Source organism: Thalia democratica, chromosome 2, assembly GCF_965202585.1.
Source record: "Thalia democratica chromosome 2, ktThaDemo2.hap1.1, whole genome shotgun sequence".
Classification (NCBI taxonomy): Eukaryota; Metazoa; Chordata; class Thaliacea; order Salpida; family Salpidae; genus Thalia; species Thalia democratica.
This window is the reverse complement of record NC_139166.1, coordinates 51,629,899-51,694,077: the sequence shown is the minus strand read 5'-3', so window position 1 is coordinate 51,694,077 and position 64,179 is coordinate 51,629,899. Positions and strand designations below refer to the sequence as shown.

The window sequence follows — 64,179 nt, the reverse complement described above, 5'->3', positions numbered from 1 at the left end:
TTCGCTTAACTGAAAATACAACTGAAGGATACAATCCAATTGAAAGTAGAAGGATATTGTTACAATGTCATTAACAAGTAAGCTGAAGTTTCGCAGATATTCAAAATCAGATATTTGCATTTTTGAACCTATATTCGCTATAAACAAATTTTCGTAAAAAATTAATGGAGCTTACAATTCTTATTCAATTTAGACAAAAAACATCTTAAACGATTCGTCTTGCTTTGTAGATATTACATTTTTGGTTTAGATTGAATAAAAACATCAGAAAACTAATTTTTTTCTTGTTTGTTCTATATAAAGCAACTAAGTTTCGTAAAAAATTAATGGAGCTTACAATTCTTATTAAACTTAGACAAAAAACATCTTAAACGATTCGTCTTGCTTTGTAGATACTACATTTTTGGTTTAGATTGAACAAAAACAATAAAAAACTTTTTTTTGTTGACCTCAAAGCTCAACTAATTTATTTCATGTTTATTCTGTATAAAACAACTAAGTTTCGTAAAAAATTAATGAAGCTTACAATTCTTATTAAACTTGGACAAAAAACATCTTAAACGATACGTCTTGCTAGATATCATATTTTTGGTTTAGATTGAATAAAAACAACAAAACTTTTTTTTATCTCAAAGTTCAATTATTTTTTTTCTTGTTTGTTCTATATAAAACAACTAAATTTCGTAAAAAAAATTCTCATAGAACAAACAAGAAAAAAATTAGTTGAACTTTGAGGTCAAAAAAAAAGTTTTTTGTTGTTTTTATTCAATCTAAACCAAAAATGTAGTATCTAAAAAGCAAGACAAATTGTTTAAGGTGTTTTTTGTCTAAGTTTATTAAGAACTGTAGGCTCCATTATTTTTTTACGAAACTTAGTTATTTTATATAGAACAAACAAGAAATAAATTAGTTAAACTTGAAGTCAAAAAAAAATTGTTGTTTTTATTCAATCTAAACCGAAATTGTAGTATCTACAAAGCAAGACGAATCGTTAAAGATATTTTTTGTCTAAATTGAATAAGAATTGTAAGCTCCATTAATTTTTTACGAAAACTTGTTTATAGCGAATATCTGCTAAAAATGCGAATATCTGATTTTGAATATCTGCAAAACTTCAGCCTCCCTCATTAACAAGAGTTCTTCTCTAAACTGCCGTTACTAACACTAAAAACCGTATTTGTATAAAAATCGATCGTTATGCAATCGTCATAATAACTTTTTCAAATTCAAACTTAGCAGTGTTTATAAATAATGATATATAAATAAGTGTAAACTCTTATTTATAAATCAGAGACAATTCCCGATTTCCATTACATTTTCCTTTCTCAACTTACCCTTTTTGGCGTTTTTGGCCAGGCTTCAATGATTAGCCTCTAGTCATGAGTAGACAAAAAAAATCATATACACTTGTTCGCTTAATACCTATTGACGTAGCTCATTAAACTGCTTATTTTCTAAACTTCTCTTCTCTTGCAGCTGAAACAGATTGCCCGCCTGCAACTCGTCAAACTTCCCTAGCCAATGCTGGTGACCTCATAAATTTCACTAATCCATGACATAACAGTTTTTTAGAAGTACCAAGTTGAAATTCTCAATTACTCTCGAAAGAATAATATTTTGAAAAGAAAAAAAAAAAAACTTTTATTAATTTTCATAGGTATTTTATTTAAAAATCATATTCTACTTGCAATGACTATAAGAAAATATCAACTACTAATAAATCATCAAAAAAACTATTTACTAGAAGCAATAAATAGAAAGAAAACAAAATTATAACCATTTGTTTTTTTTTTTATTAACTACTCTCAAATATCTTTATTGTTATCCTTGTTTACGCCGAAGAACGCTTAGAATTCATCCGAGCTAGATGCTTCGGCGTAACTTATGGGGACTTTTCGTTCCCTTAAATTGTAGGTATCACTTTCCACACAAGTCGTAACTCTGGAAACGTAAGCTTTCACGTTTCTTATAGAGACCTTTACCAACCCAGAATTCTTCTGAATAATCATACTTTGCTCTGAACAAGAAAGCACTTTATACGGACCGTGGTAGAGTAAGCTAAATTTCCGCTTATTTTGTCTCCTAAGCCAAACCCATTCGCATTAGAAAACCCTGGTTCATAGTATGACTTATTATTGTGACGCTTAAATTAAATTGCCTACCAATATCAACATTGTTTTTATTTATTGAACTAATTAGTATAAAGTTTTTATTTAATACAAACTTTTCAAAGGTACAATATTTAATATAAACACATACTACTTAACTAAAATTACTTTTTAATTGTTTATGAATTAAAAATTTTTTTTTGCTAAATGATAATTTAGTATAATTAATTTTATAAAGCATAAAACTAATTCGTAAACCGATCACAAATATTCCACAGGAGTATTTTTTGTTTTATGTATGACGACATTTACTACGTTTTCTGGTGATATAGTTCCTGGTGGTTGGTTTGCTGATCTTGCTATTCAAGCCGCTACACAGTTTGGGTTTTTGCAGTTTAAATTCTATATAAAGTACTATCTTGGATTCGCCAGTGCAGGGTTTTCTTTTTTGTCAGGTTTCGTGGCTGGCGCAGTTGCAATTCAGACCATAAGAAAGTAAAGTGAAAGAAAAAATATATTTAAAATAAACTTGACGGTTGATTGTACTTTTATTTTTAATTTTTTTAGCTTTTACGTTAAAATTTCTTGTAAAAAAATATGTATCGACTGCTTAAAGACTAAAAAATAGTGAACAGTACTCTGAGTGTTACATCAAAGATATTATTTTTCATGTAATGTAATTAAAACCATTTAGTAGTACAACAAAAATTAAAGTTTATTACAGATCTTGTTTTTCTCATAGTAAAAGTTTTCTAATTTTTAAATTTTAAAAAGTGCAAAAATATACATGTTAGCTGTTTTTATGTCTATTTAGGACACCGTAGTAAATACAAAGTTGTATAAACAACACAGTTTTCTCAACTTTATTTTTGAGATGATTTACATTATAGAAACTAGTAAAGCTTTATTTAAAAATATACAAAACTTATTATTTTCCTATTAAACTTATTTATTATTACTTATTTATCTAATTGATCTAACCGGTGTCTTTAAATTTACTTATATCATTGTTACTTCATTGTTATTATAAGTTTATATTTTGTCGGTTAGAAGAATGAGAACGGTTATATTTAATCGTTGTTTTTTAAGTCAGAAGTTTCATTATTTTATAGATAGATTTAAACTTTAAGTAGTTGATATTTATTCAATACTATTCTAGAAAAATAGTTTTTTCTAAAAAGTTTTCATATACTACATATTTTAAACAAATAAGCTACTTAGAAACAAAAACATTAACAGTAAAGAAACATTAAAAAAAACAACACCGTAACAAATAAACACAACAACATAATTTATAATTTAACATGTACTGTGGGAAGTAAACGATAATATTAAAAATTCAAAAAAAAAAAACTTTTTGTTTCTGGGTTTTGCGGTTTTCATTTATTGATTGTAAAAACTTTTATTTCCTTTCCGTCTTTTCTGTGTTTTTTATTTTATTGTTTAAATGTTAATTCAATTACAAACAAAATATATATTTTTATAACTATCACAGATGTTCTTGTGCTAAAACTTTATTTCAACTAACGGCGTTTCACTGCTCTCAAATAAATTTAAGAACAGATCTACGGAGTCTATAAAATGTTAACACACATTAGAAAAAAAGCAGAAAAAAGCATGTATAATTATGTATAGTGTTTATCTAGGTAGTAACTATAAATGGACTTTATGGTTTAAAAACAAAGTTTGGGATAAAAGCATAAAATTATAAAATTGTCTACAAAAAAAACAAATTTAATAAAAGTTGGCACTAACCTCAAAAAGCTCTAAGAATAGGCAAATTTTAAAAATGAAAATTAAATTGAGTTGTGCAGAAATGTTACGTCATAATAATTTTAACAAATTTTTCAATAATTTATACAGCTTAAAAACATGAAGTATTAAACTTGCAAGTATAAGTTTTGTGAAATAAATTAGTACATAAATAGACAGAGTTATTTAAAGTAGAATCGTCGGTTATGGGGACAGATATTCGATAAATCTTGCCGCTTATTCAGAAGTAGGTCTTTATCTTCTGCTGCAATTACTGCTCTTTCTGTATTGCAAGTTGGGCAAATTCTACTTACTCCGTTGGATGCATGTTTTATCTTTGAAACAATACTCCACTCCATGTTTGGCCTTTTACCGTACCTGTGAAAAAAGCTCCAGACATAATCCGATAAACGCGTGCTTTGTTTTTTATTTATATTTTTAAAAGTATGTTTATGATTAGCATATCTATCCTTGAAACTACCTGCTGTACTTCCGATATAAATTTTATCTGGGCCCTTACTTTCAACTTTAACTTTATAAATTACATTTTTAATTAAACAATTACCTTTTAATGGGCAGTTATCTTTGTTTAATTTACGGCAATTACATGTTTTAGGCATATTACTTAACTTATTACTATTAGGGTTAGTTGGTTTTGAATATTTATTTATAGTTTTATTGTTATGCATTTTGCTTATACTTTTAACGCTATTATCACTTATTTGTTCTAAGTTTTCTTTTATCATTTTAGAAATACTTCTAGTTATACGTTGATTATTATAATCTACACTATTGTTAGTACTATTGATATGGATATTTTCATTATCATTAATATTAAAGTTATCATTATAGCTTATATCTTTAATGTTTAAAGTTTTAATATGTTTTACATTATTGTTACCATAATTAAAATTTTTACTATTAGGATTATCATTATTATTACTGTTATTAAAATTATTATTATTATTATTATTACTGTTATTATTAATTTGATTAGTATAATTAGAAATATTGTTCATATCTACGTTATTACTAACTTTATTACTAGAGTTATTATTTGTATTAGCTTTGATATGTCTATTTTTAAAATTTGAAATTACTGTTTTGTTGTGCGATTGTATTAAAGTTTTAACATTACTCATGCAACTATAAGAAATTTTAACTGTCTTTCTATTGAAAATTTTATTATAAAAGTGGCTATCGGGGAAGTGTTTATCGACTAGCTTTAAAAATTCTTTACCTAAGTTTATATTAACTGAAGAGACTGTTTTGTTGTGCGATTGTATTAAAGTTTTAACATTACTCATGCAACTATAAGAAATTTTAACTGTCTTTCTATTGAAAATTTTATTATAAAAGTGGCTATCGGGGAAGTGTTTATCGACTAGCTTTAAAAATTCTTTACCTAAGTTTATATTAACTGAAGAGACTGTTTTGTTGTGCGATTGTATTAAAGTTTTAACATTACCATGCAACTATAAGAAATTTTAACTGTCTTTCTATTGAAAATTTTATTATAAAAGTGGCTATCGGGGAAGTGTTTATCGACTAGCTTTAAAAATTCTTTACCTAAGTTTATATTAACTGAAGAGACTGTTTTGTTGTGCGATTGTATTAAAGTTTTAACATTACTCATGCAACTATAAGAAATTTTAACTGTCTTTCTATTGAAAATTTTATTATAAAAGTGGCTATCGGGGAAGTGTTTATCGACTAGCTTTAAAAATTCTTTACCTAAGTTTATATTAACTGAAGAGACTGTTTTGTTGTGCGATTGTATTAAAGTTTTAACCCTACTCATGCAACTATAAGAAATTCTCTGAGGAATGCTGAATCCTAAGAAAAAAAGCATATTTGAAGTACTTGAGTTCGATGGTTCCCTTAAAAACATCCCTTTGGCGAACAAGCACACTTATCAGGTTAGATTGTTTCATTACACAAACGCCCTCATCCAAAAGATGAGATGGCGTGCATTTTATTACGAACAAAAGTTGTGTATAAAAACAAACCATGTTACCGATAATTCTGATGCTCATTTGAACACAAGTAAATTAAGTACATGCTTTTTTCTGCTTTTTTTCTAATGTGTGTTAACATTTTATAGACTCCGTAGATCTGTTCTTAAATTTATTTGAGAGCAGTGAAACGCCGTTAGTTGAAATAAAGTTTTAGCACAAGAACATCTGTGATACACATTCCGATAAGCTTAGCTTATCAGGATCTCCAGGATTTAACGCCTTATAACGTTACATCTTATTATTTTTATAACTATTAAAATTTACGAAAAAAAAGAAGCTTAAATTATGAAACTTCAAAGTTAACTTAATATTTTTCTGTTAAACTATCCAGAGGTGCTCGAAGCATAACTTGTGTAATATATTTTAAGTAAAATATAACAATTTTTAAAATGACTAAAAACGGCTGTTAAATCTGCAATAAAAGCTTTGTGGTTGTTGACATAAACAACTACGTAATTATTTCTACAACAAAAATAAAACTTATATAATTCAAAAAGTAAAATTAATAACAACTTTTAAAACAACTTACGCTTCACTAAATGGTACTATTGGCTTTTTGTACTTGTAAAAATATTCAGCCTCATCTACAGTTTCAATGATCTCAATATCACGAGTCTCCGGCAGCAAAAGAGATACAACTACTGCAGTAAATCCTAAATTTTATAAAAATCGAAACAACTGATAATTTTTCTGAATGTAAGAATTAAATGTAATTTTTTAGTGTTATTATTACCGTGCAACGTTTAACTCTGGCATCAAAACCTGAGTCACTTAAATAGAAATCATATGAAGAGAAAATTGAAATAAAGTCACAAAACATAAGTTTTGACTGCAATTGAAATAAAACGAAAACTTAGTATATAAAAAAGAGCAAATAGCTTTTATTAAAATACTCTTCATACAAAGTATACACTTAGTTATTACAAACTTAAAGGCTGACTAGTTGAAAAGATTTAGAAGCTGTAAGTTTGAAGCAAATACATTTTTCAAAGGTGATAAAACAAGTTAGTACTATTAGGAAAGCCTTTCGGATAAACAAATATTAAGATTTTTCAAACATTAGTAGAAGTTGATTAAACAATATTAACTTTTCATTTTAATAATTTTTATTATTTACATTTTTGGTTTTTACCAATTTTTACTAATAATTACTTTATTAGAACAATTTTATAAGTTTTAAACAAAAAATCTTTATTTTTTCATAAAAGTTACTTCCTGTGGTAATTTGTTCAAGAAAATAGTTTTTTGCCCATAAACTTTTGCCACTAGTTATCTTGTTAATAATTTTTGCATATTATTTGCTTTTTGTTTCTTTTTAACACACAAAAAAGTGCAAAAACTCAGCTTGCTAAGATTCAATTTCTGCCTTGTTTCAAAAGTTATTTTTGTTGTAAAGTATATACTTTTGTAACTTTCTGGCTAAATTTGGTGTAAAGAATCTGAAAAAGGGAAAATAAAGGCTTGTATGTTATTTTTGTAACGAAAATTTTAGGGCAGTTTCAGACTTAGTTATACAATAATTTTTAACAATAAAGTGTTTTCCAATTTAGCTGTAATATACTGTACTTATGCTTAATTAATTTTTTTTTTGTTAGCTTTAAAATTGCAAAGCAAGTAACTATAAAATTTATAAAACAGCGATTTAACAATAAATTTATATTATCTTTATTAAAGTATACATTTTCATAAATGTATTTGAAAAAAAAGATACAATATCACAACCTAGCTTTAAATTTCTCAAACTTTTACCTAAACACAGAAGGGTGTATAAAATATTAAATTTTGAACAATAATTGGATGAGTAGTATAAGTATTAGTAGAATATGTCTTAACTTGTTTTCAAAATCTAACTTTTGATATTTCTCAATAAGTTTAAATAAACTTTTTATAAAATAAGATTAGTATTAGTATAAAGGTTTGTCTGGAGTTCAATAAGTTAGACTTTTACTAATTTACGTTTAAAAATAGTCAGAACTGGCAATTTAGATAGCTAAAGATTGAGTTTGATTTTAAATTCAGCTTTATTTCATTTTCCATTAAAAAAAAAACTTACCAATAAAAGTAAATATTGCGTTCGGAAGCCAACTTATTGTTTTATTAGTTCCAATAATAAACGGTGCAGAGATACTTCCAAATCTTGCCGCTATACTCCCTAATCCGATATTGTTGCTCCTAAAAGTTTAACATTTTTTAAAGAAATTCCTATCATTATATTACAAGCTAATTTCTATATATTACTTTGGCTTAAGACTTTTTTTAATTTCTTTCTTTTGTTTTATGATTTTTTAAACAAAACAATATAATTTGTAAAAAAAACAATGTTGAAAACTTGAAATCATATAAATCCATGTTTAAAAGGCTTATGCTACACTCATGTTAATTATTCGCACAGTCAATTATAGAAAGGTTTTATTTTAAAACATTTCAGTCGACGGTTTAGTACAGGGGTCGGCAGCCTTATGTAACTCGCGGGCCAATTTTCCAAAGAAAAAATGCTCGCGGGCCGCACTTATTAGAAAAAAACCTTTTAGGGCCACATTTATTTAAAAAAAAGATCTAGTAATCAGTAGAAAAATATAATTTAAGATAAAATGTGATAAATTTAGCAATATTCGAGCACTAATAAATAGTATTTATTGAATTAACAGCCTAACTGCAAGTTTTTATTAAATTTTTTTTAATTTCTATTGTGTCTAAAATGTATAATTTTGGCTTAAAAGGAGCTCTTGGGTCGCATATTTTGACTTTGAGGGCCGCATTTGGCTCGCGGGCCACAGTTTGCCGACCCCTGGTTTAGTAGATGAGTATTGGAAACTCTGCTTAAACTAAAATCATATTATGAAAACTCTTGTCAATCAAAAATTAGACTTCAAGTTATAACAAAAACACTACTAAAATTTAGAATGCAACCTTATTACAGTACATATTCTGAGCTCAGTAAATACATAAGTGAAGGTGTTGCCGAAATGCCAAATTTTCCAACGAAAGCAAACGCAGTTCCCACTTGCTGATAACCTGTTAAACAATTTATATAAAATAAAATAAATTAGTTCCTAAAAAATAAAATAAAGTTACTTAAAGATTCGATTTGAAAAAAAAATCCTGAGTATAACGTTTAGACAAGAAATTTTTTTTTTTATTTTGCTATTTAACTCTATAAATAACTTCTTAACTTATAAACACAAAATTTAATACTAATATTTGAGTTAAAGAATAAAATTAAATTAAAGTTTACTCGAATCAATTGCCAAAAGTTCTTTGAAAAGAACTGAAACAAGTAGTCCGACACTCGTTACAAAGAAGCTACCTGAAACCACAAGTCTGCGGCCAAATTTGTCCATTAAGAATGCTTCCAACAGGTAATATGTCATTTCCAAAACTTCATCTATGAATATGTGTAAGACTACCTATTTATTGTCTATTGAGTTTTAACTAGTGAAGCACTAACACTAAACTCTAAAACTATTTTAAACACATAACTTAAAGATTGAAACAATAAAATAAAAATCAAGTTTAATATTAAATAAAAGAATTTAAGCAAATTTTAATTTACTGATGAGGCAAAATGATGTTGTGTTTATAAAACAAATCTCGTTTCGCATTTTCGCTGTGGACACAACGAGCGCAGATTCGCGAGAGGATACTGTAAAAACGAATATTATTTATAAAAAAATAACATACTTATAAGGCTGTTTAGAAAAAATCTTCATATATGCTTCCTGCGTTTAAAGAAACTCCAAAGTACACGAAGTAAGTAGCAGCCCTGTTGAAGGTCTCAACTGCAAAAACTTGCAAAAATAAATCATTTTTTACAAACAATGATAAGTAGTTTTAAAACTTTTGCAGTGAACTGGTTGTAAATACTCTTTAATTTCATATAATAAATCATAATAGTTTTGTTTAAAGTCGTCTTGTATTTGATTCATTTAAAAATACCAAATTATTTTATCAATAAGTAATTAATGTTACCAATAAAAGTTTTTATAAAAACCAAAAAAAAAATCTTGATTACTTAAACAAAAGTATGTTTTATATTTTCCACAATATTTTTTATTTTGTAAAAGCTAACAAAGTGTAAACTAAATTTTAAAAATAGTAATTAAACTATGTCTACAGTCTAACTAATAGAGTTTGAACACAACTCAGTAAATACAAAGTATATTTAAACTAAACACAACGGTTAGTTTTAAGAAAAAAATATCACCAGCAAAACATGACTTTTTTGATGACTTTCCGTATTGATGAGTATTTAAACAATCCGAATGAAGAGTGTTTTGTTATTTTTTGTTGTGTGAAAAAACGGACTGTTATACAAAAAATCTTTCACATGGTGTACATAAAATATTTAACCTCAGAACTGTTTTGACTCTCGTTTTCTGATTGCTTCCAAAAGTTGTCATCTTTAAAGACGTCATGTATTGGTAAAAGTTTAAAAGCTAGCTAATATTGAAAGTAAAAGAATATTATACTCCTTAGTCTTGAAAAAACTAATAAAATACATACGTTAACTTATTTTATATCTAATAGTTTATTTTTGAATCAAATTCAGGTATGTTACTTTTATTTTTATCAAAAAATAAAGAATTAATAAACATACTCTAATTTATTTCGGCTAAACATAAACATTATAAAATTTTTAAAAAGTAAAAAAACTAGTTTAATATAAAATAGTTTTAATAAAAATAACAAACAATAAAAACAAGTTACTTAATATATTTAAGATAACAACTAAACAAACTTTTTTTCCTTGTTCAATTTTGCTAAATGCTAGCAACCATCTTGGTGACTCGGGAATAATAATTGAAATTATAACAAAAGGGATTGAAATGAGATTTTCAATTAACTGCGCAAAAGAATCATATTTAGTTAGTAATACTTTTATAAAGCTTATAATTTACTTTAGAACTTAAGTAAATAGTAAGAAGGTAGAAATAATGTTCATATAAATTAACTTTTTAAACAATATAACTTTTTAGTCTTAAGAAGTTTAGAACTTTTTACCTGTTAAAAAAATTCAAAATGACTTTATACAAACCATATTTCATGAAAACTTTGATTAACACGTTGATAAAAAACATTCATAATGATTTGATCGTAAAATACTTAAAGTTATATTTATTTCTATTTTTTTTTATACTTAGTAGATTAAAAAAAAAAGATTTACAACTGTTCTTAAGCAGTGTTAGCATTGATTTTTTTTTCAAGAAAGCATCTTTAATTTTACGGAATATTAGTTTTTTATTGTTTGTTACTTGCAAAAATATTCTAAAGTATCAAAAAATATATTTAGAAGTTTTTATACAACTTTGTTATTGTGTAAGAAATTATTAAAAAACCATATTTAAAAAATCACTATTAGTTAAACCCAGTCTCTTGTTTTATATGCGACAATGGTTTCTACAATATATCCAAATGGAAACATAAGTTGATAAAACACTGACACTTTTGTTCTATGTTTCGGTTGTACAATCTCCGTTACTAATTTAGATATAGTTTGGTTTTGGTACTAGTGTCAACTAAAAAATTTAAACGTAAGTTATTCATTTTAAACCATATAATATCTCAATTTAGTCAAAAATAATTTATTGAAGTTTATCTATTTTCAAAATTAATAAATTAACTTTTTCATAAATTTGATTATTAAGCGTTTTGCATCTAATTCAACTAGTTATAACCGCAAAATAACTAATGTGTCCTGGACAAGAAATTAAACTATCTCATGGAGTATGACTCGATGACCGAAAGGTTTTTTCGTAATCCAGGTTCTTAGACCGAGTTTTTTTTTTGTCATTCAATAAATAATAGTTTAACTAATAACGTGTTTTCTTAACAAAAAAACTAAGTTATAGTTTTCAGTTCTTATCTTGTTAGAAATAGTGTAAACTCTACCAAACAATATTCCTTTTTTAATGTCTTAGTTTTAGTAAAGCAAAAACTTAATTTTTTTAAATATTAAACTTCTTTAATATAGACCGAATTGTTGTGTAAACAAACGGTTCGAGTTTACTTTAGTCAGTGTCTAACCGTAAGTGTATGTGGAAATAACCGAGGCGATCATGAATGCAGCAGTAAGCAAACGCAAAAACATAAAAGTTACGATCGTGTTGGTGTACGGAGTGACAAAACTGCATGCAAGTGTCAAACGTCAAAATACTCATTTTTTTCTTCCTATTCTGTGTTTTATTTAATTGATTACTAAACATAACACAAAAGGTACTTAAAAATATCATAATTAAATCGTTTGTAGATTGACGACTACGGTTTTTTTTCGGTTGCAGCTAACTGACGAGTTTCAAAAATAACGAAACCCGGGTTTTCAATCTTTCGAAGGCCTGTGGTCTGATGATTGAATGAAATGATCGAGTCTTTATGTTAATTCTGAGATTTAATCACGACATAAGAACGTTTAGGCTTATGCTTTTTAATTTTCGCCGATGTTTTCTTTGATCTTTTAAAGTTAGAATAATATCAAAAATTTTCACTACCTCTTTCAGCCGTTGTATTTATTGTTTTCGATCGGAGTTGTGAAGTTTAGTATAACTGAATCATTCTTTATAATATCACTCAATGGGGCTACATTGCACCTAAATTAAATAGTATGCTAAATAAATTTTGTCTATTTTTTATTTAAACTTTAACACATCCTCAATTTAAAAAAAAAGTGTTTTAACTTTGCTTTGTAAAAAAGATAGCAGTAGTTAAGTACTTATTCTAAATTAAAAATTCTTTATCAACTAAATTCAAGTTAAAAGAATAATAAATTTTTAAATTTTTTAAAAGCACATACAAAGTGGTGTACTAAAATAAGGAGGCTATGATTTTAAACAATTAATACTGTATGCTGTTTTAAAGTTCAGTAATTAATTAAGCTTTGTCAATTTCAACTAAAAGTTGGAAGAAAAATTGAGTATGGTGGTTATAAGTTACAATATATTGTGTCAATCAAGTTAGTTTATTTTTAAAAAACAATTTGTTATTGTTAGTAATAATGATGTATAACTATTAACATCGACTTATCGTCTGATAATTTTAAACGAAAATATTAAATTAAATGTGTTTAACATGTTTAAAAAAAAAAAATTTAATTCTAGATTTTGTTAAACAACTTTAATGGAATGTTTTATTTAGTAACTTAGTTCATATATTCTACTTTGTTGCGTTCAAAACGAAGGCGTGTCTAGAATTTTTTGTACAATTTTTTGTTCAATAATAGAATATTTGTGTAATAGCTTTTAAAAAAAAACTTTATAAAATTACTTAAATGTCTACTATATAACTGTCTAAAATTTCCCTGGTGCATAAAAATGTTTAAACTTTAAACAATTAGAAAATACCAGTAAAAAAGAATGCTAAATCTTAACATGTAATCAAGTTGTAAAATTTTAAGAATAAAAAAATAAGTATGCATACTTCCTGCTTAATTAAACATTTGAAAATTGTTCCTTACATTGTAAAGCTAACATGAATATTTAAAATAATATACATATTTTATTCATAAAAAACAAAAACGAAGTAATTAAATTTTTTTATAATAAAAAAACATATTTAATAATATGTAAAAGTTTTACTCAGTTAAGCAGTTCTAATTTAAAAATTTAGCTAAAAATCAATTATAAATCAAAAACAAATTATATCTTTGAAAACAAACTAATAGCAGACTTGAACAACTATTTTAAAATTTGATGAAAAGAAAACAAAATTTTAAAACTACGGTTTTTTAATTTTTTTCAATGAAAACAGTTGTGATTTCTTTAAAAGTTTCAAAATTTGAAAAAGAAACCCTTCGAGTTGTTGAGCTATTAAGAAATGGCTTTTTTAGCACTTTTGATTAGCTAATTTTGAATGAAAAGCTACATTTTCAAATTGTGCAACTTTTGTAATAATAAAATTTTTATAGAAGTTATACATTTTTTTCGACAGAAAATTTTTTTGACGTAGTTCTTTAATAAATATTACTTTATATCAAAAATCAAACATACAGATAAAAAATTCAATTGTATCTACGCTATGCTTATTGCTTAGTTATGTCTTCATAAATGACTTCAAAGATGTAAATCATAATCTAGACTAAAACAAAGTTGCTTTAAGTATTCGTCTGTGTTCAGTTTTTTAATGTGAGCAAAAATTAAGATTTACACTGTACGTATATTACCACTACTAAAAGCTTTAATTTTTTAAAGCTTAAAAAGTTTGCTTTTTTTAAAATTGTATCCTTAAATATTGTACCTTTTAAGTTTATTAAGCATTATGTTGTCAAAAATGAAAATATACTAATTTACAACATTTTTGTAATGAAAATAGATTATTGACACATTAATACTAAAACAACACTCATTTTACAGGTCTATACTTTTCAGGTACAATAAACTAAAATTTGTTAAGTTTAAGATGAAATTTTTATATTGTCAAAATTTAAAATATTTACTTTTTCTACAATTTTAAAACAATGAAAAATAATAAAACATTTAAAAAATATTTCTATATATATTAGAGTTTTTTAATGCCTTTAAGACTAGGTTCAAAAACTTGCAACTTAAAAACCTTTCTGGTAAAATAGAAATGAACACTGGAATGAGTCCATGGAATCCAGCTATGAAACTCGCATAAGAAACCAAGGAAACCAACACAACTTATGCATTTCTCATAAATTTATTTTGTACGACGATAAATTCATCTTGTATATCTTGTACATCTTGTCCAATCATATTGATGTAATTTCAAAATTTTCAAAAATAAAATATTTTTTTCTTAAATTTCCCTGACAAATTTTCAAACAGTAGTGTAAACAAAAATAAACAGTTTTAAGCCTAAAAGTTTGTGGAAACTAAGTAGCTAAAAACCTCTGCCTACTGCATTAAGTATATGATTTAAATAAATCTTTTTAAGATGGAAAAAAATATACGAAAATAAAACTAACTAATTGGACATATTGTACAATTAAAACAAAAGTTCTACTGAGTTTATTGCTTTACAAATGTTTCTCGCTTACGCGATGATTACAAGCAAATAAACTAACAAGTAGCAAACTTGAAAAACACTTTAGAAAAACACTTTATATAGTTTTGTCTAAGTAATTACCTAGCTAAAACTATATAATATGTTTAATCCATTTCTACTTGTTAATTTATTTGCTTGTGATCATCGCGTAAGCAAGAAACAATTGTAATGCAATAAACTCAATAGAACTTTCATTTGTTTTAATTGTATAATAAGTGTGAAGCTCTTTAGAAATTTATTTTTTAAATCTCATTAGGAATATATTGTATACGTTTTAAGGTTTTTTTTTTTAATTTTCAAGTTTTAGTTAATCAAACCTGAAACATTACAGTACTATTTCTGTGCTAAAAAATATTTTATTGTAATTAAACTTAAGCTTGTTTTAGAATGAAAAAAAATTAGTGCTTTGACATAAATTTTCATATAAACTTTAAAAAAGTAATAACATGGCTTTTTACTAATTATATTGTACATATCAACAACAGTAACAAATAGTACTTCTAACAAAAAAACGTATAAAAATATAATACTTATAAGGCTTGAAAACGATCAACATCAGTAGAATTTACGTACTCCTCTTCTAAATTCCTTTCTACGTTTTGAAATTTCACAAAACAATGTTATTTTTCAATAATGATAAATTAACTAGGTACGTTTATACGGGTGCAACAGACCAATTAAGCAAAAAACGTTTGGTTAATGTCCAACTTCATTCAAGCCAAAACTCGTGTTATTTCACGTTAAACTTTTTTGAATAACAATTTTGTAACTTAATATACATTTTTGATAAAAGTTAGCCTAACACCACATAACTCTATTGGTTTTGACAAACAAAACAGTTCATTTAGGTTAAATAAAGTTTTCGTAATATATATTTTAATATTACTACATCGAAACAAGAATGAAAACTAAATACTAGAAAAATTTCTGAAAAAATATACAAAACCGATCAACTTTCTTATTTTATTTTTTTCAGATTAAGATTTTTTTTTCTTAAGATTAGAATGGTCTTGAACAGTTTTGAAAAACACAATGTAAATTCACACAAAAGTACAAAGTTTTTGAGTATTTTAATATTAAAAGAAAGCAAATGAATAGAAATATTTTATGCCAATGTCTTATGCAAGTAAACCAGAGTGTTTTCTACATATGAGAGACATTTTCGTCTTTTTCTTATTTTTTTTAGCATTATTCTTTCCTTTAGATTAATTATATTTATATACTTATTTGCTCCTTTCAAATATTAACCGGTGAGAAGCTTTTAAGACTTTTTTCAAAAAAAAGTCGGTTTGAACGTTTTAAGTTTGTGGTATGCAGATGAATTGGTATCTTCGAAAAAACAGTTAGACTATCACTGTAAATAATGTTTAAATTTATAATAACGCGTATGTGTGTAAAGGCGAAGGTGTTGCTTAAAGTTAATTGACAAAACATGTTTCAGCAAGTTTCTAGTTCAACACACTTTTTTTTGAGCAAAGGTAAAATAAAGTAAAAAAAAAAAAGACTTAATTAAAAGTTTATAAAAAATAATATTTGGGTTAATCTAGTTGTCAAAAATTTTGTAAAATTAGAGATAAAATCTGTAGAATAAGTTTGATTTATATTTTATTTTTAGATATAACATTGGATTTAAAATAAGTTTTTTAGCTTATTAAATGAATAACAGGCATTTAAGTTGTTGTTATTCAAAAGTAGCCTAAAACAATTGATTTGCATCAATAAAAGACTTGAAAATTTTATAAATAAATAAAATCATTTATAATTGTTTGACTTAGATTGGTTTTGTAGCAACAAAAATTCTGACTTTAAAAAGAATAAATACTAGTGATCTACTGAGTCCAAAAATTTTGGATTCGGCCGAGTCTGAATCCGAGTCTTAATTTCAAATTAGGATTCGACCGAATCCGAATCTTATTTGAAATAGGATTCGGCCGAATCCGAGTCCGAATCCAAATATTTTAATAATTGGAATCCGAAAGATTTAATCTGCTTGTTATGTAAATATAATATAAGTTTATAAATTATAACTACGTATTATATTATTACTTCTTTCGTAAAAAAGTTAAAACAATGTTTTTAACGTGTTGATAAATAAATCTAAATTTTGTTCTAGAATAATTAGTAAAATAGAAGCAAACAAAAATAAACGATTGTCTTGCTGAAAAAATTAAGCTACATATACAAAACTTAGTTTCAATATTTTGATGTCCATGCAAGCAACATTAACAATTACATTGTACTCTTGTTATGCAAAAATTTTAGCTGCTCTTTAACATTATTTTTGAGGCAAGAAAGGAAAACGGAAAGTCGATATCGTGGATCAACAGCTGTTGTGACTAACAGTAATTTGTTGTCATTCGAGTTTAAGTTCTCGTTATTAGTATAGAACTTTCTTTCGCAAGCCTCTCCCATATTCTTGACTAAAGTTTTACAAACATTTGATACATCTTTTGAATTCTTATAAAAGATAAAAAAAACTTTGTCAGTGACTTTGCATGCGGGATCGCGCTTTGTTTTTTTACAAATGCATTGTTTTTACTACACTCCTTTGTTACAAAAAAAAGGTTCGAGCAGAAGAATAATGTCAATAACCAGTTACCAATATTCAGGTGTAATATTCGAATCTTGATCGTTTTTATGGTTAGCCGAATACTACCGGACACTTGATTTTAGCTTTTTCAGTCTCTCTAGAATCAGATATTTTGAGATCCACCTTGTATCAACATCTTGAACAAGAAGCAAAGTTTTTTGTTTTGTTTGTGCGTGGTCAATATCTACCTGAATTTTTTATACCGTTTCGCACGCTTTAGAATAATGGCTGAAATTGCAAACTATTTTTGATACCTTTGCTAATAGCAATTTTATGCAATCGTCCTTAAACAATGAATTTTTAATAATTAGCTGAAACTTATGGAAAAAACAGGGTAGGGTACTGACAAGTTTTTAACAACGTTAATGCCATTTTAATATTTCTTGCATTGTCTCGCAAAAAAAAACGTGAACACGATCCAAGGTAAAATTCCAATTACTAAGCATATCCTGAATGTAATCACAAATGTTTTGGCCAGTGTGCTCACCCTCCATTTCCCGGAAATTCAAAACACGATGTTAGAACTCAAAGTTTTCATTTAACCAGTGCGCGGTTTAAGAAAAATACGATTCATTTTTCATCGAATTTTTCAAAAAATCCCTTGTAAATGACGAAGACGAAGGTTGTGACTAAGAGCTCAATGAAGCCTTGATCTCCAAGTTTTCAAAAACTCCTCATTCTTTTAAAAGTAAACATTTTTAGTTTAAAGTTTTGTTTAAGGTTAAAAGCTGTGTTAAATAAATAAAATATTGAAAAAATACTGTAAAGCTATATTAAAAATATTTTTTAATAAAAAAATGTGATGATGACAAAAATTATTTATCTATATGATAGATTTTTTGTATCAAATAAAAATTTTACTACTTAACATGTAAAAATTGTTTAAAATTCCAGGTTTTTTAGTGATTTTTGTTCAAAATTCAGGTTTTTCCAGTTTCAAAATTTCTCAATTTTTCTAGGCTTTTTAGTTTAAATTGTAAAACTCGAATGTTCCAGGTTTTTTGGCAACCCTGTAAAGAGAATGATATAACTTCAATTATTTTAAGATTTTGTTTTCATAAAAATTTTTCACTCCAAAAAATAGCACATCAAATTAAATAAAAAATTATTCAAACTTTGTGAGCTAAGGATGTTGGTGGGCCAACATCCAAAGTTTAGTTGGGTCTGGTTGACTATCTGTGGGTAGATTGTCAACTTGTCCTATTTTCCCATACTTTTACTGCAGACGGGGTAACTTTCTAGCACGTTTGTGTTTAGGACCCTCTGAAGGCAGCTTGGTATTTGTATTACTTTAATTGGACATGATAAATATAAAATGCTTTTATACCAACTTATTATAATGTATCAGTGAATAATATCTGTCAATAATAAAGAGTATTCTAGAGCTAGACTACTAAATATTAATTAGGCAACAAAGTTTGTGTGATGTATCTATTCTAAAAAGAAGCACACAACAACATTACAAAATGTCTTACTCAAAAAATTTTAGCTACTTTTTAAACTTTTATAAATCACTAGGCAAAAGTTTTTCGATGAAGTAATGCATCACTGATTTTAAGCCTTATTTCTCATAACTGCAGCAAGCTCTAAGTATTCTCTTAATGTTCAGAGTTCAATAATAAATAATGCAAGTAGATGCAGCAGTTATTTACAAATTAATTAAGATTTTTATGTTAACAGATTTTTTTTCTTTAGTACATTGTTTTTAAAATAGAATATTAGAACGCTTGAAGTTATAAAATATATGCAACATGTTAAAACTATCAATCAAACAAATAATAAAATATTAACAAAAAGTATGTAGCTAAAAGTATGCAAGCATCTGCTTTAATGTTATACATTTAAGTTGATTTTTTTTTTTATAAATAATGCAGCAACTCATTATAACGAGCAAACATAAAAACTAAACATATGATGAATAAATAAGAGCGGTTTTCTTTTAACGAGAGATTAATCGCCTTAACTATGTACTTAATTTTATTTGAGAGTCTAACAAAAATATTTTTTTATAGTTTTTATACTGTGTGCAATACTCTAAATAAAAAATTTTAAGACTTTTATAGGTGTGAAAATTTATTTTTTATACACTCAAGCGTGAAATAATTAACTAATTTTACATTTTATTTAATTTTTGACAAACAATTAAGAAAAAATTACAAAAGTTTAAAGTGGTCTACCGAACCCAAAATTTCGGACTCGGCCTAATCTTATTTTGAAATTAGGATTCGGCCGAATCCGAGTCAAAAAAGGCCGGATTCGGTAGATCACTAATAAATATTGTCAATATTGTGCAAATTTAATAAATAAAAAAATATACCACATCAAAAACCTATAAAATTAAATATTATCAAATTTAGCTTAAATTTTCAAAGATATTACAGCAAAAATTTAAATAAACCACTTTACATATTCGATTACAATGACAAACATTTTCAATTTATACTGATATTAAAGCAGTTAGTTTATTTTTTACGATTTAAAATTAGAAAACCATGCTTTAAATTAATAATTCTAAAATAATTTACTTCCTTTCTACATTGTATTTATTAAAGAATAGTTATAAACATGTTGCAGGGTTCGTGCGCGAAATTTTTTTCATTTAGCCTGACTGAGACCAATTTAGCCTGACATTTTTTCAAAGTAAGGAAAATCCCCTTTAGAAGTCATTTTTGGTATTGGGGGGTCTTGATTAGTACTATTGTAGTCTCCAACTTCAACCAGCTTTAACTCAAAAATATGTTGAGCTTTAAAAACTGCAAAAATCAACTCATAGCTTAGTTACAACTCAATAAAATAAGACTAAATTGTGAAAAAGGTGATTGACTCCCCTATGCCCTTAACATAACAAATTCAGTGATAAGTTTTAAAATAACTGTTATATCTAATCTATTATTAGTGGAAAAAATTAATATATATTACTAAACGCAATTGTTCAATTTAATTAAGCACTAAGTAAAAACATTATAACCAGAAGATTTATAATAAAACGACGTGCATTGTCGTGTGTTATTAAAATTTAAAATGAAATGCTTACAAGAGTATTAAAATAAGTAAAAAATGTTTGCTATAGTATTTTGACTAATACTTAAAGTTGATACATAATTATAAATCGTAAAATCTAAATAAATACAGTGATTGTTGACGTCGTATCAGATTTAAAAAGCTAACACTAAAATTCAAAAAAAAAAACCTTTAATGTTTAGTTTTTGTAAAGAAAAATGAATTGTACCTAAAACTTGTACTCCCACAAAACTTAGTACTTATATCTTAAAGCTAAGTTTTAGTGTTGTGAATATCTCTAGTAACTTTAAACAAACAGTGAAATATAAACTGCTAAGAGTTTTAATCTAAAAAGTATTTGGTATAAAGCAAGCTGTATTTGTTTTATGAATTTTTATAATTATGACGTAAATAATCTGCTCAAAACAAAATAATGAAGATTCTTAAAATTTTTTTAGAGTTTCAACAAAAAGTGTTAAGGATTTATTTTTACAAATACTGACTAATTTATTCTTTAGTAACTAAATCTTTATTTAGAAAAAAATTCACATTTCAATTTGATCTTAAAAAAAATTCTCAATTTTTTTCTATCAAAAATTTTCAAGCATTTGAACTGAGAAAAACTGAGATTCCCAAATTTTTAAATAAAAAAACTGATTTAGCCTGACGTTTTTCAAATTTTTTCAAAAAAACTGATTTAGCCTGACTTAGCCTGATTTAGCCTGATGCGCACGAACCCTGATATTGTGTGAAAACAGACAGTGATTTAAACGTTTTAAAAGAATTTTCGAGGAACTCAATGCAATTTAGCGTATAATAGAACCAGTTTATTTGGAATAGTAATAACATTTTAAAAACAGTAATAACTACTAAAAAAAGTTAAATACTTTTAGAACAACACAATTTTTTTTTTATTAATTAACTTTAAACAAAATATATATGAGATTAATCTAAAAACTAGTTAATTCAAAAAAAAAGTTACTTTTAATTTTAAATTACTAATAAACATTAAATTTAAACAAAATTTATTTCAAAAACATACTTTTTTACTTTTGTTATGTTTTTTTAAAATAATTTTAAAGAATTTCATTAAAATAATTGAATCAAAGTTAAACTGATAGTAATTAATAAGTATATAACTTTAAGCAATTTAAAATACTCTGTCCAGAAAATTTTCATAAGAAAATCTTAGCGATGAATATAGAAAACTTAATTTGGTTAATAAATAATTTGCAATCCCCAAATGCTTTTAAAAGTAAACTTAATTAAACCTTTTGTTTACAATGTTTACAAAATAATTACTTTAAACAACATTCAATTTAAACAACAAAATTACAAGTTTTGTATGAGTAGTAAACTATCTATAAACTCAATTAAAAAAGAATGTACAAATAAAAATCAAACGCTTCATTAACTTAATAAAGAGTAAAACTTAATGTTTTAAAATGCATATTGCAATAAGCGTTAAAAACTTAGCAATTATCTGTTAAACAATAGGTAAATATGCGAAGAAAAATATTTGGATAGATTACTGGATTGATTAAAAATAAGGTAGCATGATACAGTGATTAGGAATATAACACAGTGATCAGTTGCAATATGAAAAAGTTCTTTGGTTTAAGGTAGTAAGTATCTTTAAGAAATAACAAAAAGCAATCTAAAAGTAAATTAGTTTACTAGTGTAAGACTAGTGGCCTTGACTTTCCTTCAATGTTATTGTTTGTTCTGTAAAATTAATTGATGAGGTATTTTACAAATTTTCAACTGTTTTCAATAAAAAAAGCTAGTTAAAAATATAACACACAATCTGCTTGAACAACAACTTTTACATTTCAAACTTCACCAACCAGCATACGATAAAGTGATTAGGAATATTATAAAATATAAAAGTACTTTTTAATTTAGTTTGATTTGAACACGTAAACAGCTTTTAGAAAAGCTGTATATTTTGTAAACAAAAAAAAAACAGTTAAAAACTTTATTACATAAAAAAATTATAAATATATTCAACCTACGCTTATGTTTAGAAACTAAACAGATTTTAATTTATTTATATTTAACTTACTTTTCAGTTGACTCTCAGTCATCAGATTTCTTTGGAAAATACTTTCACTAAAGATATATCTGTTTTTGAAATTCTGAAAAAAAAATCTTAGATCTAAAATTCACTATAGACTGGCTTTCGTAAAATAAATAAGATATAAATTTGAAAATATATATACTATTTTTTTTTATATAATTTTTTTTTTTCGACATTGTTTTAACTGTATGTATTTTTTTTACATGCAATGCCTAAACAAACTTATAATAAATTAAAAATGTTCAAAAATTGTTTGTTTACATGAAATAGTCAATTAATTTTCTTGGTAAACTGTAAAATTCTTACATTTTTCTCTTTGATACTCATATGCTCCAGTTTTGTTGAAACAAACTTGACGAAATTTCTTCCATGCTTCAATTTGTATACTAAATAATCATACAGCTTTTTTATTCATTACTCAAATATACCTCTTAAAGCATTATGTTTATAAAGTATGTACTAAAATATTTTTTATTAACAGCTTTGAGCTTTTTTAAAAGTTTTGAATTTAATAAAACATTTTGTATATTGAAATAATATATGACTTATTCCTTTTATACAAATACTTGTCCTAATATTTCATTGACTCAGGAAAACAAAAAAAAACCTTAAGTTTCAATTAACTAACGTTTTAAAGTAAACATTTTTGCCTGTCTTCTAATTTTAAAATAGAGAATCAATGACTGTATCAAGAAAATATATACACCATAACTACTTAAATTTAATTGCTAGTTTCTTTTATTATTTAAATTACCTTTTTCACTTATAAAAGGTGCAGAAACTAAGTGATAAAGACTACAAACAATTTTTAAAACATGTAGAATTAATTTATTTTAATTATAATATCATATTTTACAACTTTGAACTATGATTTTATTTTTAAGGATAAACAGAAGTATTATTTAAGACCAAGCTATAGACTATTTTCTTCAAGTTTAAATATTAACTAAACTACATAAAGAGCATGAAAAGTATTGTTTGCAATAGTTTAAATAAATATAAGATTGGAATATCAGAAGTAAAATACTTTTTGACTTTTCTAAATTACACTAAAAGTTTTAATCAATGATATAAATATTTCATAACTGTGATTCAACAAGTGGTATAATAGTGATTTTAAAAACACAAAAGTAATAAGTTCTTGAATAAATCGGTTAAATACTAGATTGTTATCATAATAAAGTTTCATTAAAAAAAATATTTTTTCTTTTTTAATTTTAAAATCTTAACACTCAAAGTCTTCTAAAATATAAAAGGAATGTTTCCTGAAAACTTGAGGTCTCTAGCTCAAAAAATGAAGAAGATAGATTTTTAGTAAATTTTAAATTTCTGAGAATAGTGACAATGAAAAATTTGCAGTACATATGCTTGAATCGGAAACATTCTAGAGAAACTACAACATATCAAAAGCATACTAAAATTTTAAAGTTCTTTGAAAACTGGCTTGTAGTTTATACTTCAAGCTTTTATATGAGAGCCAATCCTAACTTTAGTTTTAAAAAAATTGACCCTCCTAAGGCCTTAACTTTAAAAACACTTTAAAAAGCTATTATTACGTTTACCATACCTAACTCAAAAATTCTAAACTTTAAAAACAGTCAAAAATAAAAACTTTTAGTTCATTTAAATTATTAACAACCTGTATTAATGAATAATTAAATGTTATTTTTATTTCTTATTGTGTATTTAGCTATTGGCTACTATATACCTCTACAGTAATTAACATTAGGATTCTTAGTCAAAGATTAACCGTATCAAACTAGTTTCATAAATTTTGTGTACATAAACAAGTTTTATATACCAACTACATGTAAAACAAACATGTTTTACTCAGGAAACTTAAAATTATAAATATACTTTTATTTCCTGCAATTAAAATTACTTACACTTTAAACGTTGAATAATTTTGTCGTCAAACAAACAAGAGTTGATCCATTCGTCAAAGTTGTGGATGTAATCGAAACAAGTCTGACCATGTGTGTCTTTGTGATCTAGGTATGCACCTAAAAAGTTTGTTTTTATATTGTGCGGTCAGAAAAACCTGTATTGATTTTCTAAAAACTGGTCTTAGGTTAGTAGCATTAAGGTAAACTTAAAATACCTAGCTAAAACAACTATTAAGTAAGTTAAACTACTCGTGATATTAAAACCTATTAGTATATCAAGTTTCGTTTAAATTAACTAGTTCAAAAGGTTTTTTATTAAAAAACGTTAAATAAGTCGTAAGTAGGCTAATTGAAAGTAAAACCATAATCAAATCAGAAAAATTTAGTTTGGATTGTAATTATACTACATTCTTATATATTGTTTAATTTAGAAAGCTTTTATTTTAAGTATACAGGTTACTAACCTTGATCTGAAAGTAGTTTGAAATGGTGAAACTTGTTCAATTTAACACACTCAAACAATGCAGTTTTCCCAAGATCATTTATGGCGTCAAAACTTACATTCAAGCTGCGAAACAACTCCAGTATTTCGTACGAGTCGTCTAAACGCACTACTAAATGAAGTAAGCTGCAGTAAAAAAAAAGAGTAAAACATCAATAAATAAGGCTTAAAGAAAATTTAGTTCAATATTTCGAGTTTTTCTTTTATTGAAAAAGTTTCACCTACATACATCAGCTCGTCAAGATAGTTGTAAAAACAATAAAGTCTGAAGTGTTTTAACAAACTATCTTGAGATTAAACAAGACTCAAACAGTACAAGGTTCTTATTTAAATACAAATTTAAACAAGCCAGCAAGAGCTTCAAAACTAGCTGAAAAAGTTCAACAAAAACCAACGAGTCGCCATTGTCATAGGCCAAGTCCATAGAAGCGTTATTTTTGCACAGCATCAAAATCGAGCCCACAGTGTCGTCAAGTGTGATCTGATTGGTTAGTATTCGGTACAACAGCTGGTTCGATTCGTCCAATTTGAACGTGAAACCTTCGTCTACTAACCTGGTAGAACATTACTTTTTATAAACTAATTTTATAGTAGGGAAGTAAATAATCAGTCACAATTTCATAAATGCACGGAGTCATTTTTGCACGTGCTTTAGCTGTTCTAAATAAATTTTTTTTGTTAATTTAAAACTTTTGTTTAAAACGATGGTATCAAATGAAATTGTAAAAGTGTCGGCTCGTGGAAAAGCGTCGCTCTGTGCATTTCTGACGCCTACCGTAAATTACTAACTTTCCATTTAAATATCGAATGATGTTAAACTTATATAATCTAATATTTGTATAAATGAAAAACTGCTTGAAAGTTCACCATTTAGCAAGCATGAGGTGATTGTTGTAAAACGCCAGATAACTCAAACTCGGGGGTGAATCCCCACTTTCGCAACTTATCGCACTTCTAACTTCACTGCCTTTCTTTTCCAACAGCAGCTCAATGACATCTTTACGCCCCTGTGAAACAATCACTTTGATATTAAGAAAAAAATAATCGTAAACAACTAGTTAAAGCTTAAAACTATCAAAAAAAGTACATTTTTCTTCGGAAGGAAAAAAAGCATTATAATAAAATCAATACTTGGATTACGCGCAAAACATTTGTACAACAAAAGCAGCAGTTTTTGATTCTGTTTAAATACATAATTCAAAAAATAAATCATTTTGCAATAGTTAATGGATAAATAAAACTTTCAGAAAAAAAATTATACTTGTTTTGGGCTATCCTACTGTTTATTTGATATATATAACAGACTAACTTAATCAGTAAAATATTCTAAAATAACCACTTTATTTATAGATGTAAAACATTTTTTCTTAGTTAACTACTCTGATAAATAGCACTTTGTTAATCTGAAATTTACTAACTTCACTACAGAACAACTGCAAGTTAACTTACTCTGTCTCAGACCGTATGTAGCACTAATTACTTTATACTTGAATAAACAAATTAGTTACAACAAATACTAATAAAAAAATATGTATATATTATTTAGTACAAACCTGAGCTGCAGCACAGTGAATTGGCAATAATTGGTCGTTGTTTCGTAATGTTACGTCACAGTCATAATTCACCTGGAATTTGTGGAAAGTTTAAAGAAAAAATTCTATAACAGTAGTTTTAGTTTCTTAAAATAATTGGGTTCCAAACAAGACTTGAAGCAAAACAGCGTATACAAAATGTATTACAATGAACTTAAACAAATTTATAAAAAGCTGTTTCCATATGTTTTTCAGTTACAATATTTCATGAATATTACATAAAGTTTGAAAATACATACGATATACGATCAGATGATTTAAGTTTTTTTAATAGAATACAATTGTTTAAACTTTTGATATACCTTGTTGTTAAAAAAATATTAGGCCTATTGAGTCCTGATACAAAGTCAACCAACCAGCAACTCGATCGAATCGATCGCACTTTCTTCCTTCTTTTCGCCGAAACAGCGCACGTGTAACGGGGTGTTCCCCTCCAAATCACGTGGGTTCACTGAAGCGTGACTGTCCAATAAGAACTGTCGGAAATTTTATACAAATACTTGGTAAATGAAGCACTATCAACTTGCAGTTTGACAGCAAAGTTATCAGATTTATTTTAAGACAAAAGCTTATGACTAAAATCTTTATTTTATACGTACCATCAAACACAAAACTAGTTTAAAGACTTTTTTTAAATAAACTGCTCAGCTTTTAATCATTACAAATAATAGCACTAATAATTTTAAGTTTTCATAAATGAACGTATTACTAAAGTGAAACCTACTTTAACCTAAACTCCCAATACTTTATAAAGTGTGCACATTAGTATGCAGAGAGAACCTGAAGAGCCTAAAAAATACATACATATACTTTTTATAGACGGTTATAGTTTTTGATGGTTATCTAATACGTTCTGTAGTAATAAGTACAACAACACCATGAACTTAGTTTAAAAAAACTTAATTACAAGAAAAATTTAATTAGTAGTTAAAAAATTTCTATGCACAGGCATTTTTCTATTTTGATCTGTTTTAAACATACTTTTTAAAGTTTAGAAACTACTGCCACCAAACAAATTCAGTTCTTTGTATTACACTCATCAATTTAAAAATAAACTTAATTTAAACTTAATAAACAATTTTTTTATAGTAAACTACGCTATGTGTACAGATAGTAGAATTCTATTTGTTCTTAACCCGACTACAAAACTTGGTACAAACCTTCAGAATGCGAAAACTTTTTGCCCTGTGCAAAGGAGTTGCCATTTGAAAGTCTCGCAAGTTCAAATCTACACGAAGCTTGACCAGTTTCTGTATTTAATTCAAACATGAAACTTTGAACAATTATTTTATTTAATTTGATGGAAGTTTACTTTCAATATAATCTTTATTAAGCATTTACTATCTTTATATAGATTTTTGTATTAAAAAAATAATGTTAATAAAAGTTAAAATCAACAGCGTTTATAAAATAATTATAACAAAAATTTTGATACCACAATTAATGTATGGTATGTAGTTTGTCTCTCTTTTTTAGATTAAAATCAGAAAGCTTTTAATAGTTTAACTAATAGCCATTGAAGTGTATCAATTCTTTAAAATAAAAACACTGAACAAGAGATATTTCATTTATTAAAAAATAATTTTCAACTCTTACTCAAATAGAGTTGCTATTTAACAAAAATTTAAAATTTACTTTTAATAAACGAAACATTTTCTGATCATTTTTTTATTTAACAAAACAATTTACAAAAAACAAATTATTACACTAAGAACACCTTATTACACTCACTATACGAAAACAACATTCACAAAACCTGTACCGCTTCCAGGTGGTTGAAGTGAACCGCGGTGTGTAGCAGAGTGCTCCCGCTCACACACCTCGATTCGACGTCGATCATGCCAACCTGCCCGCTTGCTATCCCCTCAACAAGTTCTTCCAACTCTCCGTCCTCGTTACTCATCACTCTTGGCACCGTTGAAGCCCAAAAGTCGGCTTTTTCTGTTTGAAAAGATCACGCTGTGTAAAGTTGAATGAAATTTTTTAACCAAGTATGTAGTTGCACTATAGTGCTATTTATGTAGTAGAGAGTAAAAAACATTGTACGATTATTATTGATAATTAAGAATGAATAAGATTTTTACAAGCTGACAAATTAAGTTTTCATGACTGGATGATAAGTACTTTAATTGTTAAAGATTAATTGATAAAGATGATAAACAGTTTAAATTAAAATTCAAATGTTAAACTAAAAAATGTAAAATATACTTTGAAGTTCTTCTTTTAAACATTCATGCGTCATTGAGTCTAATGGTTTTTCCTTGCTTGAATCTTCGCTTTTAACATCTGCGCCCCACTCAATCAGAAGCTGGATTTAAATAAACAAGACAATTATTTTATCAAGTGTAAAGTTGGGTCTAAAAGCAGCATTTTGTGATTTTTATACTCGTTGATTTAGTTTTTAAGATGATTAAAGCGCAATCGTTAATTGTTAAAACTTCTAGGAAAAGATAGGTGACTTATAAAAATTACATTCAAAAACTAAGATACAATAAAACAGTTACAAAATTACCCATAAGAAAAGCTATAAGACTGGCACTAACAGTATATTTGTAAACTTAAATCAATATAAACCAAATACTTTCAATTTTATTTACAATTTTTCAAAACTTTTCAAAAAAGTTTACATGGTCAGTTTAAGCTTGGTACCATCCGAACTGATACTTTAGAAACAACGACAGAAAGAAGAAAATAATAGTAATTTCTCTATCAATTTAATTTTCTTGAATGTACTTCTTATTTATACCTGGCAAATGCTTTTGTTCAAACATTTCGCTGCAAAAAAGAGTGGAGTTTTTCCTGACAAGTTTCTGATGTTGACATCTACTCCGGTTTGAAGTAAGAATTTGCAAATATTCTAAAAATGTTGTTTTAGTTGTAATAAGTCTGAATAGAAATTCATATTAAACTTATTGTACAAGTTTTATTTATCAATTAATTTTTCATTTGTAGTATAAAAGTTGCTTTAAAATAATTTTATTACATAACAAAGTTTTTTTAAATTATAAAAAAGTAAAAAAAATATATAATTGATAAACTTTTAAGTAAATAATTTAAGTTATCTAAAAGCAGACAACTCCAAAAGCTTCTAACACATTAAAAATTAAGTGAAGAGAGTTTTTTATTTTAATGCTTTTTAACAAGGTTTTTTTATTATTAAGTAAAACATAGAAAGAACTCCAGACAAAACAAGCAATTCAATTAAAAATAAATAACCAAAACTATTTTTCAAAAAGAAAAAAAAAACCATACGGGTAGTGTCAGAAATTCACGGAGCATCACTTTTGCATGGAGCGACTTTTATTAATAAAAAACTTCAATTTTAAAATGAGTTATCATGCTTTTTTTTTGTTGGAAAACAACGATATAAAGAAAACAAAATTGAATTTTAAAAGATTTTAATTAAAACATTTAAATCTCGTGCAAAACTGACCCCGTACCTTACACCCAAAAAAAAAATCAAACTCACGAATCGGCCGAACTTGGCCGCCTCGTGGATGAGCGAGTTTTTGTTGCTCTTCATCTTCATCTGCGACATCTTGGGGTTGCAGTGGTTGAAGAACTTGACGAGCTTCACCACCACCTCTAGTTCGTCCTCGCGAACCGACTTCACCAGCAGGTCTTCCCACTTTGCCAGGCTGCCGGGGAAGGTTTGGTAGAGAAAACTGTTTGAAACGTAAACGTTTAAAAGTAGTTGGAACTTCGATGCTGAAAAAAGCTTTGAATTTGTTTGTCAGGTTTCCATAAAACGATAAGACTTACGTTATAAATTTATAAAATCAAAGTACTTACTTGCTTCCAGCTTTAAGAAGTTTGTTTTTGGATTTGCTTTCAAAGTAAAACTGTAAATTTGAAACAATATATAAAAAATGAGTTTAAGGTAAGTTATTAATGATAATTTTTTAAACCTTGTACTTTTTATATTTTAGTGGCTCTAGAGCGACAACATCATAGTTTGGAAGATCTAGAAACTTATGTAAATCGATGCTGTTTTTTGAACCTGTTTAAGTATAAAAATGTTAAAAATAATATGGACTAATTTGAATGTTCTTACAAATTTTGTAACAGACTTTAATTTAATTTTTAATCTTGTACAATTTAACAATTACTTATTTTCCACGTAAAATACTATATAAACAAAGTAAAACAAACGAGTAAAGTTGTCAAAAAATTTATCATCACTTTTCCTCTGTATTACAAATTTGTTATTAGGAAGAATTAATTGTTTGTCATTTTTGGGAATGTAAAAACAGCCGTTTGTCAATTGTAAATTAACAAAGGAGGTTTCTATCAGCTCATTTACTGTCATACTTCTGTTAGGTTTTCAATACAGATTATAAAATATAGTTTTATTTTTATACTAAAAAAATCAAGAGTTAAACTGTAAACTAATTTTACTATGTAAACAATGTTAACCACTTATCTTATTAATTCGATAAGGAATGAGAAAACACATTAAAATTTCCAAAAGAATTTAAATAAAGACAAGACAAGCTCACCTAGTAACCTGTATAACATTAAATCTTGATTTTATTTTGTTCGAAATAACTTGCAAAGTTTCAGTTTGAACTTGTTCAACCTCTTTGATCCAATCCTCAATTACTTCGATGTCATAGTTTTCTTTTATAAATGATCTTTCTGCATTTAATTGTTAATCAGCAATGAAAAACATTTCACAGTATTTTCTAACTTTTAACAACCTTTTTCTAATTCAACCATGTTTTCTTTTATTTTGAGTTTTTCGTCTTTTTCATACATGGCCAAGCTTTCATACACTTTATTTAAATCTTGTATAAGAAGAGTAACTTCTTTCTAAGAGTTAGTTTATTTTTTAATTGTGTACTTTATATTTTAAAGGTGGCAATCAAAGTTCTGAACTTAAATAAAAGGAGAATGGTCAATTATAAATTTTATTAACAATTAAATAATAAAAATGAATTATTTTTAGGTATTCTATTTGAATAAGAATTTAAACAACTGAAGATCTCGTTTTCAAACGAGTGAAACATTGTATTGTTAATAAAATATATATTTTTTTTATTAACTGATTTAATATTTTTCAAACTTTAAAGGTAAAAAACTATAGTAATCTAAATGTGCTTACAATATACTTTTTTGTTAATTGTTAAACAAAACAAAATTTGAGAATTTAAATACCAAGCGATTAAGCGCTGCTTTGGACTGCTTGAATTTAAAAAAGATCATGAAAACAGCAGCGAAATAAGCGCAAATTGATCTCTTGTCTCCCTCGCAAAAATCTTCGACATGCATGTTGTTTGGAAGGCTCAGCATGTTTTTGATTGTGAGAAGGACCAGTTCTATTGACCACCTTTACGTTTGATAAGGCAACTAAGTATTGAAACATGCTTTACTTAAGGTACTTTTGGATGTGTTTAATTTGATGTTTATCAAAAACTGTTTTTAATCTTAATAAAGTGCAAATTGCTACTTTAAAACTCTAAGTAGTTCTACAAATTTAAGATCTTCAAAATCAAAGTAATAGTTTTAATTAATTTTTAAATACTACAACAATTGATAACTTGTTGCTGCCGAATTTTTAATTTAAAAAAACTATAAACTTAATTGTATATAAATTATAAATAGCAATTCTAAAAAACTAATCAAACTACTACCGTAATTTTATCTATTTAAAGTTAATTAGTACCAACATTTTGGCTATCATCAGCAAACCTGAAGTAATTTCTTAATCATACAATTAGCACTAGAATGCACCATACGACAATCAACAACAGTCAATTCGACTATGTCTGTCTGATGAGTCCTAATGTTGATAGCCTAAGAGTGCAGTCTAGTGCTTAGTGTAACGCAATAAAAGATAAACAATAAATTAGTGTATGTTATTATACTACTTAGCTTAAAATTCTTGTAACGTTTACCTGCAGAGCAGTTCATCAGACACAAAAAAAATCTATAAAACAAAAATACAGAGCGATGAAGTAAATTAAAACTAAATTTAAAATATGACTTACCATTAACATGTTGTTGATAAAAACTAAATTAAACATAGGTAAGTATTAATATTAGTATTTTGATAACTACACTTTTTCTAAATCCATAATAATAAAGAAAAAAATAATAAAAATAGATTTTTCAAAATTAAAACAATATTCTTTATATACTAAGCTTTGAAAATATGTAAAAATTCGGATTTTATCACATAGACTTTATATAATCACAAAGACTTAAACAACTAAGGTAGCATTTTAAAATTTTTCTTAAAATGTTGATACATGAAATTACATAAATAAATTAAAAAAACCTATCATTTAGCAAGATTTCAGTGGGAAAAGTTCCTGGTACAAAAGAATTCACTAAGCCACACAAAACGGATGAATTTAAAATGTCCTCCAGACTGTTGATGACCATGTTTCTGCCTTCATTTACTTTCTGAATATTTTTATAAAATTAAATAAGAACCTTTTGTAGTATCCTAGTGATATACACAATGTCAATTGTTTTTGTGTTGGATAGTATTAAATGCATTTTATAAACCTAATGGCGGTATTTTCAATGATTTTAAATTAAAATTCAGATAAAAGTAGAAATAAAAATAAATTCAGGAACTTGAAAAAAAAAAATAGAAGATATTAATCAGGCATGAATATCAAGCAACATAAATAAATTCGGCAAAATTGGTATAAAACAAATATTACATACATAAATTAACCATGACAAAACTGGAAAATAAAACAATTTAGTAATATAAATAAAATGAATAAAACAGATGTTGGGATTTGTATTATTGTGTGAAGCTTGCATCAACTATTTAAGAATTATAAATGACACCACAATTTTCAAATATAAAGGTTTCAAACAATTTTAAACATATTCTGGACGTTTATTTCCGTGGAAAAAAGTTTACAAAAACTTAAAACTATTGTTTAACGACCTATTTTAGTTACTTATTAAGTTCTACACCTAACGTTATAAACTTAATAACTCTTATAACATTCATTAAAAGTTAAAAAAAAGCTTAACAGTCAATAACCTGAAATTCAAAATTAATCTTTCAAACTTATCTAAACTTCTAACCTTTAAAACTTCAAAATAGTTTATACTTTAGAATAGGGGTGAGAAACATACAGACTTATTCTGCACGTCAAGCTAATACTTAGCTATAAAACCTTGTACAAAACAAAAATTCAAAATGTATTCAAACAAAAATTAATGAAACTTGATAAAAGTTTAACTTCGAGTAAGCTTTGATGTTATAACTATTTTGATACAACTGTTCGCCGGACAATAAAACATTCTGCTATAGTGCAAGTTAATATAAACATGCATTTCCTCAAAACTTTATTTATAATAAATCGAGTCCGTTAAGTTCGAAAGGCGGCCTTACCATGCTTAGTAAGTACTAGGTTTGTGTAATAATACGGCAAAAGGTTTAGCAGGATTCAATAGCTAGTGTTGCATCAAACGCAATAAACTTTTGAGCTTTCTGCTTCTTTAACAAATTTTAACTTTTTATTACTTTTTTTTTCTTAAAAGGGTAGTAATTTTGTAATTGCTCCGAAGTTTTAGTGTTATTTGTAGTGTTCAGTTTAAATCAGTCAATTTTTTCAGTTAAAAATGTATATGAAAAACTTTCTGAACAAATTCATAATAGACTTTTTACTTCATCCTGTTGTGTTAAGGATAAAACTTATTGAAAATACTTAAAAGAACATAACTCAATTAGTAAAGCTTTATGGTTCATTTAAGTTTAATTTGACTTAGCTTTTAAACCTTATAACTATATTTTTGTCTCTTTTTCAATGTTTATCAAAAATGAAATTTAACTTTTATACCTGCAATATTTTTTATAAAGTTTTGAACAATTTAAAGTATCTTTTTCCCTAGTACTTGCTATCTAAAGTTAAGAAAAGCTCAACAGCTTAACTAGCTAGCTTATATAAAATAAATATACTTTTTTTTTAAAGTTATTGATATTAGACGAAATAGTTAGATAGCTTTTTTCATATTTGTAACTAATGTATTCTTTATTTTTGACATTATAAAGTATCTAATGGATGAACTAAATATCTAAAACCAACATTAAAAACATAAGTAAAACTCCATAATTAATAAAATTCAGAATTAGCAATAATTTGCTATTTTGCTACTGTTTTAAACATCTTTTTTGCGCTTTATTAGTATACTTTGTAGTTAAACTATCTCTATTAATACTAAAATATTAAATACATTCATAAAGAACAAAATAATAAAAAATTTTATAGCAATAATATCTTACTTTTAGTTAGAATATTTATTTTTTAATGCGGTAAGTTTATTTCTTACGAAATTAAGTCAAAATAAAAAACGAACTTTCAGCTGTCCTTTCACCATTTTCAAAATACATTTACTTTGAGATGGCAGCTTTTGAGTTTTTAACATTGGTTTGTATGAAAACATTAAGTCATTGTTAGGGTATCTATCGTACTCTGCAAGTTTAAAACATAAATTTAAATAAAATCTAGCAAGTTGTTTTCTTACAAAATTATATCATTAAAATAATTTGGTTCTAATTTCTAATCAACTATCAAAAAAAAACTAATATATTTGTTTTCCTATGAAGTAGAGATCTTTAACGTTATTTAAACAACCAAACAAAATAAATATTTTTTACATGTATAATATAAATTAATTGTTTCACGCATTGAAACATAAGACTTATAAAAACAACATTTATAGCAAACTATTAAAAAACAGACTTTTTAATTATATTAAATTTGTACTTTCTAAACAAAATAGAAAACAAACAAATTTTTCATGAACTGAAAGGAAAAATTTGAGCAACACTCCAACATAAAAGTTCCTAGTGGCTTTTAAAATAGTTAAAATAAAATATATTTATTTACTCAAACTAAAAGTCTTTTTTATAAACAAGCAAGTTAAACCAACTATAAACAAAACATAGCAGCTTTAACTTTACTTAGTTAACTGGTGCTAAATTACCTATTACTTCTTCTTTTTTATTAACACCAAGTAGAACCGCATCTTCAGTTAGAAAAACTTTCTTCTTTCTTTTTGGGGGTGGGCTTGGTGTCCACTGTAGAATAAGTTTGTTAAAAATGACACGGATGCACTTTAGTCATGATAATTTGAACATTGAGCATTCATTAAACTAAAGGATTTTCAATATATATTTTTTTGAACATATTTCTTTTTTTTTTAATTATTGTAGAACTAAAATACAAATATTTATAATTAGTTTTAAGTTGTTAATAAAAAAATATTAAAACCTATATCCCTAAAAAAATTATGTTCATTAGTTATTAGATTGCTTACACTTACGGTTACTGTTAGTGTCTTTTTTGAGCAATAAGTAGGCTAAAATAGTTTAAACAGTTATCCAAAAAACCTTTGACTCTGTCTCCCATTTTTAAGTAACATAAACATTACCTCAGTACCGAAATCAGAACAGTCTAGTTAGTTAGTTTAAAAGAAGTGATTGGTGAACATTTTCAGAACATTTTTATGTATTTAAATAACCCAAGTTAGGATTTCAATGGCCTTAATGGATTTAGTTATGTTATACAGTAACAATATCATAATATTTAAGCTTCTCATGTCGTCCTTTAGATATGTTAATTATTCTTTGTGAAAATATTTTTTTGAAGTTAAATTTTTTTTATATAGCAACTTATGTTATAATAACCTATATTGATTCAGAAGTTGATGTATGAAGCTACATAAACCTCTTTGCAGAGGACACAAAAACATTTAGCCAATCTAACAAAGTTTACAAACGCCTTTAGATAAGATATGTACCAGTGGCTAAAAGAATAAAGAATTCTTTGAATCTTTGTAAATATCATGTTTCTAATATTCAAAAGTACTTCTACCTCAACGGCCTCTAAATATACAACAAAAATTTACCTTCGCTAAAGTGTTTAAAGTGTGATAACACGTTTTCAAATTTTATAGCTGACAATTAAAAATGGAAACACAATACTAATTAAATCAAAAATAAGATCTACTATTTCTTTTCGATTACTAAAAAGTTTTAAAACCACTTGAATATATTGTACAAAGTATACATTTGTCAACACGCCAATCTGGTCTGCATTGCTAAAATAAGATATTAACCATCTGTATTCAGTTCAACGAAGAATACCATATAATTTATAATTGCTGCAATAATTTTTATACATCTTATCATGATAGACTATTAAAACCTAAAAGACTTAAGCTTGACCTCATTACTTTTTAAAAACTAGCCAAGTACAAATAATTTAAAAAAAATAAACTTTGCAAATAAAACTTTTTGTTGAAGGGTAACAATATAAAATCTAAACATGGATATCATACAATTTCAATAGTGATTTTTGGCATAACTTTTATTTTATTATTTATCTAACTTGTGGAGTTAGCTCCCAAATGAAACAAAATTGTAAAGTCAAATAAAATTTACTAATAACTTATTAAAAAACCTATCTCAATTCTTAAACAAAAACAATTAGCTAAATATTTTTTGTTGAGTAACAAAACATTTTCAATTCTTTTTTACTAGAATAAAATTTTCAAATGTTATTTTTTTAAACAAACGAAAATATCTTGTTAGGTATTTTTGTTTAAAGAATTGAGGGAGTCTTTCTAATAGTTTTTTAACCAATTTTCATTTGTCAAATTACCAAAAGCTGTCCAATTCTACTCTTAAAAGAAAGATTACTATTCATCCTAAATATATTTATAAGTTAAACTTATAAGTAAATTAATGATTTCTTTTTTCTCTTTTAATCATTGGTTTAGTTTTTAAGAAACGTTTTTTTCTACTTTAATAATAAGTCCAACTTTGATGTTCTTTATATACCTTTTTTATTAGTATGTTTATTCTTAATGTAATTGGGGCTTTGAGTTATAAATTTTATAACTGATGTTTATTAAAAAAATTAGTTATTTGACATACATTTCTTTTGTTTGTTACATGTTACTTATCACATGGTAAATTTTATTATGATAAAGTTGTTGGACATTGATGTGAAACTATACTTCTTTCACTTCAATCGTCCATATATCAATGCATGCATCAAAATTGTATTTAAAAACTTTTTCAATTAAAAATTATTTTTAAAACACGAGTTTCAAATAAATAATATACACAGTTTTCTAATTCATATCTTAAATTCTACTCAATATTTTTTGATTGACAAAGGCAAAAAATACAGTAATGTGTTTATTAAGTGCCGTGTGCAAGCCAGGTTAGAATTTAACTCCTTTATCTTAAGCTGGCTAATAAAAATATGCTGAGACACCTGCAGCTATCAACATGTTGAGTCACCGGCAACAGTCAACATGTCAAGCCACCTGCAAATGAGAGAGTAAAAATGTATATAAACGATGAAGCACATCGTCAAACAGGTTTATATACCTCTACTACCCTACGGAGCGGACCTAGGCCGTTTCAACCGTGCGACTCTTCCTTCGTGGAAATAGTTGCAGCTTTTCATGTGAGAATTCAAGGCCGGAGACGTGAATAGCAGTATGATACAAAATAGTTGGCTTGAGACTGCAAGGCCGCAGAGGTTAATTATAGAACAATATAAAACAGCTTACTTGAGACTTCGAGGCCAAAGATGTAAGCTGTAGTACGATTAAAAATAGTTAACGTGAGACTGCAAGGCCGCAGACGGGAACTATAGAACGATAGGAAGCAATTTTGATAGAATTTATACGTTCAGAAACATTGTCTTTTCCATCTTTATCAATGTTACCGTTCGAATAAGATTAATGTGTAGAAAACTCAAGCGTTGCGCACCATTTTGTATCTCTTCTTCGTAAAAGTAACAAATTGTACGTAGTTTTTGTTGTTTATTTTATAACTAAATTAAGTTGCTATACCAACTTATACCCGTTAAAGATAGAGATAAAATAATATCATTTTATTTACTTATAAATAAATACGGTTAGCAATAAAGTATATACTTTTATATAGCTTTATATTTATGCTCACTAAATTATAATATATTAGATTAATTTGAAAACTTTTTTTGAGTGTATTATACTTTATTTGTTTTTTTTTGTTGTATCACATTAACCCTTTAATATAAAGTCTACTGTTTATTTGATAAAACACTGACTTAATTGTGTTTTTCATGTTAAACCATGACTCTTAACTTATATTTCATTAACTTTTCTTAAAAGAACGGCATATGCTATTTTATTGTCTCTTTTTGTGTGTCTTTCAGTTTAAGGTGCCCTGGTTCAGCGTTAGACAATTTAAGTAAACTTATAGCCAATTATAGTAGTTAGGAAGTATCAAAAAATATATTGTATAAAACTTAAAAAATGTTTTTTATCTAATGCAACATTACAACAAACTGTATAAAAATTTTATTATGCGTTAATAAATCCTGTCTAGATCAAAACATTTTCTTAAGATGTCGTAACAATTTTTGAGTTTTGACAATACAAAAATACTATTTTCTGTTGTTGAAAGCTTTGAATTCAATTTTGAATTGAACTTTCTACTGCAAGAATTAATAATTTTAAGGTTTTGGTAGCAACTATAGAGTACTGTACAATGTATATCTCTAAGCACTGTTTGTAACTGAAGTGCAAAGGAAGTAATTGAATTTTAAAGTCTACAAACAGCATAAAAACTAGTGTGGACTGCAGGAGCATGTTTCAACGCTTCATTTACATTTTTTATTAAAAACTAAACTAAAAATATAAATGACCTTCAAAATTTTTAACTTTTAATAAAAATTAATTTTTTCAGTTCAATTTTGTTCCCTTGAATTATACTAAAATCTATAAATTTCTAGTATAATTTTAACATAAGTTTGAACAATATATAAACTCACTTCATTAAATATAAAGTTTTTTAATTTTTTTATAATTTAAACTTTTTGCAGAAGCAAAATTATAAACATTTTGTATGGAAACTAAGCTAGTTGAAACTAGACAATAAACTTTAAAGAATTTCATAGAATGTTTTATGATGTTAAAAACATAAAAAAATTATAAAAAGTTAAAATTTTAAAGTTCTTAAAGTAGCTTAACATATTTTAAGTTGGCCAAAAAAAAATACTAAACTTACTTTGAAAACGGCTGAAGCCAAAACTTGCTCAACATCTAATTGAAGAAATTGAAGACGCTTCCACATAAATAAAATGTCATGTGAAATAAGTCTCCAAATAAAATCAAAAACCTGAGATATAAAAATTGTGTTTAGTTACTTTGTTGAAAATAAATGACATTTATGATTTAATTACGTGTTAATTTAATACACTTTGCAACTATGAGTATTAAGATTAAACTTAATTACTGCTAAAATTAAGAGCAGTATAAAGTTCTGTGTACATACCTGACTAACAAATTAAACATGAGAACTACACTTCTAAAAGTATGAATCAATCTAAAACTCACATGATCCTGTGACTTCAAAGCAATCATTTTACAATCTGCTTCAAAACTGCTTTCCAAAACTTCAGCACTTTTTAATTCGTCAACAAGCCAGTTAACTCTTGTTATCTTTTGCTGCTTTGTCAATCCATCGAAACTTTTCAAGTTTTTCAAAGACTTTGAAGTATAGCCTTAGCATATTGTTTATAACAACTTATGTTTTTTTTAATGTAAAAATGAACACATCAATATAGTTTTTTTCAACAAGTAAAAATTTATCATATAACGTATTTAAAAATGAATAGTTAATCTAGAAAATATATAACAGGTTGAACAAATAATTACGAAAAATAAGGTATTTTAGTAACCTATAGATACAGTTACCAAATTTTAGACTAAAAACTAGCCTGAGTACCTATTTACTTACATTAGTCAGCCAAAGTTTGGTTATATAACTAAATTTTAAAAACAGATCACGACCTGGTTTTGAGCAAATCCTATTTAAAGTTTAACGGGTCCATCTAGTTGGTAAGACTAACAATATCTTTTATGTAGATATAAAACAACCAAATTAAAAAATCCTACTAAATTTGTAAGAAAAAAGTCTTTGAAAAGACACTAGTAAACTATTAAGGATAAACGAATATTCTTTTTTAAATTTAGCAAATAATAACTAAAATATTTTGTAGATTTACATATACACTTAAAAGTATTTTCCTGTTGCTATAGAAGTTACGAAAATAAATAATGAAAAAAAAAAAAGGTAAACGTTCTACTTGTACTATATATTTTTTGTAATTAGAACAATAAATACATGTAATTTGACTAATTAACACAGTTATTTGACACACTTATATTTATTTGGTTTTATTCTGCATGGTTTTGAACTTTTTTTGTTGAATCAAATAATAAATTTTAACTTTTTCATTGTAGAAGGATTGGACAACTTCTCTAGCTGTTGGGCTAGGTATTGCAATCTTTTAAATAAGAACCAAAGTGGAACAATAATACCATGAACAATTACCACAGTTTATACGCAATTTAACTTGTTTTCATTTTCAAACTATTAGTATTTTATTATTGAAAATTTAGTTACAGCCAGATCTTACCCCTGGCAGTATGTAGGTCCCCCTAATTCTATGACAAAACTAATTGATTTAAAAATCAACAAAGTTTTATTTAAGAACTAACTAGAACAAATTCATAAGCTAATAATGGGCTTCATACAGTCTGTGGGTATGACAAGGTTGCCAAACAGATACCTCTTTTATATTGTTTTTTGTCTTGTACAAAACAAATAAAACTGACCTATTTTATAGTATGTTACTAGATTGGTTTTCAGTAAACATTAGTGCTTTAAAAAAAGTTATTTTTATTAATTAACTAAAATTCATAATTTTAATAAGTTTTTTATTAATTCAAAATTTTTTTATTTGAGACCAGATATATTTTAAAGTACCGTTTTCTAAAATTAAATGGTGTGCCAAGAAGTATTATTTGATTTTTTTTAGCCTCAAAAGATGTTTGAGAAAATAGGGCTCACGTAGACATTGACTTTATTTTGAATCTTTAGTTATGTGTTGTACTGAATAGAAACTAGTTGAATATAAGTGTATTTTTTTTTAAAACATTTGTTTCTTTTCTGCTTCAAGTAAATCAAAAATTATGTAAGTTTGAAACCCATCAAAATTATAAATCACTTATGTCTTTAGAGTCTACTTACCAATTAATTCGTTTTTGTTTATAAGGTGAATCATATTTAGTTTACTTTTCACTATTAACGCCATAATGTCACCCCATTAAACCAATGAGGAAGGGAAAATGTAGCAGATTAACACTTTATTAGCTGAGGGCTACTGAACTTAAGGCAAAATTTGATTTTCCACTGGGAGAGAAAGATTCCACCTACCAACACAACCCCAGGCCCCCAAACTTTTACCAAAAAGGATTAAACTTATACCATGGTAACTGTAGTGTATGTTATACTTTTGCAAAAAAAAACAACTAAAGAGCTTGAGTGACCTCTTTAAGCAGAGCCTAAGTAAAAGTTGAGATTTTACCTGTTGTCCATTAGGGTGCATTTGTTGCCCAATATTTGAGCTAAGCTTAGTTAGTTTTTTCAAAAGGGGAATAATATAAAAAAACAGAACAAAAAAATATTTTACAGCTGTAAGTCAATTTCTGCTAATAACATTCAAAATTTATACTCCATTAATGAATTTAATAATGCAAAAAAATTGGTCTTTCACAAGTTAGTTTAGTTTTTAGATTTTTATCCAAGCTTTACGTTGAAGTTTACATTTATTTCAAGATACACATAATTTTAAAGATATAAACAACTAAAGTGAGAAAATTTAATAGGTTATAAATGGAAGAAGCAAATCAAATAAAAGCAAAATAGTATGTTTTTACTAAAAGGTCCTGCACAAATTTTCAAGCAATTAATAAACAATACGTTTTAGTATTAACAACTAAACGCTAGTTTTCAAAAAATAAAAAAATATTAATAAAATTAAGCAAATAAAAGAATGGCAAACTTTTTATAATCACTTAACAGAAGTGAAGAGTTATCAAAATTTTGATATTTTAATGAACATCAAAAGTAACAACTAAATTGAAAAATATCTACCCAACAGTTGCAAGATTTTGTTCCAATCCTTTGTAAATATTTTATATAACTTGAGATTTTTTATTGTTTTTTTTTTTTTTTGCTAGAGAACAGATAACTTAATCTAGTAGCTGCTCTATAATACGATGCTTTCAAGATAGCCTGAAAATTAGCTGACCAAGACTTTAGAATGTTACACAAATACCTGAGATGTATACTGTATTGCAGCTCGCAGTGTCCAAGTACCATACTGTAATTTCTGTTCACACTGTTTTTTTTACAATGACTTATCTCTTTCTCACAAACTCTTTTTTTTTTCAAATTGTTTCTTGACTTGTCATCACTGCGCCTAGGCTCTGCTTTTACTGATAAGTAATTTGATTATGAGACTTCCTTGCATAACTTTAGCTGTTTCTTTGTTTTATTTCAAGGTTTTGAAATAAAGAACAAAAAAAAGGTTATAAGTACACTTTCTGAGAGGTTTGATATTTACATAAGATATTTTAAAAAAGGTCACATAGAATTAGTGTTTTGTTGAAATGAATTGGATAATTGGGTAGTTGTCATGAATTGAATAAATCTGAACTCCAAGATAAATTATCATACTTAAGTTTATTCTTTAGTTTATGTATTGAGTATATGAGAATAAATATCAAAAATTTAAATTTAAAATGAATATGTTAAAACAAAACCACAACATCACTCAGACCTTATAATTTTTCAATCCGTATATAAAATAGAATAAAAAGTATGCTGATAGTCTACCTTATTTTTAGCTTTTTTAAGAATTGTTATAGAATTTATTGTTAGAACTAAGAAAGCATTTATTAATGGACTTTTAATAAAACTAATATTACATGTCTACAAAATAAACTTAAACTAAAAAATGTGTTATATTTAAAACTAACTATGAAGAAGCTGTTGAACAACAAATCCTGTAAAAATTTCACTGTAAAAATTTGTCAAATTAGAACCATATGGATGTAGTCTAAAATTCATCCAGGCTGTAAATCCATTCACTTGACTTGTCATTTTTAATCATCTACAAAAAGTTATAAAAACAATAACAATAATCAAACATTTTACGTATTTGAATTCTTTTATGTACAAAATTATTTATAAAAAGTATTAGAAAGAGTACTAGATTTTTTTATCATTAAAAAATATTTTCTTATTTTAATAATAAATCTTAACTTAAGTATAGAAAAATTACTACTTTGTAGTAACTTATATAAAACTAATGTTTTTTTATTTTATTAGGTTTAGAAAAAAACAGTTATAATTCTTATTTAAAGAAAAAAAACGTGAACTACCACTATAAAGATCAAGTAGATTGATAAGAAGAAAAACATTTAGGTCATTAAGCAACATATGATTTGCTTGTTACAGGGTTGCCCAAATTAAGAGCCTAAATTAAATGAATATAATTTTAGTTTGATATTGATGCAACTTAATTCTAGTTATTTACCAAAAAAATTTACAGTTTCAATTTGTTTTGCCATAATTTCATTATTACTGATAGATTTACTTTTAACTTAAGTAGTATAACACTATGGTCTTCAAAAGTAAATTTTATACCTTTATGTGCAGCAACTTTGCTGCAAATAAGGTTCTGGTTTAAAACCAGAACTGTCCTCTCATAAAAAGCATATGTCCACCATGGGCTTTAAACATTTTCTCCTCGTGTTTTTTATTTTTATAACAATTTACATTCAAATTTTTTGTAGCTTTTTTTTACAAAAACTACCACAAATATTTGACAAACAACTCAATAATAACTAAGAAGAGAGAAGTCATAATGTCAAGATGCTTAATATAAGACTAATACTTTAAAATGAATATTTGTCCTGGACAAGACGTTAAAAGGTATCTAAGTGGTGTGCGACTTGATAACCAAATATTTTTTTGTACACCAGGTCCCAGGACCAAATATTTTGAGCATTTTTTTTCTTGTTCAATAAACAATAGTAGTAAAAATTTTTAAACTTCAAAGTTTAGCCCAAAAGATCTTTTTATACAGCAGGTCTTTGACCAAGGTATTTGAGCATTGATTTTTATTATGTTCAATAAACTTTAAAATATGTATTTTTTATGTAAGTGTGTCAGCCACTGAGTTTAGATGTTGAATCCTTAACTCAAAGGGTTTTAAAGCAGTCATTAGGACCCTACGCCATCAGGACACACACATTTAGTCTATTACGTATATAGTTACAAAGAAGCATTCTTTAAAAAGAAAAAAAAACATTGTTGCATCTTGAAGAACAACAAATATGTTTAATACTGAAGTTGGAAAGAAAGAAAGAAAGAAAGAAAAATGTGAACGCTCACAACTAAGGTCGATGGATTGGTGTGGAGAAAGACCTTTTGGTCATCGAGCTGCACACCATTTACTTGTAACTAATTCTTTTAGCTAACTTTAAAACAATAATGAAAAAATAAAAACAAAAACTTAGAAAGTAACTGTATATACAAATATTTTTTTTTTAAGTTTAAAAATGGTAAGCACCCTTTTTTAACCCATTACTGCCAATATTGACCATAGAAACCATAGTCTACCATGGGCTCCACACCGTCTCCTCCCCTAGATTTCTATTTTTATGATCATGTACATTCACATTTTTCTTGTTGCCCTTTCTACAAGAGCAACCACAAAAAATGCAACAGATATCTCAAAATTGAATAAATGGGGAGAGTTAGTAATGTCAGTATACATAAAATATTCAGTAATGTCATAAAACTGAAAGAGCACCATATATTTTAAAAAAGTGTCTTTAAATTTCTAGTATATGTGTTTGTAGGTAAATAAAAATATAGCAAAAAAAAAAACTTTGTCAAACTGTTTTATAGATTTGTATACAATTCAATTTTAAACAATAAAATCTAGCACTAATAATTAATAGAATTTGTTTAAACTACTTAAAATAAAATCACTCCTAACAATAAACAGCTAAATTTAAAAACAAAATAATAAAACTACACAAATGTTCTGAAAAAAAATAAAGTAATAATAAAAGTATTTAATTGAGTTAAATAAACTGTTTGTAAACCTAAATCTAATTTTTAACAAACAAAATTAAATAACCAGAATGTCTAAAAAAGATAAAGTTTTTACTTCTAAATTTAAAATCTCCATCTTCTGAAACAAATTGACAATTAATATATAGTAAACAAAAATCTACAAAATAGAGTTACAAAAGAAAAATAATACATCTACCTGTTTAACCACACTGTCAATGAGGACAAAACAATACTATCAAATCTTATGTACAAGAAACAAATTAAAAAAGTATATATAATAAATAAGATAATAAAACCAACCTATACCAATCCAGCTCTACCTTCACCAAGTTTATAAGACCAACAGCAATCAGCCCTAAAAAAAAAAGATTAAGACAAACACCAATACTAAGATATAAGTTTAACTGTTGGTAAAGATTAAGCTTCATATTTTTGAGATTGTTTTTTAAGTAAGTTTTCTCTCATTCCATATTGAAATGCTCCAAGATAGCTCTGATCTATTAAGTTTCTAGGCAATTCTTCCCATAGTTTAGAACCAAGGTAAGATAATGTTTTAAGACCAAAGAGACTATTTACTCTGGGAAAAAAATAGTTTGTTTCGGCAAATCTTGTTAGATGATTATGCATTTTATTAACGTTTGTAAAGTAAGGCTTAAAGTTGACTGGCAAGGTATCTTTTTTAAATTTGTGCATAAAAACTCCTACCTCATACTTAAACATATTTTTAACATCTAATATTTTCTTTTCTATTTTTATACTTTTAACACTTTCATTCCAACCTTTGGAATGAATGCATCTTAATGCTCTATTAATGAGTTTATCAATCTCAGTAATTTTAGTTTTACTTGCCCTACCCCAACACAACAAACCATATCTTACATGACTCATCATAAGAGAATTAAAGATGTAGTATAAGGAATTTTGATTTAAAAAGTACCTTGTTTTGTATAAAATACCTATTGTTTTCAATAGCTTTGTTTTTACTGCTTCAATATGGTCAGACCAATTGAGGTTACTATCAATTGTAAAACCAAGATACTTATAATTTTCTACCTTTAATATGGATGTATTACCTATTTTTATTTGTAAACTTGTGTTTTTCCAAACTTTTGTTTTACCAGAGTGAAAGAGCATGTACCTTGTTTTATCAGTATTTAGTTTAAGCCTATTATCCTTTAACCATGTTGATACATTATCTAGTTCTGAATTAAGGTATGCAGTGTCTGTTTTGTAATTGTCTTTTTTAAATGTGGTATATAATAATGTATTGTCTGCAAAATTTAGTACATTTAGACTGGTGTTGTTTTGAAGATCATTTATATATACCAAAAACAATAACGGTCCTAAAACAGAACCCTGTGGCACTCCTACTTCTACACCCTCCCAATCTGATTCATGCCCTCCAAAATTAACAAATTGCTTTCTTTCAGTTAAATATGATTTTATTAAATTATGCATTTTTCCATTTATTCCAATATATTCTAATTTGTCTAACAAAATCTTTCTATCCACACAGTCAAAGGCCTTGCTCAAATCTAATAAAACAGCACAAACTGCATTTCCATTATCAAAGGAGGACAATGTACTTTCCACAAACTCTGAAAGAGCTAAGGTAGTAGAGTGTCCCTCCCTAAAGCCAAACTGAGAAGAATTTAAGATATTGAACTTTGTAAAAAACTTGTATAAGCGACTATATATGGCTTTTTCTATAATTTTGTTAATATTTGATAAAAGTGAAATCGGCCGATAGTTTCCTGGAAGTGTTTTTGAACCTGATTTAAATATAGGTATAACTTTAGCTAATTTTAAACAATTTGGGTAATTACCTTCATGAAATGCTTGATTGGTTAGTTCACTAATAACTGGAGCTATATGATAATTTATTTTCTTTAAGATTTTAATAGAAATATTATCTTATTTATATATTTATATATATATATTTATAAATATTTGGAACTTAAAACATATTAGAAATATACTTGTTACCAAATTTTTTTTAGCATTTACTTGTTGTTTTGTTGCTAGAATACTTACTACCTGTTATAATTAAAAGTTAAGTTTACATCTAAAAATAAACATTAAATTTGATTTAACATAAGTGCTTGAAAGTATCTATGGCTAAGGGAATTTACCAAACTCCATACTACTAGTATATTACTATTTAACAATTAAGGTACCTTAAATTAATTGATCAAAAACGAAAATCGAAGATGCTCGGAAAAAATTGGTTTAAGGGCCTTGGTGATCGAAACGACCTCTCAGTCGTTGATTCGTACACCAAGCTTAGTTTTTAATTATAATGAGCTAAAAGAAAAGAAAAAACTTCTTAGTCTATCTACAAAAAACTCGATAAAAGAAAGTAAAAATAAAATGTTTACCAAAAACTCTGCATCACTAAAACTTGAACAGATGAAATTATCAAAAAAATGTTAAAGTCTTTTTAACCAACTTGTATGTTCTTGAAATGAGTTCGATTGTAATGTAACGGTGTTTACCTTGATATTTACTGAGTCAGCGAAAAATAAAAGTTTTTTTTTCAATTTATACTCTTATCCCTAATCCACCATACCCGAACATATTAAAAGTTTATCAAAAAAATAAGTTTTTAATAACTAAAAATTAAAAAATTATGACTTTATTTTTGCCGATTGATCAAATATTAGAGGATTATCATTAAATTTTAACAAGATTCTCTTGAAATTTGGAAAAAGCTAACATAAGCTAGCTGCTAGCATAAGCTTTAGATTTTTACTAACTTATGCATTCGATGACAATAAATAAAACATTTTAGGTCAGCTTTCAATAATAAAAAGAATAATTTGTAGGACTTAATTTCCCAAAAAAAAAAATTTTGAAAAGCATATTTTAAATTTATACCCCACAAGTAAATTGCAGAGGCCCTTTATTCTTTAAGTTTTTTAAAATAAAACTGTAAAAAAAAATATTTATCTAACGGTGTCACTATACTTTTTGAATTTTTAGTTAAGCTATGGGTCTTCTGTTTTTTTTAACAGAAGAAGGGTACAAAAACGTTATAATGGCAAAACAATATTGTATTTACAAACAGTTAATAAAATATAACAAGCAATCAAAACTGTAGATCAGGGGTCGGCAAACTGCGGCCCGCGGGCCAATTGCGGCCCTTGAAGAGTATATCTGCGGCCCGCGAGCACGTTTATTTTTTGAATGGGATGCGGCCCGCGAAAGAAAATTCTGTGGCCCGCGAGCATGTAAATGTGGCCCGCTGAGCAAAAATATATTCTAAGTATAATTTTTTATAGCAAAAATGCTGTACTTTGTTTAGATTTGATTAGTTTCATTTAAACTCCCTGTATAACATTTTGAAACAATTAAAAAGCTTCACTCCTTTGGATTAAACAAGTAAAAAAGACAGTTTAGCTTTCGAGCTGTGTTTTATAATAACTTTCTTCTTACCATAACAAATTATGATGTGAAAAAACAGTCTTAAAAATAGTTGGACTCAATATTTATATAACATCTATTAAGTAAGTAAACAAAATGCAAATGTTTTCCCTTGTTTACAAAAGTAATGCACAGTAACTGACAAAAATGTCATTTCTTTAAAGTTTATACATTTCGTTTAATACGTAACTTATACCTATTATATTTGATCACTGTATTTAAGTGTACATAAAAACACTAAAAGTAATATAATAAAAATAAATAAGGTTTGTTTTATTTAGATTTCAACATATTTTGAATGTTGTATAAGTTTTCTGTGTACTTTAAGTTAATTCCTATGCACACCAATGTACAGTGAAGTTTATTTTTAAACCACTTTGAAAACATTATTTAAGTTAGATTTAGCTCAATTTAAGCATAATTTTCGATTATAATTGTTTTTACATAAAATATCTAAAAGTGTACAGACACATTTAAAACAATTAATATAACATAATCACATTATTTTTGTTCAGTATACATTTTTATTTTACAAACAAAGCTTTTTGGAAACTTAAGTTAATTTCTTTGAATTGCAAACTTATATACACAGATGTTCTTTTTTAGAATTACCTATTTAATACAAACAGGATTTAGGGATAATAAATTTGTTGAGTCTGTTTATTATCAATCAAAATAGTTTAAATTTAAGCAAATAAACAAAACATTGCCACACACTCAGACTAAGTCAGACTAGTTTATAACCTTTAAAATATCAGGCCAGTTTAGGCATTTTTCAGTTTTTGACTTAAATTGTTAGTTTTATTTTTAAATGTAAGGATAGTTTTTTGATCACTTAGGCAGGATGTTTTGCTTTGAAGACTGGCATAGTAAACTTATGATGTATGTTTTGTTCATTTCACAGTTTTGGTTTTAATTATGATATATGTTAAGTTTTAAGTCTTGCAGCTGCTATAAATGGAAGTATTATTTTTATTATTGTTTACATATAAATGTAAACAATCGTTGTTGCCCAAAAATCTTGAATTTTGAAAAAAATTGAAATTTGACGTTTAGGCAAAAAAAATCTGGAACTTGAGAATTTTCGAAAACACCTTGAGTTTAAAACAATTTTTACATGTAAAGTAATGAAACTTCGACTTTATACAAAAGATTTCTCAACAATTTAATTTATTAAAAAACACATTTAAAATCGCCTAACAGTATCTTTTTAATATTGCTATACTATTTTAGACAGTTTTTTTTTTTACTTTAAACTTAATTTCACACAAAAATTAGATTACAAAACTTGCACTTTTCAAAAGATAGAAGAAATTCAGAATACCTGGAAAAAAATTCTTAAAAACCTTTGGCAACCCTGAAACTGATTACATTCTTTCTAAGAGTTACAAATAGCACAAATATTTTATGTTTGACATATATTATGTGTAAACACCATAATAAAACTTTTTTTTTACAAAATATGTTATAAAGGTAATTTTAAGTATAATGACCAACTGTTTCAATTTTCTTATATTTAACACCTCTTGTAAGTAATCAGATTCATATGATTTCGCAGTATAATGTTCTTAACCTTCTTAATAAGTATATGTAAACCTTATACAGAAATTACCATATTATTTTGTTTGACATGTAGTTTATACCTCAGTTTCTCTTATAAATGTTTAAACACTACTTGTTATATTTGAGTGTACACAAAAATATTTGAAATAACACAATAATAAGTAATAGTGTTTATTTCATTTTGGTTTCACACGTTTTGATTTTTTTAGAAGTTTTGTGTGTATTTTAAATTTATTTCTAACCACACCATTGTACAGAGATGCTTATTTTTAAACCACAATTTTAAATAGGACATGAGTTAGTGAAAATACCTGAAATAAATATTCTCAAATGAGCAGCATTTGTTGTTGCTTTTATCTTAGTAGATCGAAAAGTTCCAATTTGATTTATTTGACTTTGAAATATCAGAAATTGCCTAAAAGCGTTTTTTTGTCACTGAAGAAATTAATAAAATACTTTTACTACCACCAACACAAGTTCTTTAAAAAAGTTTTGAAATCTGAACTGTGTCTCCTTTTAAGTATTTACTTTTGCTTCTTAATAACTTATCTTGACAATTTTTTCTCTTTAGTATGTAGTTACTGAAGATAATCATGTGCTTTCTTAAAACTGACTTGAGCGATTTGTTTTTTTGGGTTCTCGCAACAACTACTAATTAACGTTTTGTGATTCTTATAAATCGCCTTATATTTTTAGTTTACTCTTTTTTGTAGGCAATATTTTCATTGCAGATAAAGCAATAAACAATTGCTACAATTATTAATAAAAAGTAAGTTTTTCTACTTCATTTATAGCTTAATAAATTTTTACTTTTGTCAACAATATTTAAGAAACTTAATTGTCCATTCAAGCTGACTTACAACAATATTTTTTTTGCTGTATGTATTTATTTCGCTGTCAAAAAACTTCGTTATTTCGTGAGTTTAATTTAAAACAGGGTTGCAAAACAAACTATTTGAAAAACTCACACTTGTTAAACCTATTCAAACATTTAAGAAAACTTAGGTGCAAGTGTACAATTTTTATTTAAAACATTTAAATTCTCAGAATAGTATTTATGACTGTAGTGAAGTTGATTAACTATAATTTTTTACTTGTCGTTTTGAATATTTTGTACTTTTGTATGATGATATTTTAGTTAAGTATTAAAGCTTTTGTTTCTTCAAAGCAAATTTTTGGCTTTTTTAACTTTTAATAAACTCAGGCTGGTTTTATGTAATTCAGACTTTTTTTTGCTTTTAAAGTGACAACCATGTAAAAAACTAATTAATTTTTAATAAGGTATTTAAGCATTTATTGCGTTAATTTTTTTTTATACTTCTTTACATAACATATAAGTTCTAAATTTATTAAGTTGAAACTAGTTACTGAACTTTTTAAAAAGTGCAAATTATTTAAAATGCAAAAACTATTTTTAAGAGTTTAAATTTTTTTAAATATGAAAAAGTGGTTGACATTATAAACAATACATAAAAGTGACTTATAGATGGTTTTCAAGCTTGGTTTTTATAGAGAGTTAGGTTGTAAGTAAAATAAGAAACATATCAAGTTATTCTTATTAACTTTTAAAGACAGTACATAGTTGGTTAAGTGTTGAGTATATTAGTCTATAAAAATATTACTCCATTAAATGTGTATAATTTTAATAGGTATTCTATGTGTAGCTAAAAGTAATTAAAAATAATAAACTGAATAAAAACAAAAGTTTTTTATTAGTGTCACTAAAACTAAAACTGCGGCCCGCGAAGATTTTGGAAACTTAAAAATTGGCCCGCGAGTACCAACTGCCTGCCGACCCCTGCTGTAGATTTTTATCAAAAACATTTACACATAAACAATCAAAACTCGTTTAAAAAATGACGTGAAAAGAAACAAACACATAATTGATTTTTATGAAATTTGTATTATAAGCTGTGACTTCTAGAAATCTTGGCTAAAAATTATTTATTAAATGTTTTCTGTCAAACTAAAGTTTTATTTTAATAGTAATACGATTTATTTTTTCTGTATAAAACAATTTGTTAGCTTAGGATAATATGAGCCAAATTGTGAAGAACGCGAAACTGAGATACCACAAGGTTCAGTGTTAGGATCGTAGTTATTCCTAATATATATAGATGACTAACAGAATAATACTAGACTCGTAATACTAGTCTTAGCGTCCTCAACTTTGCAGATGATACAGCGTTATACAAAACAATAGCAAAAAAACACACACTTAGACAAAAGTAAAAATTTTAATACAGAATTAAAAAATATTGATTAGCTTTTGGTAAACAAACTCAAAATAAACCTTGATAAACTAGAAGTATGCTTCTACATCAATAAAAAAATTGCTTTTCGAAAAAAGTAGATATTAATGTAAAATTAGGTAAAACAGTTATAAAAATTTCAAATAGTTTTAAATATTTAGAAAAAAATTATAAGCAGAAGTTTTAATGGTTAGAACACACTGAGACTGTAAAAAAAAATTCAAAAACGTTGAGTGTAATATATTTAAAAATTACATTTGTTAAATGAATATCATTATACTTAATCTTTAATTGTTTGTTTATGAGCTTTTTTATGGTTTGTTGTGCTGGTAAAGAGCAAATAACCAGAATATAAATGATATCAATGTTTTCATAAACAGAACACTTAGATACAAACATTATAAAAGTATGATGATAGTGTTATAAAATTAAAAACCGAAGAAAAATATTGAATGTTGCAAGTCTGTATCTATATGAGAAAGATGTTTTAATGATTAAATTTAATAATAGTTTGTCACAAGCTAACTTCAATAATTACTTTAAAAGTGCAAAAAATATCCATAATTATCATACGAGGTCTTCAGAAATATATGTTATCCTAACTAGATTCAACAACAAGAGTGGTCACAAAGCGCTCGCCTACCAAGGTAGTAAATTAAAACATGTTTACTTTTGGTTAATTTTAAAAGCAACAGTTAGAATTCAAAAGGAAAAAGTTAAATTTCAATAAAAGCTTGTTATAAGTTAGGGGTCGGCAAACTGCGGCCCGCGCAAGGTAAATCTGCGGCCCGCGAGCATGTAAATGTGGCTCGCAGAGCAAAAACATGTTTTAAATATTTTTTTAGTAGTTTAATTTAAGTTCTGGTTAAAATTTTGAAAAAATTTAAAGATTTTACTGCTTTGACTTAAAAATGTGAAAAAGACAGGTTAGCGTTCAAGCAGTGGTTTTTCCTCAATTTCATAACAATTTTCTTCTTATAATAGCAACTTATGATATGAAAAACAGAGTATTTCAAATAAAGAGCATTAAAAAAATACTGAAATTCAGTAAGTTATTTACAAAACATCTATTTAGTAAATAAGTTAAGTGCAAATGTTTTTCGTTGTGTAAAAAAGTAAAGTACAGTAATTAACTAAAATGTCATTTCTTTTCAATTTAGATATACTGTTTAAAACGTAAGTTATACCAAAGTTTCTCTTATAGAAGTTTTATTACTTTATGTTATTTTTGATTGTACACAAAAGTATTTAAAATAACATAATAATAAGAAATAAGGTTTATATAATTTAGATTTTTTTTTAATTTTTCTGTGCACCTTGAATTAATTCTTATGCATACCAATGTACAATACACAGATGCTCATTTTTAAACCTTATATTTTTTGTTTAACACTTAAGTTTGATTAAAGGTAGTTTAAACACAATTTTCTATTTTTAATGTTTCTACATATAATATAAGTGTGTACAGACACATGTACAACAATTTGTATGACATAAATTAGAAGAGTTTTTGCTTAGTATAGTTTTCAATTTCTCAAATAACATTAACTGGCATTTAAATTAATTTCTATGCGTTGTATACTAATGTATACAAATATTCTCTTTTTGAAATGCTTATTTATTACAAACTATATTTAGCAGGGTAAATTTATAAATCTGAATATTGTTAATCAAAATATTCCAAATTTAAGCAAAAAAACAATTAAACATACTCAGACTAAGCCAGGCTAGTTTGAAGACTTCAAAGACTTTTAAAATCTCAGGCTAATTTAGGCAATATTTTGTAATTTTCTGGCTTGAAATGCATTATTATCATCTTGTTTTTAGCAACAATAATTGCAGTAGCAACATTATCTATGACAAAATCTTAAGATCAAGACCCATTAAATTGTTGCGTTGCAACAATGCTTTCAAAATGTCTTTACCTATTGTTGTGCTTTGAATTGGAACTAAACCTAAGTTCTCAGATGAGCAGTATTTGGTGTATCATTGCTATTATCTTAACAGATCGATGAAAGTCCTAAATTGCTTTATGCAGCTTTATAATCACATGAGCAATATTTGTTGTATCAGTGCTCTCGTCTTAACGGGTTGATTAATGTCCTAATATCCTTTATGCATCTTTATAATCTTGTGACCTTTCCTAAACACATCTTCTTGTTGTCATTGAACAATTAAACAAAAAACTTTTACTACTGCCAACACAAAGTGTTTAAAAAAGTTTTCAATTCTCAACGGCGTCTCCTTTTTAGTAATTACTTAACAACTTACCTTGACTATTTTTTATGATCAGTCTGTGACTGTAGTTACTGAAGATAGTCATGTGCTTTGTTGAAACTTACTTAAGGAATTTGCTTTTTCGTTTCTCGCAATAAATCCAAACTAACGTTTTGCCATTCTTATAGTTTTGTTTTATTTTTCTCATTTACTCTTTTTTAAATGTAATATTTTTATTGTAGATAAAACAATAAAGAATGGCTATAATACTCATAAAAAATAAGTTTTTTTACTTCGATAATGACTCAATAATTTTTTATACTTTTTAGTTAAATATTTTTTAAACTTATCTGTCCATTCAAGAAAACTTATAATATTTTTTTTGCTCATGTATTTATTTCACTTTTAATAAACTTCGCTTTTTCTTTATTTTGTGAATTTTATTTTAAACACGGTAGCCAAGCAATCAGGCTAGTTATAAAATTTAAAAAACTCAGGTGTGTGTGAAATTTTCATTTCAAAAACTTTGATAAATCTTCGGATTTTCAAAACTGCTTTTATGACTGTAGTGTTGTTTATTAACTGTAATTTGTTTCTAGTCTAGTTACAAACCATGTACTTTTTTATAATGATGATATTTTAGTAAGGTATAAAAGCTTGATATTTTGCAAGCTTTACTTTTTCAACTTTTAATAAAACTAGACTGATTTGGTGTTACTCAGCCGTTTTTGCTTTAAAAAGTGGCAACCATGTAAAAGACTATTTAGTTACTAGTAAGGTGTTTTTTAAAAGTATTCTAGTTTTAATTATGTTAAAAAAACTGTTTTAGTTTTTTATGTAGCAATAAGTACTAATTTTATTTAGTTAACTAGTTACTATTTTTTTATAGAAAGCAAAATATTTAACACGCAAAATTTATTTTCAAAAATTAATAATTTAAAAAAATTGATAAGTGGTTGATAATATAAAAAACATATAAAAATGACCCATAAATGTTTTTCAAGCTCGGTTTTTATAAAGAGTTAGGTTGAAAGTTAAAAATATATTATTAAGTTAAACTTACTGATTAAGATAGTACATAGTTTACTAAAACTTAAGCATATTTTTTCAGTGTAAACTTTCGTCCAATAAATAAAATTGAAGTATGCATTCTATGTGTAGATAAAAATCATTATATTAGTAAACTTATTAAGCAAAACTTTTTTTTTTGTGTGACTAAAACTAAAACCGCTAGTTTATTTAAATGCTTTAAAAACAAAGTTGCGGCCCGCAAGTATTTTGAAACTTGAAAAACGGCCCGCAAGCACCAATTGCCTGCCAACCCCTGTATAAGTAAAAGTTTTCTTTTTAACACTTTTGCGCGATTTTTAAGTACATACCTAACTTTAAGCTTATAGATTTCTGCATAAATAAAGAGAATTTTTAAACTTTTCTACGTCATAGATATACAAAATTGTGATTTTAACTGTTCTCATGTATTTTTACATAAAATCGAAAACTACATCGTACAGTTTTATTTTAATTACGACTAGTCTCTAAAATAATTAATATTAAAATGGCTTCAAGTACTCAATTGTACTCAGGAGAGCAGTTATTTGTTAATGTGAGTTTCCTGTTTGATTTTTGTAAAATAAGTAAACTTTGTTAGTTTAAATAAAAAGCTAGAAACAGTAACTTTTGGTGCTGTAAAGATGAGATAAACTTAGTAAGTATATCTTTCATAAATAAGTTGACATAATTAAGAAACAATAATGTCTTTAAGTATATTTTTATAAATTTTATCAAACAGGCAAAACTATTCTACTAAGTGCAATTAGAATTGTTAGAGCAGAGGGAGAAAACTGCTGCCTTAACAAACAGCAACGATCTCTTTCAAGAAGACAATAAAAATAAAGACGCTTTAATTGAACAACAAGTTAAAGAAATAGATAAGCTTGAATGAGGTCAGAGCTGCTTGTTGGGGCAGCATGTGAGGGTATTGATTGAAAAAGATGGTTTAAAGGAAAGCTCACAAAAGAATGAACAAACAATAACTAGCCTCAAAAAGACGTTGTTAGAATGGAAGAAGAGTACAAAAAAATAATGAAAAACTGGAGAATACTAGGTAAATTTTATTATCAAACTGAAAAATTTTATTTTTTAAGTCAAAGAGTATCTTTTTAAAAACTCAGAAGGTTTTTGAAGGTTAATTTTTTTTTTTTTGAAAACATATAGTTAGGCTTAATGATAGAAATGTTACGACTTTCTATTACGATTGCAGTTTTGTACAATTACAAAAGTATAACAGTTGTAATAACTAGAAAAGCACAAAATTTATTTAAGCTAAATATTTAGAGAACTTTTAAATGAATAAAAATCTTAAAATATTCTGTAACAAATTACTACTTTGTGGTCAACAACATGCTTTGAATTCTAACTTATACTGATCTAAGTTTGTCTTTTACAAATAAAATATTTCTAAATAGAGAAAAATTAAAGCAAGAAAAAATAAACATAAAACATAAGTCACCAATCTTTAAAATTAAGTTTTAAAGATGGAAGATATTAACAAAAGTATTAACAAGAAATTTGAGAAAACTAAGTAAACTTTTAAATGAAAAATATCACGATATTCGCGAATTGTAGGAGCTTATTACTGTTTAAATTAAAATGCTAGTCTTAGCACACAGAAAACTGATGTACTTATAAATTGTTAAATTCTGATAGCTTGTGCTTCATTCAACTTTTTTGTGCTTATCATCTTGATTTAGTCAGTATTAAATTTTACAAACCTAAACTTGAATAAAAACAAAAGTAAAACAAAAGTTTTTATAACAAAGAAAATTTCAAGCAAGAAAGACTAAAAAGTAACAAGATGCTAGCTGAAGCAGTGAAAAGCATGGAAGAAAAAACTTTTATCACCATTTCTAAGAATAACAACATAGAAAAGTGAGTGATTTTAAAACTTTAGAACGTTGTGATAAGCTATTTACAATTTGAACTAACTTTAAACTTATACTAATACTATACTAAGTAACAGTCAGAATTATTTTGACTATTGTGACTTTTCTATTAAAGGGTAGATTAAAAAAGTAGTTTATAAATTACAAATCGAGTTGTTTTTTTATTAAATAAATTAAAAATATATACTTATGAAAAGCATATAGAGGGTCCAGCTAGTAAAATACTTCTTATGTTAGTGTCAAGTTTAAAACAGTTAGTTTGTTTCAATTTTTTCAAGTCTAATTTTTTAAAACTATCGTAATTTAATCTTAGTTGCAGGTTTTAAAACTCAAGATTTTAAATTAATATCTTTTAATGTTACTGTCAAGTTTAAATATCAGATTTTATAAAAGTAATAGTTTTTTAATTAGTTTAAGGTTATTTTTCAACTCAGGTAAAAACAGGTGGTGAGGTTTACAGCTTTGAAATACCAGTAAGGTATTTCAAAGCTGTAAAAAGTGCACATTTAATGACAACTGAAAATTACATGGTATGTATCAACTAACTTAAATAATTTTCAATTGTTATTATTTCCTTCACGTGGTCCTTGCTGTAAGTAAAGTGTTAGAAACATGAGTTTAAAATATTAAATCAAAATGCTTAATGGTTTTGGACTTGTTTTTAACATTTGAAACTAAAGTGCACATATATTTTTTTACAATTTTTAAGTACAAAGTATAAAAACGAAAATTTTTAAAGTATTATTTTGAGCTAAAAAAGATACCTATTATGAATAAAATACATTTTTGTCATATTCAAATTCTGGCAAGTATAGCTTAAATCAGGGTTTTCCAACCAGGGGTGCGAGATAACTTTTTTTTTTTATAATTGATAAGGCTTTTCTTTAAGTTGGGCGACTGTAAGTCGAACTTTTCTTTTACTAAATAAAATATAATTACAGATTATTAAAACTAACAAATAATTCAAATCATTTAAAACGGAGTCCTAGATGAAGAGCAAACTAATAAGGTCATAAGTGAATTTAAAGCTCATTTTGAATCTTACACTAGACATTCAGGAGTTCTGGATGAAGAGTCTTAAAACTAATTTTGAAACTTACACAAGTTATTATGTACTTTACATGTACTGCAAGGAGTGCGACAACAAACTGACTAGCCAAATGTTTTATGGGTGTGGGGCAGAGATGCCATAATTTAAGTACTATGAGCTCGTCATGCTCGAAGAAACCGGTAACTAGAGTAAAATGAGTTATGAGAAAGTAGTTACATAAAGCTTCAAAAAAACTTGATACAATAGAAGTTTTCGCTACTTGTAAACTGCAAGTTTTGGAATACAAAAAAGTTTATAAACAAATACTGACTTGTTAAGCAGAGGTCTATTAACTTACTCATTTATATTTATTTTACAAATATAACTTTAAAATAAAGTAAAATATATAAATTTCATTGTATGTTTACTTTTTTAAATCGTGATTAAATGATTTGTGAAACATGAATGCAAACTATTTTTTAACTACGCTATTTTTTAATAAACTTTATGGACCACAACACAAATTGACATGTAGAAATTTCTATTTAAAGCAAACAGTTTTATTGTATAACTTCAAATCAAAAATTTAAATTTAGTTATCAGTCTAAATAAATTAATTCAAACCATTTGGTAAGCTTAGTAAAAAAGTATAAATTTAAAAAACATACGATAAAATACAATTAAAACTTTTATTTTGAACTGCAAGATATTTTTTAAATATAAATTCCGTTCAATAGTTTAATAAACTATACTTTAAAAATAATGAAGCTTTAGGACACAGAAATAGGAAAAAAAAAAGTTTGTATCGATCGACTGCAAAATTTATAAGCGTTTCAACTTTAAGAAACTTAAGTATTTAGAATAACCAACAAAGACTATTATTATTATAATAGATTACATTATTATAAATAAATAATTATTATAAATTACTTAATAAAAGCATTGTTTTAGTTTTTTGCCAACTTTTGTAATGTGTTTTTGTTTATCATATAAATGAAAAACATGTACATTACAGCTTTTAAAATTTCGTGCTTTTAATAATACTTATAAATAAAAATCAATCTATAAAACAATTTTTTAAGGTAAACAATTTAAAAGGTTTCATAAAACAAATTAGTTAAAAAAATCAAAAACTAATAAGTTGTAATTTTATTATTAAACTTAATCGAAGTAAGAAAAAAAAATTAAAAATCTAATTGGTGAAAAAATTTGTTGTGTATAAACCATTCAAGAGCAAAATTAAAATATAGCTTGATTTTGAAACGGAAAAAAAAATTAACACAAAACTGGATAGTTATGTAAAAAATAAACTGTTTATAACTATTTCTCCTAGTTTAAAACAGTTGTTTGTTCTGTTAAAAACAGTGGCGACTCGTGTCTTTTGTTAGGAATTAGCATGGTCAAGAAAAAATATCCTACTTTAATACATTAAGATGAAACTCATAATGGTTTTATAAAGAAAAAGCAAATTAAGAAATAAACAATTTTTATCTTTTTAGCGAAACTTTCTTGAACATACTAAAATGAATACATCTTAATTGAAACAGAAACAAATAAAAACATTAAAAAATATTTTTCATGACTTTATATATGAATTTTTAATAATACGCTAAATTTATTTAAATGTATTTTAATACGCGTAAGAATGAAAAATAAATTCAAATGAAGCAAATAAATTATTAGACTACTAAACATTGTTATAATCATACAGCTTATAAAATAAAAACGTGTCATAGATTGAGAAAACAATCTTAGGAATAAATATAACTTAAATTCAAGAACAAAATAAGTATGATTGTGCAAAGTCAACACTAAAAAACTTTTTACAAACAAATTGAAACAAATATATGTTTCTAAAACCTATAAATCTTTAATTTTGTACACAGCATTTTTGTTCATATAGTATGTATAAATTCTTTTTTGTTAAATACTTTTTTTTCGGAGATAAAATAATCAAATTACATGTTATAAATAGTTTACTACCATTCAGTTTCAAAATAAATTAAAAAAAACTAAGCTTTTAAAAGCATTTTATTAACTATAAGCTTGTTAGAAATTGCTTAATTATCCTTAATTATGAAAATCAATCAAAGGTGAACATTTAAAAATCAATGAATGTTTAAACAAACAAAATTTAAGTAGCTATAGTTTGGTAAAAATAAGGAGAAAAATAAACTTCAGTAATAATTTTTTGTAGATATAAAGTTGACTTAAAGTGTAAAGAAACTTTTAAAGCAGTTAAAAAAAAAAATGCTTTAAACAGTAACTTTTATTTTAAGACACTTAATTTATTTTCAGAAGTTAAAAAAAGCTTTCAAAATTGAAAAAAATAACACAAGAAGGAATTTTTGATTGAGACTTTCACCCCTTCAACATAAAACTTTTTTAAAGTTAATTACTACAGAAGAATTTTTTTATATGTTTGATCTTTTTATAAACATGACCATAAAAGAAAAAACACTGAAAACCTACTTTATTGTTTAAAAATAAAATAAATTTAAACGATCTAATAAAACAAAAAATAAAGTTCTTCTTGATACATTTAAACTTAAATAGCTTTTATATTTACTAAAGTTTTTGATGTAACTATAACTCTTAAAACCAGATAAAAAAGAACAACATTTTCTTAACGGTTTAAACACAACAATTTATCTTTAAAAATTATTTTATTTAAATGACAAAGTTGTTACAAAAACAATTATGTGATAAAAATAGAAATATTTACTAAACTATGTTAGTATAAAAAAGATTTTATAAAGTTATATTTTCGAAAACTCATCTCAAAAAACATTAAGAAAAAATTACTATAGTACTTCAAATATACTCTGGCTTTAAAGAATGTTATTTTACAATTAACATTATAAATAAAATTGCATTGACTCTAGATTATATAATAAATTGGATGCAACAGCTATTTTTTATAAGCAACAAGACATGTATAAAACCATGACATTTTTCGTCTAAATCTTAAGCATTTAAAATATTTTTTTAATTAAAAAACTGCAAACCTCTTGCTTTACCTTTGTGTGATGGTAAAATCTAGTGTGATTAAACTGTTTTTAACTTGAACTTTTCAACAGTTGTGTAAGTAAGTTTTTCAGAAAACTTGACTGTGTTTGCTTGAAAAATGAAGATGGTGAGTTTTTTATAGTTGGTCATTTATATTTTATTTCCCATAAGAATATTATTGTGTTCTGCAACTTTAACCATCTATCTGTCAAAATTTAGTTATAGAACAGTTAAAAAAAAAATTGTAGTTCATTTAAAAGTCGACAAAAAAAGGTTAAACTTTATAAGTTTATTTTACTAATTTCTTAATATCAATTCATTCTTCAATTAACCCATCCAGTATTCATGAAGTAGTACAAAAGTTGTTAAAAAATAAAAATAACAACATAGTTTTATTGATTAAAAAACTATATTAAGTAACAAAAAACTAGAGCTAATTAAAAAAAATTACAGTACTATCAATCTCTACTGTTTTAAGTAGTTTTTTTAAGTAATCATATTGAAATAAAAATTTATATGTAAAACATTAAAAATTTATGATCAAAATTGATTTATAAAAACAGATTATACAGTAATTTTCCTTTATTGAACCAACATATGTTTCTGTGTGTTAAAGAATCAACACACTTCAACTGGTTTTTTAATGGAATGAATGGTTACCAAACTTTGAAAAAATGTATAGTACAGTAAAAGTTATGCAAAATCTTTAAAATTTTATCAATTTGGTTAGTAAACACCTTTATGACAAACAAACTGAACTAAAATACTTTCAAAAATTTATAAATCTAATATTTTCTTACTTAAATAGATACTACTTCAACTCCATTTTTTGAAATAGGAAATATAAAATAAATTGTTAATAAATAATTTGACTTGAAAAACTTAAGTTAAAAAATATTCAACTACAAAAGAAGTATGTTACAAAAACTTACAAATCGCAACTACATTTTGCATTTTAATGTTTTAAATTTTTAAAACGTTTTTAAAACCCTGAGCTATTGCAGCACCAGTTTTGTTTTCAACTTTTCTAAATGTAGAAAAGTTGAATTAGCTTCTTGGGTAGTGTTGCTTATGTAGCAAATACTAACACCTGTTATCAATCAACAGTGTAAAACTTAAAACATAAAATATTTAATCGTTTTTATTTATCTCACTAAAAAAAGCAGAATTTTTAAAATAATTAAATTAGTTTAGTAAAATTTATATTTTGCACTGAAAAAAAAAATTGCTGAAACTGTTTTATTTTTGACATTCAAAATTTTAATAACTACTGAAAACTGATACTTTGCTAAGAAATTCAGCTTAAATAACAAAAACAAATAATTCTAATAAACAAAGTAATGTTAAACTAGAGACTTTTTAAGTTTATCAAAGAAATTTTAATACATAAAAAACTTTTTTTATTTGTAAAACATACAAATAAAATGATTTAACAAAACTCTAGTTAAACTTTGACAAAAAACAGTTTGTCTATATTTTTCAAGTTCATTTTGAATTCTAATTTATATTGCAGTACAAATTGGTAAATCATTGTGATTAATAATGTAATTGGAGTAAAATTAGCATCAGTTACTAGTAAACAAATTTGCAAATATTTAAAAACAATACTTAATAAGTGTGTACATTTAAAAAAATCAAAATAACTTAACATATGATAAAACATACACAAAAAAATATAAATTTTAATTATGATTATAATTATGATAGTATAGAAATACTTGGGCATTTTATACACATTGAATATTAGACAATTTATATTTGTAATTTCTTATTCACCCAAAAAACTACTTCCTAAAATATCAGTGTTTTCTTTTAAGTAGAAAGAGCACTGCTGTAAAATCATGTCACTTATAATAAACTTTCTAAATATAGGAGCAAATACATTGACTGTTATAGAGTTACATTTTGTACGTCGAAGTGTACAACTGTTTGAAGTGTTACCAGTTGCTTTAAAAACATCAAGCAAGTGGATAGAAGCATTCATTTTATTGTGCAATGCTTGGTACAAGGCAAGTCTTACTTCTATTTTGTGTTTCTGTATTTTTTCATCTGTAATGAAACCATCATCTTTTTCAAAAGATGATGGTAATAATTGACGCAACAGGTGCTTATTGGTTTTTGCGTGAATTTTTAGTGTATATTTCTTTGGGAGTAACATAATTTTACACTGTTTAAAGTAAACCATAATCCCACCATGCTATGGCTGAATCAAGTATAAAAGATGCCATGTTTATATGTTAAA

At 25.9% G+C, this 64,179-nt stretch overlaps 1 protein-coding gene across 1 annotated transcript; it reads right to left on the bottom strand.

Annotated features, from left to right (window-relative positions):
- Window positions 1–21,638: 21,638 nt before the first annotated feature.
- On the bottom strand, window positions 21,639–43,521 carry LOC145849888 (uncharacterized). Its single transcript, XM_082954985.1, has 26 exons — window positions 43,392–43,521; window positions 39,900–40,066; window positions 39,571–39,681; window positions 35,484–35,577; window positions 34,854–34,969; window positions 32,806–32,933; window positions 31,683–31,854; window positions 31,226–31,337; window positions 31,025–31,163; window positions 30,678–30,838; window positions 30,434–30,525; window positions 30,318–30,367; window positions 29,995–30,190; window positions 29,272–29,382; window positions 28,734–28,833; window positions 28,282–28,466; window positions 27,686–27,775; window positions 26,882–27,001; window positions 26,487–26,558; window positions 25,801–25,940; window positions 25,329–25,487; window positions 24,896–25,059; window positions 24,432–24,548; window positions 22,852–22,931; window positions 22,531–22,603; window positions 21,639–22,190 (listed from the first exon to the last, which is right to left on the bottom strand). Exons 1-26 carry the CDS (start codon window positions 43,513–43,515, stop codon window positions 22,153–22,155), a joined length of 3,111 nt encoding a protein of 1,036 aa, XP_082811111.1. The 5' UTR covers window positions 43,516–43,521; the 3' UTR covers window positions 21,639–22,152.
- Window positions 43,522–64,179: the final 20,658 nt, after the last annotated feature.

Coding starts and splice junctions, on each gene's coding strand:
- LOC145849888 (XM_082954985.1), bottom strand. CDS start 43,515: ATGACAAGTCAAGTGAATGGATTTACAGCCTGGATGAATTTTAGACTA. Junction 28,834..29,271: donor TGAACAAAAGCATTTGCCAG/GTATAAATAAGA, acceptor ATTTAAATCCAG/CTTCTGATTGAGTGGGGCGC. Junction 27,002..27,685: donor AAAGTTTTCGCATTCTGAAG/GTTTGTACCAAG, acceptor AATTTCCGACAG/TTCTTATTGGACAGTCACGC.